At 41.1% G+C, this 71,347-nt stretch overlaps 1 protein-coding gene across 1 annotated transcript; it reads right to left on the bottom strand.

Moving 5' to 3' along the window:
• Positions 1–47,373: 47,373 nt before the first annotated feature.
• ehhadh (enoyl-CoA, hydratase/3-hydroxyacyl CoA dehydrogenase) lies at positions 47,374–71,111 on the bottom strand. The gene is made up of 7 exons (XM_002936533.5): positions 70,977–71,111; positions 69,245–69,348; positions 68,971–69,143; positions 68,056–68,167; positions 67,138–67,242; positions 56,817–57,158; positions 47,374–50,644 (listed from the first exon to the last, which is right to left on the bottom strand). The coding sequence occupies exons 1-7, from the start codon at positions 71,048–71,050 to the stop codon at positions 49,371–49,373; spliced, it is 2,184 nt and encodes a 727-aa protein (XP_002936579.1). The 5' UTR covers positions 71,051–71,111; the 3' UTR covers positions 47,374–49,370.
• Positions 71,112–71,347: the final 236 nt, after the last annotated feature.

Raw genomic sequence — 71,347 nt, 5'->3', positions numbered from 1 at the left:
CTTGGTGCGATCCCCATGTTGCACCAAGTAAAAAAACACTGTAAGAACATCTATATCCCCTGTCTATGAGAGACTTTCCTCAGCTGATTGCAAAGATACTGCACATACAGTACACAGATACATTTTTAAAAAATCATCCAAATTAATCTGTTACCTTGCATGCTTTGCAATTATAACTATATATATATATATACTATATTATAATTATATAACCATCTTTGCTCAGGCCAAAATCCACTATTTTTAGATAGCCATGTACATCCACCATATGATTTGCTAGTAGAGTTATATACATTATAGTAAGGTAAGACAGATATATTCAATATCAGACACAGATACATCACACTGTTCTTCATTTTATACTGGATAATGTGATTTGCGCAGTACTATAATAGCTATAACACTTACCTATGAACAATATTGTTCCAGTGCAATTCTTTGAGGCCGAGCACTAAACAAGCAGTATAAAACCTGTATAAAAGGGTAAATAATTCAATGAGTGATTTGATAGATTCAGGACATACATGAAAATGCTACTCTATGTTAATGTGATTGTGCCAGGATTCTCTGCCAGTTAGAAACCCCGATATTTCACGTGGATCAATCTTGTATCCTAATCCCATCCCACTTACATAGCTTTTGATTCTTCAATGCTCCTTGATGTTCCAGCTGATAGCACAGGTCACCTCCAGGGAGATATTCCATTTAAAAAAAGAGGTGATTTTCACTTTGGAATGTGGCATATAAGGAAACCAGGAATGGGTGCTCTGTGCTGGTAACCTTCTTAGGAATTTGCTTCTTCTGGAAAACACTGGGGGAAGAGAGTATAAAACTGTCACCACAAGAAGCCTACAGAGGGGAATTTGTACACAAAGAAACCATTTTAAAGTTTGTTTAAAGCAACAATATACATTAACATTACTGAGAATACTATGGCACCTTTGGAAAAGTGCCTTCACCCAATTCCTTTCCCAGATTAAAGTTTTCCAGAGATCTGGGCATTGTGCTAAAATGAGAAATTTTTGTAACCAAGGCAACCCCAAAATATATATAATCAAGAAATAACAGCCCATAATATCATAAACTCTCCATAAATAACTGGAGTATTGATATTTAATAGATATTACTCAATATCTTTAAGATTTGTGGATGCTAAACCTGGTTGTCGATATATTATGTCATCCCATTCCTCATTATTTTACCAAGAATATCAATAGTGAATGTGTCAGGAACTCTTTGTATAAATATTACAGGTGCATGTTAGTTTATTTATGATCACACTTACCCAGTAATATTACCGGGTGGTTGGGCATTTCTACAGTGGCAATGAACTCCACCAGAGACTCACACACATCAGTAATTTTACATATTTAATTTCAGTTTTGGACTGGTTCTGTAAGGGTAAAGAAGTTCAGAAAATTACAGAACAAATTTTAAACAAATACATGTTTATTTTTTTTGCTAAAATGTGATGTTTGCCGCTATACACAAGCTATGCTAGAATATAGGTGCAAGTTGTATGCCCATTTGTAAATAGTGCACACTTTGCATCTGGGTATTACTGGCATTAAGGCAGCAGGCATGGGCATTCTCTTACATGTATGTATGTATGTATGTATGTACTGTATGTATATATGTATATACAGGCCTCAATACACATTTCAGAATAAGCAGCATTAGTATAAGATGTATTTTTCAGCTAATGGCATCTATGTATCTATTTTATTCTACTTCCTGTGTAATTTATTTTTTTAGCCACTAGTTATGTGATAATAAATATTATAATAATAATAATAGACTGTAATAATGATGGACTGTCTGCATCTTCCTGTATAAGGATTAGATTTTAAGCTCAATGGGACAGGGACCTCTATCATCTTGTCTCTTTAATTCTTAACCTATTGCAACTGTACTTTGTATTTATTGTTGTACTTTGTATTTATCTATTATTTTAATAACCCCCTGTTGTATTGATCTATTATACTGTACAGTGCTGCATACATAAGTAGTGCTTTATAAATAAAAATATACATACATAAGTATGGGACCTTTTTTTATACAAAGTGAGGAAAGTGGTCTTAAAGCAGAGCTGTACTTAGGAAGCATTAAACAGGAGTAGCGACCATGGATCCCATGCTTGCAAAGGACAGTGAAAGGGCCCTATGCTGACTGCAAAATTGCCTACTTATTTACTTCATAGCCTGCTGAGGGCCCCTCAGCCTCTTTGTACTGCCTTTCATTCAAGCACCAAAACATAACAAAAATCAAAGTGTTTGATACCTGCTAAAGCTGGCGAGCAGCGGCAATGCCAGTAATGAGATTATGTGACACATGTGGCCATGGCTGTTTGCACCCAGAAATAGATTTCATAGAAAATTGTTATGGATGCGCGTGTTTTTAACACCTTCTGATTTAGACCCAAAAGCATTGACAGATACAGAAACAGTACAAAGTCTTTTAATAAAATATATTTATTAACAGGGTATAGTATGTATTGTATAGTATGGCCCTAACTCTGTCGCAAGAAAGAGCAAGAGGTCTTCAGGCAGGGAGGGCATTCTGTAGCCAGATAATAGATTCCTGCTGTCTGAGGGAGAGCAGCATTTCAGCCACACTTGGTCTGTACTAGAGAAACACAGCTAAACAGGAGAGGATTACTGGATCACTACTAGGAGCCATACTGCAAGTTAGCATGTTAACTATAACAAAAAACTGCAATCACCAGTCCCTTTATCACCACTACCTGCTTCTTATTCCTTTCAGTGGCAAACACATTCGTATGTGGCAGTCAGGCAAATGCCAGAGGGGCTACTGTAAGATGCCATAGACAGTCACTATATAGTGGGCTGGCGGGGGCTGTTGAAATTGCCAGGGCCTATTCTGTATTCCAGTCCGGCTTGTTCTTAAAGGCCTTTAGAGATGTTCCAAAGGAGAGAGAGAAGTCAGGTGCAATATATATCAGAATGTGGCATATTACAGACTGCTTTACAGAAGGTAAAGGAACAGGAAAAAAGAACATAGGTTCCAAAATTATTGAAAGCCCTATGTATTATTGTGTTCAGCATTTGCCTCATAGCGACAGGATAAAAATGGGATGACATCCATCTTATAGGTGACCAGGAGCCAGTGGGGTGTGAATAATAATCAGCAGAATGAGGGTCTGACAAGACTTGACAAGTTCTAAAAGTCATTGTTTGTTACAGTGTTTTCTTGTGACAGGAGCACAGTCTTCACTGGCCTTTGTACATTGCAATATGACCTGCAGTAGTGTTCCACTTTCTGACCTATAGACATCAAACACCCTGGACTTATCCTTGGCTCACTTTATTAATACGAATGGACAAGTTCTCGCACTTTCCTTCTCGCTGGGCAGATAAGACTAATGTGGGACCACTTGGAGCAGCTTGTGGGAGAGGCAGCAGCTGCACTATATGCTAATATTCAGAGATTTGTGCTTCCCATGTGGAGGCTTTTGCCTCAATGCCATTTTAGCGATGCTGTTATGAATAGCTTCCATAATGAGTAATTTCAAAACCCAGTTTTTCTGCTGCAGGTTATTATTATCTTTTATACATACAGCGCCTACATGTAACTCCGAGCTGTACATAAAATATTGTAATTATGTGTCTTGTGCTTTATTTTTTTCCCCACACATTTACATTTTAAACAACTAAACTATTGAATCAAGCAAACAATATACTTTGTAACGCCTCCTGTAGCTAACACCTTTAAAATCACATAATAAAAACTATAAATGTAAGCAAAACAGGCTGTTAAAACAGGGGATTTGTTCATGAAGTGTATGGGAAGGGTGTAATGTGCAATAGACACAAAGATCCATGTTTTTTGCACTTTACACCTTTCCCTGCTGGTTACGCCCTGCTAAGGCAAGCAGTAAGTGGGTAAGCTCCATTGCAAGTAGGGGGACACCCGTGTGCCACCCCTTTTATACCTCTCATGAATGCAGCTCACCCAAAAGACAGTGCTGTATTCATGGGGAGAATGTACCTTGCAACTCTTTGCTTGTTCTGCTTGGAAGGTTATTTAAAGGTGAAATAGCCCCCCTCCGGCTATTAAAGCCCCTTTAACTAGCCTGCCTTGAGCCCCTTCACCTCACCCTCTCATAGTATCTAACTTTAAAAACTGCCCCTATCGCTAACCTCAACCTAAATGAGCAGAGTAGTGCAGCTGCATACCTGGGCGACATCTTCCCTGCAAACAAACATTCTTCAGGTCTCTTCGCCGATACAAACCCTGCTTGCGCACGTGCAATTAAGGCTATCAGGAAATCAGCTTAAACTGCGCATGTGCAAGCAGGGTCAGTATCGGTGGAGAGACCCTAAGACTGCTCGCTTGCAGGGAAGATGTCGCCCAGGTACGCAGCTGCGCTACTTTGCTCTTTTTAAAGTGAGATACTATACGATAAGGGAGAGGTGAGGAGGGTCGAGGCAGGCTAGTTAAGGGGGCTTTTATAGCCCGGGGGGTGTAGTTCTCCTTTAATGTTTCAACGCATTTCTGGGGGTTTTGGGGGTTTTATGTGTTATTGCAGTTTTGCCAAGAGACCTTTTAGCTTATTAGTTGCAATTTTATCTAAGTGCAGGTGTTGCCTGTTAAGTTTTCTGGGCTCTCTGCCAAAAGCCTACTTATTTAATTAAGTATGAGCGACATTAGCGTTCAGTGCAGGAGATCCAAAAGAAATATGAGGGACTTTTCAATTAGAATCTGGCACTGCAGGCTGGGCTGTTAAAATTGTGACTGTCTGGATGCAGTATTTATATAATTCTTAGGGGATTTACCAATGACTGGTCTGCTAAACAGAATGAAATAATATTTCAAATAAAATAATCTTTAGTAAATTTCAGTCCAAAACTGTTTGAGTTTGCAGTTTTGTGACAAAATCTGTTCCATGTCCCTGCTCTCAGGCCAACGTAATGCTTCCAGGCGCAGGCACATCAAGAAGTTTTTAAGCGCATAGGGGTGGATTTTATGCATGTGTTCCACAGGAGGGTATCACCCACGTGTGGCAGTAGCCGCACTGCCCATTGCTTATCTATTATCTACTATGTAATTTGTGCCATTTAGCCCTATCTTAATTTGAATGACTACTCACATGGCTACACAGCAACATATTAATACATTATAGAAGAGTTTTTGAAGTAAACACACAACTTTTACCCATGCAGGCCAACAGTACATTATATAGTACATTATATATTACTTTCTTTACTTGCTTCAGTTAACTGCTTAAGTCTGCTTAAGTTTCTTTTAACAATTGCTTTACAGCAGAATATTCAGCAAACACACTATGATGTGTGAATTCTGTAACAATAGGCTGATAAATAAATCTGAGGATTAAAGGAGAAGGAAAGTCATTTTGGCATTTTACTGCCAACAGATTCGCCACATTAGTGCCACCTAGAACACTATATTTATTCAGCAGAAAGCTTTATAGCTGTTATATACCTGAGTAAAGAGCCCTAAAAGTTCCCTCCGATAGCAGCTGCCATTTTAGCTTTGTCTCGGTAGCTTCCTGCTGTAGTTATAGCCGTTGGAAGCTCAGATCACACATTCCTAAGGCAAGAGGGAATGAGTTCTTAGCAAGTCTCTCTCATTGGGGTCAGGCACCAGGCTGCCAGTCTGCATGAAACAACACAAAATGTGATATATCAGCTTGACAGGCCCATCAGCGGAGAATAGACAGCTTTTCACTAGAGACTAATGTCTGGCTATAATGTTCTACTCAAGGTGCAAAGAGAGATGCTAAGCTGTACAAAGGTGAAGGTATCTTGCAAGCCATGGATATATATACAGAGAGCCAGTCTCTTCAGCCGTGATCCTTAATCACACACAGTATACTGACTGACTTGCATAACATAAAAATTATAAAATAACATAGAGCAATTAGATACTTTGTTCTTTCACAAGGGTTCTTATTAAGGCGAACATCTGATCCAAATAAAGGGAAATGAATTATGATTATGGATATATAAATTCTTTAACAACAGCAAACATAAGCAAAAATGCAAAGGGCTACAATTCACACAAACATCTGTACTTTTAAATATTATTAAAAATTAACTTGCACTCATACACCTCCTTCACCAACAAGCTGCAATAAGTAAAGTACAGGGTGCACACATGCAAGGAAGCCATGTCTGAAGGGGGTTTCCAAAGTGTTCCAAAAATTCTTAAGGGGGTTTTGCTAACGCACACAACTGGCTTGCTTTCAGTAAATCATTGGTGTTTTGGTTTGTGAATCACCATGCCCCAGAACTAACAGCATTCATACATGGGATGCACACAATTTAGTGGGTTCCCACCATTAAAAATATGTGCCTTGCGAGTGAAACACCTGGGACCCATTTTTGGTGCTGTACCCAAAGCACTGGTTTGGTAAATGAGCCCCATAGATGTTATTATTGCTGCTTAAAAATAAGATGTATGTACTATAGGTGCTTTATAATCCTTATAATAATCCAGGTAAGTATTTCCCCCTAGGAGGATTAAAGGAGAAAGACTGAAGCTTTGTCCAGTAAGGTACACACAGTACTATTGCTTTGTTTAACAATTACACCTTGATTGTGCTTCCTATAGATACTGTTTAATGTGGGTCTGCGCAAAGCTATACTGCAGTTCCCTGTTAGGTCCACTGATCAACTGAACATGAGGGATTAGCTGGAATTCTACATTGCAAAGTGCCTAGTGCTGTCAACTTTTCAGAGCATCCTGAGAAAGCAGCCAGTGGAACTGAATTTAAGCACTGGTTTTTGGGAAATTTTTCATTAAAGGAGTACAAAATATTCAAACACATAATTTATATTTTCATAGGTCTGTAATACAGTGCTAAAGATTTGTACTTGACACTCCCATATCCCATATAAATGAAACCAGTTAAAATGAGTGCTAATCTCTATAAGACAATGATTCACTTTATAATGTACTAAGAAGAGCAAAATTGTACACAGAAACACATATGTTTGCCCTGTGCAAAGTAGTATTTCACTTTTTAGACTGCCTCTGTATGTAATCCATATATTTCACATACACAAACTATTGTACAGGTTTGGCAATATGTTGGTGCTTATTAAAACTTATTATTATTATTTTCTAAAGTTAGCACGGAGCAATGCAAAGTGTGATGAAACTTCTTTTTTTGAAGCTATGTTCATTGTTCACATGAGTTTTGTACACCTATATGGTTATAAGGGTCACACACCGGAAGTGACGCAATCCCCAATTGAATCCCCAAATGAAATTGTTAGCTGCAATGTGCATCCAATTTGCAAGCATACGCTTCCAATTGTATTAGTTATAACTCCCCATGTCGACACAATTTATATTGGAATTCTGTGAAAATATGTTGCATGGCAATATGCATCTGAAAATTGCAGTTTGTACACTGCACTGCGTTTGTAAATGGTTCATAATGTTTCATGATATAAGCCTCTGCTTATAAATGTATAGAAATGTTACGCATCCCCTAACTTACACCTACATATATATTAGCTTCTGGCATTATTTTTCCTTTTAAAAAATGAGCAACTGTAGCAATGAAGGTGAATTTGTGCATAACACTGATAAGGCACTTGATGCTGGAATTAATAGATGTATTTCCATTAATGTTCCAAGCGCAGCTGTTTCTTTTCTGTCCCTTTCATTTGGTACGCTACATCCACAAACAACAAACCTGTCAGCGATTGGAATATTTCCCCATCTGTGCTTGATTTAAAAATATACACTGTGAAATATTCAGAAGCATCTTACACGCTTTTCTTTCAAATTCTATTTGACATATGCATAATGGATCAATACAGTAATAAAAAGGTCTTTATTCTTATTGAGCTTTATGTGCTGCTCTATTCTCAGGCAGAGGGAACCCCTCTAATTTAGGCACCCAAAGCACTGGGAGTTAATAGGGCTTACCCAAGATCTCAAAGCAGCTGGCACAGAAACCTAGGCTTCCCGTTATGCTGCAAACCAGCATGGAATTACAGAAGCTCAAGAGCTTGCATGGATGATAAAGAGATTGAGTAAATAATCACAAGAGGGAGTCATTTTCAAATGAGAGAATTTGATGAACAAAGGGTAATACACTGAAACTGGAAATGGTGGCATAACAAACAGCTGAGAGAAAAAATCCCCTAGCTCTGCACATTTGTAGAATAGACAATTGTGCTTAATAGAGAGCTTTCCAAGTAGAAATTAGTAAAATAAATTATTTCAGAAGGAATGTGAAAACAAAAACATAGAAACATACAGTGGTGGAGATCTAAGAAAAATTAGAGGGACACATATGATACCTCCTATAATATCTATATTCATCCTGGCTCCTGATCAGTCTAATACTGTGTAGTTGTCCAATGCATGGCCACCTATTGTAGTACACAATAAATGTGTAGATAAAATGTTGACAGAAAAAAAGATATTATATTTATATATATTTAAGAAAATCTAATACATCTTGGATTTGTCCTGTACTGTACTCCTCACCGTGTAAATTGCGAGAATTGCTGCTTTTCAAGAAAATGTATTCTGCCTTCAATACAAATCAATGAATGCAATTCTAAATGCCCCAGTGTGCCCCTGCTTCTGATAGATATTCCAGCTGATCTTGCATATAACTCAGAGATGTGCACAAGGCTGTAATTACATGGAAGAATTTGACAGCATCTTGACTATTTTTGATAAGATATTTTCCGCCAGAGACTACTAACCTATAGCAACAGGACCTGCTGGGGCCTGTCAACTTGGGGACAAGTGGCTTTACTGCTAACCACAAGAAGAATATTTTTGTAAATGTCCCTGCTCAACAGTATGGGGCTTGGATAAAACCAATAATAAAATATGTTTCTAGACTGATAATTTGAGCATACTTTTCGCAATATATAAATTGACATCCTCCTTGCACCCTGTTCTGGCTCTTGGTTGCTTGGAGCGCACACTAGGCATGTCAATAGGGTTGATAGTTGTGCTAAACTTGCTTAAAAGCCAAGTTTATTCTCAGTGGCAGAAGATTAAAAAGCAATCGGTGGGAAAGAGCAGTTGCGAGAATGCCTGACTAGCTGTCATGAGAATCTGTAATGCAATTTATTACTTATTTCATTTTTTGGCAGTCCCCTCTGTTGGCAGCCCATTGGCATGGTAGCATTTGCAATGAATGGTTGGAGAAGAAGTGTGATTTTTATTTTTTATTCTCTTCTATTAGAGTTTAATTTGGACATGTACAAACATCACTATGGACATTTCTCCATAACGGCATGGATTTAGCTGGATATTGTATAATGAATTACACGTGTCCTGCTAGATCTCTTAGCAATTATCTATAAGGGGTATTAATATAGCATTTATTATATGTATTTTGATGTCACTTGTTCTGGGATTTTGCTTGCATCACGAATATGTACCCAGGTACATTTGCATGGAGTTTGACTTTTCTTGGGGTTGTATTTATAATGTAATTGTATTTGCACTCACTGCTTTTAATTTATTTATTTTAATACTGTGATAAGACAGATGTAGTTGAGCCTATGTATAGGGTGTCTTTTCCTTAAATGGTTGTATCTCCTTGTGCATTTTGTCTTATTACTATATAGGGCTCCTCACACATGATCTGGGTCCATATTTTGGCTTGTGTGGTTTGTTCTTCCTAGATCTGAGTAAATGTATTATTTTGCAGTACATGTCATTTACAACACATTGCAAATGAGTGGGGGTTCCAGGCCAAAAGAGCTAAAGCACACTGGTATCAGCATTCTAGACAAAATAATCTGGCACCCTGCTAAACTTGTAGCAAGACAGATGTGCCACCTACCTACACAGCTCCCACAGGAACCTCTAATTAATAGTCTCACTGTGCCTTGAGGCCAAAATTGGCTGGTTTAACCCATATGTTAGAGTGCGACTGCTCCAGCATGACAGTATAGTAATTTCTCTTTAAATGTTGCTGGCCCTGATTAGGTTAGGGCAGTGCTGTCCAACTTCTGTTGTACCGAGGGCCGGAATTTTTCCGACCTACATGGTGGAGGGCCGATAATGGAAGCCAGTTTTGACCACTCCCCTTTTTGAAACCACAACCACTTGAAACCACACCCATGTTATCACATGACCATACCCATATAAATAGTTGTAGTACAGCAAAAACCTGCCATACTCTGCCTGCCCTACCCTGCCTGTGTGCCATACTCTACCTGCCCTACCCTGCCTTTGTGTGTGCCATACTCTGCCTTCCCTACCCTGCCTGTGTGTGCCATACTCTGCCTGCCCTACCCTGCCTGCGTGCCATACTTTCACTGTGTGTGCCATTCTTGGCTGGTTTGTGCCATACTTGGACTGTGTGTGCCATACTCTGCCTGCCCTACCCTGCCTGTGTGTGCCATACTCTGCCTTCCCTACCCTGCCTGTGTGTGCCATACTCTGCCTTCCCTACTCTGCCTGCGTGTGCCATACTTTTACTGTGTGTGCCATTCTTGGCTGGTTTGTGCCAAACTTGGCCTGTGTGTGCCATGCTCTGCCTGCCCTACCCTGCCTGTGTGCCATACTCTGCCTTCCCTACCCTGCCTGTGTGTGCCATACTCTGCCTTCCCTACCCTGCCTGCGTGTGCCATACTTTCACTGTGTGTGCCATTCTTGGCTGGTTTGTGCCAAACTTGGCCTGTGTGTGCCATACTCTGCTTGCCCTATGCTGCCTGTGTGTATGGCACACACAGGCAGCCTACAGTGACACAATGCTGGCACTGCTCCTACAGTCTGCACAATAACCATATATTAAAAAACTTTTTAATTGCAGTACCACCTCAGTATATGTTCTTTTTGTAGTATGCAGGGATTATTTGTGGGTTTCTACTGCTCCTGAGGTGTGAACAGGGGAACAATATGGGTGATTACAGCCTGAGCCTGAGGTGTGAACACTGCAGGGGGTGAACAATGCAGAGATTAAAAGGTGTGAACAACACAGGGGATTACATATTTAAACAATACAGCCTGATTACAGCCTGAATCTGAGGTGAGAACCATGCAGGGGGGGCAGTTAATCACAGTACTGATACCATTTAAAGCTTACACAAGAGTAAGCCATCAAAGCAGCCAGACAGGTGGGGGGCCACACAGAGGGGGGGGGGCCGCCAGTTGGACAGCACTGGGTTAGGGAATATGGGGACTTGAAAGTATGGGTAATTAGGGGCCTTTCTCTCTCTCTCAGAATAAAATTGTTGAAGGGAAATCTGAATGAAAGTATCTAATTTCAAGATAAATGGCAATGTGCAATTTTAACTTGTATTTCATCTGAAATGAAAAAAATTGCTGAGGACAGAAAAGTAAAGCAGGTTTTTCATTCACAGTTCTAAATTCTAATACGCTGCAAATTGATACAGAAGCTCACAGCGGAAGGGGAGCAAGGTGTAAATGTTGCCCACAGCTTTATTATCCCAAATTTCCTTCATAATTCAGTGGATTTCTGCAAGGCAGTTTGCAGGCAAAGAAGGTGTTAAGTAAATGTGACACACATCTCTGCTTGATGAACAAGTTAACCCTTTCCCTTACTGGAGGCGTCTAAGGAAGGTTGTAGAACTGCAGATCTCTTGCCAGGAGAGTGAAATATCAAGTCTTGCACCAAACATGAACTAAACCCAAAGTCATTTAACTGTGCGGCCAGCAACTTGAATGATACATTTTGTTGATAGGTTTTATTAATAAATAATTGCTTGGCCTAAATAACATTGGTGTGGGACCTGTGAAAAAAAACATGAGGGATTATGTCACATCTTGTCCAGTGGAGCCACCAAGGGGTAGGGAAACGCCAGCTGCTCCTGCTCAGTAACTTAAAGGAGTAGTTCACCTTTAAGTTAACCTATAGCATGTTATAGAATGGCTAGTTCTAAGCCACTTTATATAGTTTTTAAGTTATTTGCCTTCTTCTTCTGCCTTTTTCCAGCTTTTAAATGGGAGTCACTGACCCCAGCAGCCAAAAACTAGTTCTCTGTGAGGCTACAATTTTATTGTTGTTGTTAAATGGAAGTAGCCAGTGGAACCAGTGGAACTCACTGTAGCTGTGGGCAGTGCAGATTAGCAAAGATGGATTCCAAAGACAAAGACAATGTAGGGACCCATAGGGTTAAGCTCCCTATGGTGTTATCCCTTATCTAATCTTATCTGTACTGTTATAGGGCAGAGCCCTCTATACTCAGGTTACAGTTGAAACACTATCCCTAATAGGTTTAGTGTAGGTTGACCACTCCCCTTGGCAGACTATATAGTGTCTTGCACAAGGAAGTGTCTTCCTCTCTGGCTGCTGTTGTCTCAGGCTTCACGTCATTGAGCCTGAGGCATAAGGCCCCAGTAAAGAGAAACATCTTTATCTTAAGTCGGGGACAGGGCCCCGTGAACGAGGTAAAGCCAGCACAGTCAGTTTATGTAATAGCACCCTCTAGAAGTGGTGAGTACAGTTAGTCTATTTAGAAAGGGCAGTTAATAGCCCCAACCAGGAGTTGTAAAAGGGTTTAGCCTACCCCGGCTCTGTTGTCATTCTTTAGGGACCGGTTTTATTAGACGCCAGGTACCAGGTTAGGAGCTCTCCCCTGGACCACAGTCGGCCGGAACACTCCCTACTGAAAGGTCTTCATCTCTGGTAGCAGCTAATCCTCTGTGCATCCTCCAAGTGGGATATTCTGTTCCTAAATGTCACATCTGCTATAATCCACTGTGACCAATTCCTATACTGCTGTGTCTGTGAGTATAATCCCTGCTGCACTCTTAAGTTGTGCCTTGTCCAATAAACTTGTACTATAGTTCATCAGCAAGAACCTTTCTGGCGTCCATTATTCTATCTGCACCACACAAGCTCTATATAGTTGTAGTTCTACTACACCCTCAGCTCCAGTAATACCTCCCATATAGCGGAGGCCCACTCCTGTGCATTAAGGTCGCATGTAACACATGCTCTATACCAATTACTAGCCTGGGTTTTGCCATATCTAAGCCAAACAAGTGTTACAACAATATGCAGGGTTATTGCAATATACTCACATTCAGATGTTATATGATAGTAGTACTCTGAGGACAGCAAAGAGAGGATGCACACCAGTTTATCCCACCTCCTTTAGAGTCTGGGCAGGCTAAATGCACCTGGTCAGCTTGGCACCCCTTTGGAAGCAGTCATACTTCAGGTTGATAACCTCTAGCTTTTAGAGTCCTACAACCGACTGTGGATCAGGGTTTAGATTCTGCCTGTCTCCTATGTATTAACCGTGGCCCTATGCTAAGGTAATAGTGCCTATATGGAAGGGTACACTACTTCCAGCTACTTTCCTTGGTGGAGCCGAAACTGCTCTTGCTTCCTTCCCTCTCTATCTCACTTTCCTAGAAAGTGTTCTACAAGAGTAGCTATCTAACTGGTCCTCGTTCACAGTGTCCCTGTCCCCAACTTCACTAGAGTATAAGATGAGTACTCTAGGGTAAAGTATGGCTTTACTGGGACCTTGTTGATCCCAGGCTCAGTGCACCTTCACCTGAGACACAGAGGCAGCCAAAGAGGAAGACACACCCTCCTGCTAAACGCTATATTGGAGTGCAAGAGGTGTGGTCAACCCAAATAACCAATAAGGCATAAGGCAAACTCTAAACTGATGCATGGGTCTTTGCCCAGTAACAGCATAAACTAAGGAAGTTGTAGGGTTTAAAGCCATAGGGGCATATTAACCATATGGGCCCCTACATTACTCTTTATTACTTATCTTTTTATTCCACTCCTCTGCTATTTATATACTGTATCAGTCACTCTCTCAAACCACTTCCTGAAAATTGTACCCTAGCAACCATAGGCAGATTTTCAATAAGGCTAGGGGAGCCTAAGCCTCCCCAAACCTGCTTGGCACCTTAAAAAACCACACTCCATTTCTGCACTGTCCTGCAAATCTTCTCCTGTTCCTGCAAGCTCTGGTTCTGCTGTAATCAGCTGTGCTCTGATTGGATCATTCTTCTTGTAGATTCTCCAAACAGAGGGCTTGGGATATCTGACAAACAAACATAGGCAGTGCAGAAATGAAGACTAAAAAGAAGAACCTGCAGACTGTAACTTTACTCAAGAACCTCACCAACTCTGAACTTTTGCTACAGATTTCATCCCACTTTTATTATGTTATAGAATGGCCTATTCCTAGCAACTTTGCAATTGGTCTTCCTAATTAATTTTGTTATAGTTCTTGAATAACTTACCTTTCTATTTCCAACTTTCAAATGGGGGGTCACTGACCCCAGCAGCCAAAAAGTATTGCTCTGCACAGCTACAGTTTTATTATTATTGTAATTTTTTTATTATTTATTTTTCCAAGTAGGCCCCTTAACTATTCATATTCCCATCTCTTGTTTAAACCACTACCTAGTTGTTAGGGAAATAAGACCCTTGTAACCAGATAGCTGCTGAAATACCATACGGAGAGCTGCCGAACAAAAAGCTAAATAACTGAAAAACCATTAAATTGCATATTGTCTCAGAATATCAATGTCTACATCATATTAAAAGTTAATTTAAAGGTGACCTACCCCTTTAGGCTAACTGATCACAAACACAAATGGATGGAGAACCCCTCACAAAAGTGCATGTAGGAATACTTTTACATCCTAAGCATTTTAGGGTAACAAAAAGAGCACTCCCTCTCGCACTTTTGTGCAGTATCCCTAGAAGTCAGTGTCACATTAGCTGTAGGTCAGTCTGTGTATGGCCCATCTTTAACCTCCCCCCCAAAAAAGTCACCCTCCGCCTATGCTAGCAACCGTGTAACTGCTGAAATTCCAAACTGGAGAGCTGCCTAACAAAAAGTAAAATAATTAAAAAACCACCAATAATAAAAAATAAAGATCAACTGCAAATTGTCTTAAAATAGCACTCTCTACATCATACTAAAACTTAACTCAACGGCAAACAACCCTTTTAACACGCTGCAGCTCTGCATGGACTAGTGAATATTTTCTAGAATCTACTAAATGTGAGTGCATTACACTTGTTTTAAAAATTATTTGAAGTGGTTTTACACTATGGATGGTCTTGCTTTTTTTAAACAGAAGCATACCAGAGATCGAAACCTTGTAGAACAGTGCTGTCCAACTGGCGGCCTGCGCCCCCCCCCCGTGTGGCGCCCCCACCTGTCTGGCTGCTGTGACTGCTTACCTTTGTGTAAGATCTAAATGGTATCAGTACTGAGATTAACTGGCCCCCTGCATTGTTTACATCTCAGATTCAGGCTGTAATTCCCCTGTATTGTTTAATCATGTAATCCCCTGTATTGTTCACTTCTTTTAATTCCTGCATTGTTCACACCTTAGGCTCAGGCTGTAATCACCCACATTGTTCACACCTCAAACTGTAAGCCCACACACAGGCAGCATAGGGCAGGCAGAGTATGGCACACACAGGCAGCGTAGGGCAGACAGTATGACACACACAGGCAGTATAGGGCAGGCAGAGTATGGCACACACAGGTAGCGTAGGGCAGAGAGTATGACACACACAAGCAGTATAGGGTAGGCAGAGTATGGCACACACAGGCAGCATATGGCACACACAGGCAGCGTAGGGCAGACAGTATGACACACAGGCAGTATAGGGCAGACAGAGTATGGTTTGGGGGATTACTGTTCCTGTATATAAATTCCACTACGGAAGTCTCATCAGTTACCCAAATATCCATACATATAGTATACTGTATTAACACACAAAACGATAGCACAACTGCACATTAACAGTGGAGGTTTATGATCTGTACCCTCTTTGTAATGTGCTGTTGGGTTGATGTAAATGGGCAAAACACTGAAACACATGTGCAACAACACTGTAACCCATGTATAACGTGGTTAGAGAAGCTGATGCCATTATCTATGCAATTGCCCAGCAGGCGCTACATACTAGGACTCTTTATGAGGGCCTCTTCTCTAGTTTTAACAAGTTACATTTAAACCTATGATTTTCATTGGTCTCAGATGTAGAATTTCTAGCAAGTCCTTCTTCAAGAAGTGCCAAGTTTATAGCAGGCCCATCTTCAACCTCAGGCAAGGGGACCTCTTGATCGTTGATCTCACCTACTGCATTATTCTCTTCTACAGCAGGCAAGGGGACTTCATCATTGGTCATTTCAGCAGTCAAGGGAACATCATCATTCCTACTGTCTGGCTCACAAATTACAATACTTCAAACATGCTGTCTGCACATAGGGCAGGAACCATCTACCTGTATCCAGGTTTCTATGCACAAGAAGCAAAACTTGTATGCAAAAGGATCAATGTAGGAAACATCATCAAATGTTTCCAAGCATATAGGGCACTAGGAATCTGGTGGGAGAGCTTCTTCTATTGAATGCTCATCATTGGTTCAACACTCAGGTGAACAGCTGTTATTATCTATAGAAGTTGTTTGTACTTCCATTATTAGTTGATCAAAATGGTGATAAATAGGCCACCTGCTTCCCCATGCCTCCCCCCCCCGTGTGCACGAACCCACATTGCCTTGATGGGGGGTGCAGCACTAAAGCATGCAGATGGTGTGCAAAGGGGGGAGCTACCAGGAAATCAGCAGTGGGGGTGAGAGATCCCGGACTATGGGTTGGCAACAGGGGTACCTGCCTAGCGCCTCTTCACTGTTGTGCCCTAGACAGGTGCCTCTTCTGCCTACCCCTAGTTCCGGCTCTGTGCAACAGAAACCAAAATATGCAAACCTGTGACAAAGCATGCAAGACACTGTGAGAAATAAAACTGGAGGAGAACTGGATACACTGCATTCAGTTGCAATTACATTAAGAAAATGTACTTTAAAACCACAGAAAATTTGTAATGAAGGTATATGAATAGGTTGCTTAAAATTCATTTTCATTACAGAGTTTAGGAACCCCCAGTGATTATAATCCCATACCCGGCTGGTGCTCCTTTTTGCTGAAAACTGCACTGGCCCAGGGTAATATGTAAGAAGCCACAGATCACATTATTCTTCTGTCTCCCAGGGATCATTTACTGGAACATTATGTTGTGTGCAATAGAGAGAAAACTGGAACTTTGATGCAGAATCCATCTTTTTACTTTGCTCCCTGCTTGAGGCCAGAGACAGAATTCCACAATAGAAAGAAGAAGTGGTGCTCCTAGTGTAGTACCCTGGGCCATTGCTAGGCTTGCCAGTATTTGACCAGCCTAGCCAGTAAATTAATAGCTAGGGCCGGCACCAGTATTACAAATGTACTTGCCAGTAAATTTATAATAGCCTATAAATCCCTCCCTGACCCTTGCTACTGCTGATCACCCTTTATAACTATGGACCCACCTCTGCTCTGCCTATAACTCCGCCCCATCTGCCTATTTCCCCACCCATTTTCCAGCCCCATCCACCTTTCCCCCATCCAGCTTGGCAATTTCCCTGCCCCTTACGCTATATCCTCACCCCCAAATGACATCACATACCCAACCCAAAGGCCAGTATTAGTCACAGAAAAAGGTGGCAGTTTTCAGCAGAATAGCTCATGTGAGTGACTTTAAAATACTGCAAGTACAGGGTTGGCTTCCTTGCATATTGTGCACAGCAGCTTTTTGCTTAACTAAAAGGTAAATAAGGATCCAAAATACATTATCAGCTCTATAGAGAGAACAGATGATCTGCAGAATACATTTCAGCTACATTTTTAAGCTGAACTCAAAGAGGGATTTAGCAATTAATATCAGAATGAAAACCCAGGTTAATCTCTCTAAATGTCACCCTAAACATTTTCTAGTCCCTATACATATTTTCTCTTAACCTTAAACCTATTTCTCCAGCAACTCTTTAGCTAGATGGATTATGTATTTGTGTATGCTCTCCTTCATGTCTTTTGGGAAGAAAAATAGCAATTTGTAAGCCAGAACTGCTTGACCCAAACAAAAGAGGATTTCAAATATACTCCTAGTAGGGTACTTATTATCCATAGCACAAGAATTCAATTAGTTTTTTTTTTTTTGCAGAGGATCTGGAAAATGGGAAAAGATGTGAAGGGGATTTGGGAATAGCACATTTCAGGCACTGCAAGGTCACATAGCAATGAGGATAATGATTCTGCTTTCTGAGCAACTGCACCTCCTAATGTTTAGCTGGAGCCAGGGATGAACCCTGTGCAGCTGTCAGGGAAACCAGTCCAACTTCCAGGGTAATTACCTATAGAAGGGACTCTGTAAGGCTAATGCCACACGTAGCATATTCTTGGCAAGCCGAAAAGTGGTTGCCGAGAATACAACCCCGACTGTAAAATCCTGGTACTTGTGCCTCCACCTGGAAGCATTAAATATGCTTGAGTGCAGGCACGTGTAGCCGATATCCACCAAATGTAAAGTCTCATGATTATTGGTGAATATTGACTTTGTGTGCCTGCACCCGAGACTATTTAAGCTTCCCGGTGCAGACACAAGTTGAAGTCTAATGCCACATGTAGCGTAAAATACACTTGCCGAGAATATGCTTCATTTGCCTTTGGGCTCTGACACACAGGCATTTTTAATGTGTTTGCAAACACGCTGAGCGTATATATATATGTAGCCCACTTTATAAACAGATGTGGCACTACCTGCTGATATCACTATACTTGGCGCTTTCAGGAGTCCTGAGCCCCGCTTACTATGGGGGAACAGCTATTACTTTGTACTTTGGCGTGCCTCCACCCAGGATAGGGATAGAATGAACTATAACTCCCCTCCTGAGACCTTGATACTGTACTGCAGTGTGGGGACTCCCAGCACTCCTGGCACCTTGCCCCCTCCCTGGGGTAGTTGCTTACCAGGCAGGTGGATCCTCCAGATATGCAGAGACAGGACACTGGATGGATGTTTAACCAGTGGAACTTATTTATTGTCACAGATGTATCAGACAGGCAGGTTACACACAGGAGCAATGAGGCAGTCAGGGTATACTCCCTCTTCCTTAAGAGACCCTCTCTCCACAGGATATTAGCAGTACTACATGCCAGATGATTCCCTTTAGGGGTTCCCTCCGGTACTTCTCGCCAGAAGCCCCTCTCTAGGGCACTTCCCGGTACTCCCGCCAAGCGGACACCCCCTCAGCAGACCTCACCCCGGTACTTCCACTTAGATACCCCTGGATTAGGCAAATCTCCTATACTTAGCACTTATACCCTGACTCCAGCTATGAGTGCTGGTGGATCTTAATCCATTACACCTCCTGTCGGGGCCATGCTGCCCAACTAGATAACCTGTCTCCCACTCCTAGAGCGGTCTATAACAACTCTCTAACTATCTAATGCTAACCTGTGGTATACCTCTTATCCAAGAGGGGTCCCAGGCTGAAAGACCTGCAGGCACATGGCTGCACAGCCTTATATACTGTGTGCACCCTGTGGCCTAACTATTGAACTGCAGGGAAGCTAAATCCCAGTTAACCCTTATAGTGCCAACCACCCAAGGTGTCCCACTACTAAAGTGTTACCCTCCCTGGGGCCTATCCTGGGGGCAACCAACCTAGGGGACCCAATTTCTAGAGAACCCTACATTCTCCCCTTTGACAAAAAAATGTCACCTCCTGGCTGACATACCTTTAACCAAACATATACATTTTACCCACACATATCTTATACCAAATTACTTCTTCCACAGTCCCTCGCGATGTCTGCGCAGAAACCTGTATACCTAGGGAAGGAAACAGTAAATACAATTTTACCTTTCCCACCACCCCAAAGTCTTGGTATAAGTCCCAAAGTCCTTTTTCCTGAAAGAAATTGCACACATACTCAGAAATGCACAGGACAATTATCTCTCAATAAACAAAAGAAATTTTTATTCAACTGCTCCTTTACTACTCCCCCCTCCTCCTTGAGGGAGTCCTTACCCCCTGGTGCTCGGCACCTCCTGGGGTCTTCCACCAACGGGTGGGGATTTTCAACATAAGTGGCAGCTCCAGCCGGCAGCTGCCGAGCCCTCCTTAGGCCATAACCTTGGTGGGGCTGTACCCCTCAACAGAAGAACTGCTCCCCTTTTTGGGAGAAGTGGTAGGCAGTCCACGCCTCCACATACCGAACAAACCAGGCAATCTGTTTTCCTCCGAGAGCCCCCTTCACACGAGGTAGGTGAAGTGCTGCTTGACATCCTCATAAGGAATATAATACCGAGGATGCGGTTTTTCTACCATGCGGCCACTCTCCAGAGTGTCCTCAATGCTAAAATAGCGGGGTTTGGGATTATACTTCCCACAGCTCTGCACTGCATGTTTTAGTACGGTGCGGCCCCACCACCATTCTTGTTCAGTGGCCCGCACAAACTTCCAAGCCTGCCTGCGCTTGGCTCTGTCAGAACTGCTTAAGATATTTAGGGGCATCTTTTTCTTTCTCTGGATCTCCTCCACAACCCACTCTTCCAGCATATGGCCCATCCTCTCGTATACCCACAAGGGAGCATAGGGCATATAGTAGCCCCACATCATGTGCACCCTAAAATTTATCACCCGCTGGATTCGGGATACGGAGCGGAATACTGCTGGGTCTGCCTGTCCAGGCAGCACCCAAAACTGCTTCTCTTCCTGTGGGCTGATCTTAGGTGGTGCTACAAAGCTGGAAGGGGAAGCGAACATAGGGCCCCTGTCTGCTGTGGCCTCCTCCCCGGAGTCATCACCCCCTGGGGTGTATTCGCTAGATGAGGGAACCCCCCCCTTGTGATAGGAAGGTGGCCGCCGGTCAATTGGGGCATCCCTCAGGGACTGTAAGTAGGATGGCGGGGCAAGGACTTCCTCCTGGCCCGTCTCAGAGGGGGCTGGTGATGGGGGCCCCATGAATTCTTCCCACTCTTTATCCCTGGTGCCCTGGTAACGCCCCCGCCTGGGTCCCCGCCGGTTCTTTCGGCCCCTAGAGACAGTAGCCTGGGTAGCATCACCCCCAGCCAGCACATCGGGCCTAACCCAAGAGTCACTCAGGGTCCCCGGGTTACTCACCGCCTCGTCGGCCGCAGCTTCCACCACCGGCGCAGTATCTTGTTGTGCGTCGGCGGGAGCGCAGGCCCCTTCCAGGTCGGTCTCTTGCTCAAAAGGGTCCCCCTCTAGATCAGGGTTGGCGGCCGCCTCCGGCGATTCTGGGGTCCCTTCCTCCTCCTCTCTGAGGGATAGCTCATCGCAGGCGTCAGTCAAGGCGTCCACTTCTATTTCCTGGGCTCCCCGGGGCCCAGCCCCAAACGGCCCACTCCAATAGGGCCTCTCGCATGTTGAGCAATTCGCTCCTGGGTGTTTCATGGAGCCGAATGATTCCATCTCGCATCCGCCGCAGAGAGGCACCATCCACCGCAGGGACTCATCCACTTCCATTTCTGCGAAGCTGCCGGACCAGATGTACCGCCGCCCGGTGTCGCGCAGTTTCACCGCTGTGCGTCTCTGTGCCCCAGCCATAGTTGGGGATCCTTGCCCAGGGAGTAGCGGTTTACTTAAGTTAGGCATCGCTGGTGTCGCAGTTGCTGGTCAGAGCTCCTCACACTAGCTTAGCCAAACTCACTCTGGCAAAAATCCAAAATGGCCGCGGTGACGTCACCGCCCAAGTCGCGCCCACTCACTTTGGCGCACTTTTTCAGCCACACGGTTGGCTAAACGCTCTAAGGGGCGGTCCCCACAATCAGGAAAGTTCTGCCTCCTCCCCCTCACGGGGCCTCCCACGGATTTTCCCGGGTCTGTTTGGCGCCACAGGCCTGCAATCTGATTGGCCCAGAGCAACTCCTCTGCTCTTTTGGCGCCAATTATCCCTCACTGGATACAGATTCAGGGTGCCCAAAATTTAATCCAGACGGAGGTCAGGCTTCCAGATTCACACTAGGCCCAAATGCTGTTATGGCCCTTCTGCACTGTACTTGCTGTTCTTTTGCTGCTGTTTCGGGATCTCAGCAGTGCCTCCAAATGTAGCCCACTTTATAAACAGATGTGGCACTACCTGCTGATATCACTATACTTGGCGCTTTCAGGAGTCCTGAGCCCCGCTTACTATGGGGGAACAGCTATTACTTTGTACTTTGGCGTGCCTCCACCCAGGATAGGGATAGAATGAACTATAACTCCCCTCCTGAGACCTTGATACTGTACTGCAGTGTGGGGACTCCCAGCACTCCTGGCACCTTGCCCCCTCCCTGGGGTAGTTGCTTACCAGGCAGGTGGATCCTCCAGATATGCAGAGACAGGACACTGGATGGATGTTTAACCAGTGGAACTTATTTATTGTCACAGATGTATCAGACAGGCAGGTTACACACAGGAGCAATGAGGCAGTCAGGGTATACTCCCTCTTCCTTAAGAGACCCTCTCTCCACAGGATATTAGCAGTACTACACGCCAGATGATTCCCTTTAGGGGTTCCCTCCGGTACTTCTCGCCAGAAGCCCCTCTCTAGGGCACTTCCCGGTACTCCCGCCAAGCGGACACCCCCTCAGCAGACCTCACCCCGGTACTTCCACTTAGATACCCCTGGATTAGGCAAATCTCCTATACTTAGCACTTATACCCTGACTCCAGCTATGAGTGCTGGTGGATCTTAATCCATTACACCTCCTGTCGGGGCCATGCTGCCCAACTAGATAACCTGTCTCCCACTCCTAGAGCGGTCTATAACAACTCTCTAACTATCTAATGCTAACCTGTGGTATACCTCTTATCCAAGAGGGGTCCCAGGCTGAAAGACCTGCAGGCACATGGCTGCACAGCCTTATATACTGTGTGCACCCTGTGGCCTAACTATTGAACTGCAGGGAAGCTAAATCCCAGTTAACCCTTATAGTGCCAACCACCCAAGGTGTCCCACTACTAAAGTGTTACCCTCCCTGGGGCCTATCCTGGGGGCAACCAACCTAGGGGACCCAATTTCTAGAGAACCCTACATATATATGAGCATATATATATATAAATTTATAGGTAATCTAACATGTGTAGACATATATTTTACATTTTGTGTTGCTCATTCTTCTTGCTCATTTTAGGCCAAGGCCAAGGGTTAAACTGTACAGGGAGCCACTTTAATGTCTATTCTACTTTCCTGCTTTAAATTCTTTGGAGTTTTCTTTTATGCATGTTTGTTTAAGGCAGCCATGAGGGCAATAAAGAACTACTTTCAACAGAAGAGAATACAAGACAACCTTGTACAGTTCTGTTGCAGCTTTGATTAAGCCCTCATGTGCAGGTTGTGTGTGCCAGCGGGCCAGTCACAGCTTCAAATGTTTTTACCTTTGCAAAGAATTGCATTGTAGGCAAAACACTGAACTTTCTTCAGGGACAGTATGATGATAGTTTAGAAAACCTTTTTACATTTGAAAATGATATTGTACCTTGAAGAAATTATTTTTCTAAAAGTTGCTAAATTCTTAAACTACTGTTAACCTGCTGCTCCACATTAATCGAGCAGTTTAGCTACCGAGTCAAAAACATGACCTGCTATTCCAACAGCAAGCCAATGTGCCAAGAGGTATAACAGTAGGAAAGCAGGCCTTGCCATTGCTGGAGTGTCCAGGGGTAAGGGCAAGTGAACAGTAAACTTACCTAAGAAAACCATACCTTTTTTTTTAAAGAAGACAAATTCTGAATTGGATAACATGTCTCTCTACTCTAAGATCCAAATCTAAGCTGATTTTCTAAAATGTATGTAATTCATCACAAAGCTTGTACCCCCCCCCCCCCCTTGTAGATGCCCTAAGATACCGCTTCTTTTACCTACCTCTAGTTCTGGACCCTTTCCCCCACTGCAGCATCCTTGGCAACCCCACCGCCCTATGTGCGCACATCGTGCGCTCGTTTGCACACAACACGTGCACACGGGGGGGGGGCTCAGTTGGGGCGGTCCAAGCCAACCAGGTTGCTTAAGGTGCCCAGTCGGCTTGGCCTGGCACTGGCGTAAGGTGCAATTATAAAAAAGCCTACAAATTATTATAAGTTCTTCTGGACAGTTTAATACCCAATTTAAATAGGATTACAAAATTCTGCTCACAAAATGTATACAAGAATAATGCAGAATGCAAAAATATCATTATAAAACAGGTCCATTTGTTGCAGAAATCAGTAATAAAATTAAGGTTTAATTACACCAGGGGGCTTTGCATTCAGCTTTTAGTGCAAAAGAACACTAATTAAAAATATGGTGTATATGTATACACTGAGTCAAATTGTGTGTTTTGTGTGCATTTTCTATGTGTGCAGCAGTACCCAACCTATCCAATAAGTGTGCATTAGTGTAAAAGTAAGTGTTAGTATAAAAAGTGTGTGTGTTGCCTCATACGAGTCCTTGATGACATTATACCATGGAGCCATACCAGACTCATATACTACTGTACTGTTTTATGCCAAAAAAGCTATGGCAATGCACAGGATGGGGGCTGCACTGCCAACTATGTCAACCTGGCAACGGATTGGCAATAATGCAATTCTATTAAAAATTACATATGAAACCATGGTTTTACTTTCAACTCAGCACAAGTAACAAACTCCCTCTTTACTCGTGTTAATTATGCTTCTAAGAAAGATTACTAGGCCTGTCACATACCAACCTATATTAACCTGGAATTGCAGCCTATGTTTTAAGAGCCCTTACTATACACAACTAAAATTTTACCTTTAAAAAATGTGCGTGTTGGTGTGTCACGTGCAGGTGGGCTGCAGATACCAACAGAGGGCTGCCAAGATGCAAGCTGCAATGTGTCAACTGGGAAAGGCTTCTCATAGGGTTAAAACAAGCAAGCAGCAACGGCACTCAAGAGCTACATATGGGACTTGCCCTTAAAATATCCTTTATTGCGGAAATGCAACGTTTCGAGGCTAAGACAGCCCCTTTGTCAAGCATTTGACAAACCCTATGTCTCATAGGGTTAGACACAGAAGGAAAATGGAACATCTTTAAAACATTGCTTTGTAGGTATACGCAACAGTATATTCCCCTTGTAAGCAAGGAGAGGCATCGCAAAGCAAAACCTTTATGGCTGAATAAAGGTGTTAGTGTCGAGGTTGGTAAGAAAAAACGTGCTTTTAAAGCATTCAAGTTAGCTGGGACAGCAGAAACTTTCATCAGGTACAAGGAAGCAAATAAAGCATGCAAAAAAGCTATCAGGCAAGCTAAAATAGAAATGGAAAGGGATATTGCAGCTAGGAGTAAAAAGAATCCAAAATTATTTTTTAATTATGTGAATAGTAAAAAAATGAAGCAAGAAGGGGTGGGAACCTTATTATCACGGGGGGGTAAGTTGGTTGATGAGAACGGGGAAAAAGCAGAAATTTTGAACTCTTATTTTTCATCTGTCTATACATCTGAGGAGCCAGATAATGAAGGCTTCCCTTGTAATATGCCCAGTTCTAGTAATTTAGCTACTGACGCATGGGTCACTCGGGAGGAAATTCAAAAGAGACTTGAACATGTAAAGGTAAACAAAGGTCCAGGGCCGGATGGGATTCATCCCAGGGTATTAAATGAGCTGAGCGCTGTGATTGCCAAACCTCTTCACTTAATTTTTCAGGATTCGTTGAGGTCTGGCATGGTGCCGAGAGACTGGCGGATGTGGTGCCGTTATTTAAAAAGGGATCCCGTTCTCAGTCCTTGGTCCTTTGCTTTTTAACTGTTTATTAATGACCTGGAGGAGGGCATAGACAGTACTGTTTGCTGACAACACTAAATTGTGCAAAACTATAAGTTCCATGCAGGATGCTGCCGCTTTGCAGAGAGATTTGACAAAACTGGAAAACTGGGCAGCAAACTGGAAAATGAGGTTCAGTGTTGATAAGTGCAAAGTTATGCACTTTGGTAGGAATAATATAAATGAAAACTATCTACTGAATGGTAGTGTGTTGGGGGTATTTTTAATGGAGAAGGATTTGGGGTTTTTGTAGATAACAAGTTGTCTAATTCCAGGCAGTGTCATTCTGTGGCTACTAAAGCAAATAAAGTGCTGTCTTGTATAAAAAAGGGCATTGACTCAAGGGATGAGAACATAATTTTGCCCCTTTATAGGTCCCTGGTAAGGCCTCACCTTGAGTATGCAGTGCAGTTTTGGGCTCCAGTCCTTAAGAAGGATATAAATGAGCTGCAGAGAGTGCAGAGACGTGCAACTAAACTGGTAAAAGGGATGAGGTTGTCGAGGTTGGGGTTGTTTTCTCTGGAAAAGAGGCGCTTGCGAGGGGACATGATTACTCTGTACAAGTACATTAGAGGGGATTATAGGCAGTTGGGGGATGTTCTTTTTTCCCATAAAAACAATCAGCGCACCAGAGGTCACCCCTTTAGATTAGAGGAACAGAGCTTCCATTTGAAGTAGCGTAGGGGATTTCTCACGGTGAGGGCAGTGAGGTTGTGGAATGTCCTTCCTAGTGATGTTGTAATGGCAGATTCTGTTAATGCCTTTAACCCTTTCCTTGCGATGCACGTAGGTACTACGTTGTTTTAAAAAAGGCAGTTTCCGTAGTACCTACGTTTTTTCTCCCTAAGTGATTCTCTCTGCATCGGCGGCAAAAGCTGCCAGTGCAGAGAGACAGATGTGCCCCCAACCCCTTCGGCAACGAGCCGAGGGGGTTGGGGGGGATGGTCCTGCAATGCAATTGTTGCAGGACCATCCTACAAGCAACAGATGCGATCGCATCGCATCTGCTGCTTGTACTGCTTCCTGCTTCCCCCCCCAGCGCCGCCTCCCACCTACTTCCTCGGCAGGAAGGAGGGGCAGGGAACCGATCTGACCTTCAGGACAGGTAAGTGCGATTTTATTTTTATTTATACACACTTTTACACACACTTACATACATTTATACACACATACAACACAATTTAGCACAATTTATACACTCATATACACTCATATACACACTGTCACACAACTTTTACATGTGCACATGTATACACAAACTCACAAAAACTTTTTAAAAAAATTTCTCCCCCCCCCAAAAACTGTTTATTTTGACAGCGTGACTATTGGATCAGATATTCTGACCACTGACCACGAGAAATCCATATGCGCTATTTTCATTTTGGGGTCCGTACTTACCGCAGACTTTGGTATATATATGCATATTGGGCATCAAACTGTTCAGTAGGCCTCTGGTGTTCCTATTTGGGGTGATTTGCCTTTGTACGCAAGAAATTGTGTGAGATAAATGCGGCAAATTGCAACATTTTTATGCGATTTTCTGAAATGTCATAAAAACCACTAACTTTAGGAAAGCTTTGCAGATTGGTACTTTGGTGTAGAAAGGACTCTTTACCCTTGTTGGATTTGTCAGAATGTGTACTTTCCAAAAATATAAGGTTTTTAGGGGTCACCCTACATTTCTGCAGCTTCTACCCCTCTTAAAACTGCCATGAGGTAAAGATAAGCCATGAAATTAGTGTGCACAAGGTATATTTGGGGGGTCTCTAAGTGCCATGTGCTTTGATAAACCTATGAACAGTGGGTATCAAACTGTTCAGTAGACCCCTGGGGTTCATATTTAGGGTGTTTTGTCTTGGTACCTAATGACCTGTAGAAAATAAGATGCTGCATAGTGGAAGTTTTGAGGTGATTTTTGGAAATGCCATAAAAATTGTCAAACTTAGTAAAGCTTTATGGCTTGGTACTGTGGAGTAGAAAGACATGGGTACCCATTTTAGATTCGGGGCAATGTGTACTTTCCAAAAATATATGACTTTCTGGGGTGAGTGTACTTTTTACTAGCATTATCCCACATATAATGATGTAAATGTGTTGATTTTGCAGAAGCTGAAATGACAGAAATGATAGATCATATGGGGGTATGTTCCCATTGGGGCCCCTACATGCCACATACTTAGGTAAACCTATACATATTGGGCATCAAAGTGTTCAGTGGACCCCTGGCGTTCATATTTAGGGTGTTTTATCTGGTTACTTTATGACCTGTAGGAGATAAGATACTATAGACTGGAAGCTTTGAAGCGATTTTTAAAAAAATTCACAAATTTTGATAAAAACCAATAACTTTAGGAAAGAATTGCAACTTGATAGTTTGGAGTAGACAGACAGTTGTGCTGGATTCCCCAGAATCTGTTCTTTCCAAAAATGTAAAATTTTCTGGGATAAACTTTCTGTTAGCGGAATTTTTGGCCTTGAAATCTAAAGTATGCAGCTTTCTGGAGCAGTGCTTTGGAAATTTGGTAGTGTACTGCTGGAGGTTTTTGACCTATACAAGTGAGAAATCTCCATAAAACTATATATATCTACATAAAACTATATATATTGGTATTGGCACGTTCAGGAGACATGGGACTTTCCAAATCAGGTGTATTTTCATGCATAAAATAATTTTTGTTTATATTATGGAAAATATTATTTTTTTTCATTTTTTAGACATTTAGAAGCCTATATCTTGTTACAAAATTGGAATTACACAAAAATTCTACCATATTTTAAAAGCTTAGGTTGTCCTGAAAAAAACGATATATTGTTTTCCCGGGTAAACTAAAAGTCCCCACGAGGAAAGGCCCCTAAAGTGGAACAGTGCAAAATGTTCAAAAACTGTCTGGCAGTAGAAGTTCCACTTTGTTCAAAACGGCTGGCAGTGAAAGGGTTAAGAGGGGCCTGGATGAGTTCTTGAACAAGCATAGTACCCAAGGCTATTGTGAAACTAATATCTACAGTCCATATTAATGTTTGTATATATAGTTTATGTATGTGAGTGTATAGATTGGTAAGTATAGGTTGTGTGTGCCGGGTTTACTTGGATGGGTTGAACTCTGGACTCTGGTCTTTTTTCAACCCTATGTATGTAACTATGTAAGATAGTGAAGGTCTCAGAAACTAGAGGCAATAGCAGATGTACCTATGAAATCATGTGCAGTCACATGGAACATGTTAGGTTTTTATCTTTAATAAAGCTTTTATGAAATTTTATCCGCTGTCCTGGAGTCCGACGAGGGCATGCAGTTTTGTGCTGGCTTTTGAAATAGCAGACGCATGGTTTCCAAAGCCCACTCATGTGGCAGAGAGTGGAACAAGTGTCCGGGGGAGAAATAAGCTGATTACATACTGTAAAATATATTGAAAACATATTGATCCACCTCTGCACCTATAAATCCTAGACATTATTTACAGATTATAAGATCTAGATACTTAAAGGTGTTTTATTATTATTTTGATCACCTTAAATTGAATTCATTATTACCCTCCCCACCAACCATAAAGAAGGTTGTGTTCATTCAGCTTAAGACAGGCACTTTATAGAAAAATAAAAATATGGGCTTAGCCAGTAACGCCTGCCTAGGGCATAGAGAAAAGTGGAAGGAAATGAATTATAAATGTATCTCCTATTATTTCCTTTAGACAAATACAAAGGCAGAATGTAGGTATAGTGGTCCATTAAACTAAAAATTCAGCTTTTGACACCATATTGTTTTCTTTTTTGGGGGTACCAATTTGGACACAACCTTCTTTATAGGACTGTGCTACCAGAGATGGGAGGCTGGTATTTCACACTATTTTTTTATTGTAAAGGTTAAATGTTTATGCACGGTTGTCATGTTCAGCCTCACATTATAATGTATTTACCTTATTATTCATAATGACAAGAGCATCCATCCATTCAAGCCAGAAATGGAATGAATAATTAAATGTTAAGTTGAGGGAATGAAAAGACCTGTAATTGAACCCATTTTTAATATTACGTATGTTTGCAGCTTTATTTTCATCAGGGATGTTAGTAAAAAAATATATATATATTTACAATGCTTTGAGAAAAACCTAGGAAAATAAAGGCCAGGACTGGAGATCATCTCACACTAAGGGGCACATTTACTAATCCTCGAATCCGAATGGGAAAAAAACGTATTGGAAACTAAGATTTTGCGATTTTTTCGTCGCCGTCGCAATTGTTTCGTATTTTGCGCGACTTTTTCATCGCCGTCACAACTTTATTGTATTTTGCGCAATTTTTTCGTCGCCGTCGCGATTTTTTCAGATTGAGCAATTGTAAACGGCGGAAAAACCAATCCGAATTTTTCACGACGGCGACGAAAAAGTCGCGGAAAATATACGATAAAGTCATAACGTCGACGAAAAAGTCGTGCAAAATATGAAACAATCGCGACGGCGATTAAAAAATCGCAAAAATACCGATCATTACGAAAAAACGCATTTGGACGCTTTCGGACGTTCGTGGATTAGTAAATGTGCCCCTAAGTGTGCTATTTGCCAGGTCACTGAAGTTACAACTGCAAATTCATGTATAAATAAAAGCTAAATCTCTCCGTAAAGTTTAAATACATTGTTGCACCCAGGAACATTTTAGTATTTATTTAATATATAAAAATAAATAAGGTTTTCAATTCTGGAATTTTTCTATAAAGCCTTATCTATCTGCATATTTATTAATATGACTGGGGGAAGCCAAGATCTGTAGAGCAGCCCTTTTCATAAATAGATTGCGGCACACTTGTTTAACTAAAGGTGTAATAACTATCCTTCATGCATGGGGGAACCATTGTTTAAAACAGCAAGTATATCTATACAAAATATGTCAAACACAACAAAATATACAAACTAGGGGTGCACTCACTCTAGGATTTTTTACAGAATACTCTGCAATAATGCTGCAATTTATCCTCCCCCCTCATATATTTTACTTTTCCCTTGTGTCCGCATTCGGGGGGAGATCAGAAGGAGCACCCATAATTTCCGGCAGGGAGAGGGTCGGCAGGGCCCAGTTTTTTTCCCAGTGTCCTGCCGGCCTAGTCCAACCCTAGTTGGTCACTAGTCAATCAACCCTTTGCAGAGCGATTTGACAAAATTAGATAACTGGGCAGCAAACTGGAAAATGAGGTTCAATGTTGATAAGTGCAAAGTTATGCACTTTGGTAGAAATAATATAAACGCAAACTATCTACTGAATGGTAGTGTGTTGGGGGTATCCTTAATGGAGAAGGATCTAGGGGTTTTTGTTGATAACAAGTTGTCTAATTCCAGGCAGTGTCATTCTGTGGCTATTAAAGCAAATAAAGTGCTGTCTTGTATAAAAAAGGGCATTGACTCAAGGGATGAGAACATAATTTTGCCCCTTTATAGGTCCCTGGTAAGGCCTCACCTTGAGTATGCAGTGCAGTTTTGGGCTCCAGTCCTTAAGAAGGATATTAATGAGCTGGAGAGAGTGCAGAGACGTGCAACTAAACTGGTTAAGGGGATGGAAGATTTAAACTATGAGGTTAGACTGTCGAGGTTGGGGTTGTTTTCTCTGGAAAAGAGGCGCTTGCGAGGGGACATGATTACTCTGTACAAGTACATTAGAGGGGATTATAGGCAGTTGGGGGATGTTCTTTTTTCCCATAAAAACAATCAACGCACCAGAGGTCACCCCTTTAGATTAGAGGAAAGGAGTTTCCATTTGAAGCAGCGTAGGTGGTTTTTCACGGTGAGGGCAGTGAGGTTATGGAATGCCCTTCCTAGTGATGTGGTAATGGCAGATTCTGTTAATGCCTTTAAGAGGGGCCTGGATGAGTTCTTGATCAATCAGAATATCCAAGGCTATTGTGATACTAATATCTACAGTTAGTACTAGTGGTTGTATTTATAGTTTATGTATGTGAGTGTATAGATTGGTAGGTGTGGGTTAGATGTGCTGGATTTACTTGGATGGGTTGAACTTGATGGACACAGGTCTTTTTTCAACCCTATGTAACTATGTAACTATGTAACTATGTAACTATGTCACTAGTCAATCAACCCTGGTTGGTCACTAGTCAATCATCATATTTACACACACGCAGAACAGTTCATTAGAATACATACCGCATAGTCCATAGTACCAGGGATACCTTTTGCATATACTAAGTGGCAGGGCGATGGGCAGCAGCCTCCTTCCCAAGCCCTGATTCTCACCAGATTTCTGTAGAATTTTGCTGTGGTTCATCTGGCTTCTTGGCAAAGTTTAATTTAGGGAAGTACATTATTCACCAGCTTAATCCAAGAGTCTCTCATGGGAGTAGATAGACCCATCCAGTGCATGATCACGGTTTTTTTCTGTGTAGCATAGCAATGCCTAAAACCTTACCCTTGCATGGTTTGTGGTAATAATGTTGTCTAGAAGACGCGGTGGGGGATATTACCTTTGAAAGTTTAATTGCAGAAGGTAATGTGTTATAATGTGTTAGTTGGCTGAGGGTGACCTGGGGCATTAATCAGTTGGGGTTTTTTCCCATAGCTTTACTTTTCAGAGTGGTGACATACAGATGAGGACTTTTTTTAGTGGATTACCCAATGGTTTTGCGCTGTGACGAAGGGAGGAGAAAGTGACATCAATAGGCTTCAATATAACTTGTTTTTGAAATAGATGAAGCAAGAGTAGCCTCCATGTTTAGGATAGACATTGTGGGTGAAGGTGTACCAAACTGTGCTTTGAACACATGATGGAGTTGGAGATACCTAAGGTGACCATGAAATGCTGCCTGCTGAATGATGATTGTACGTGATCTTAAAAGGTTGTATGTAGATTACAAATTAGCTACAGACTAACCCTTTTTTATATTCATATCATGTATTTCAGCTTAAAAGGGGTGACCCTGCATGTACTATTCTAATTATTTTGTAATATCCTGTGATACTGTACAAGAGTGAGATGTACATAGCTGAAAATACTTATTGCCATCCTTAAAGGTTACTTGAGGACAGTCTCACCACAAAATACTGCCTGCCATAATATGCTGCCTTAACCTGGCACCCCACAGCTCGTAATGACAACGCCATTGAAGAAGTAAAACTCTATGCGATGTTAAAAAGCTTTGCAAATAAACAGAAAAGAGTTTAAACTGCTGTGCTTGCAATGGAAGGGATAGCATCTTTATGGGGACACACTGCTGCCAAGCAATATTTAGCAAACAATTCATACACAATTCACACACCATACTTAGGGCTGAGGAAACAAATTACCCAACATCCCCTATTACCCCAGTAAATTTGTGGCAGTGCTCCCTATGCCGCAAACCCAACTTCATACGAACGGTTTTTAGGTGTTTATTAGGTCTCCTAGCTTTAAACCTGACTAAAATCCAGAGTTCCTTTCAGTAGTAGAACAGGTATAGGCTCTGTTATCTGGAATGCTTGAGATCTGTAGTTTTCTGGATGAGGGATCTTTCTGTAATAGACTTGCTTTGCCACCAATATCGATTCCTGCATCTTAGTTATCATCAAAGTACTGTTTTATAATAACAGAAAGTTAATTATTTTTAAAAATTAAAATTGTTTGCTTAAAATGGATGCTATGGTAGATGTCCTTTCTGTAATTTAGAGCTTTCTGGATATGCTACCATGCATATAGAGTATATGCTTGTGGTAGGGAAAAAAATGAGTTCTTAATAAAAAAAATTTTTTATAGAAATTATATGTATCCATTCTGTGCTTTGGCACTGATTTTAAAAACATTTATACCCAACTATACAAAATGCTAAAGAACATGCAAGGAAAGAAAATGAAATAGTCTGGTATAAATCAGATATTATATGGTGGTTATTACTAGTCAATAGGTCAGCCAGATTGTGAGAAACTGCTCTTAATGAGCAACATGTTGTAACACTTGAATACAGTTGGCTTCATATTTCCACCCGGTCTGGCATTTTGGCACTTTGCTGTGGGTTTAGACCTCCTAGATAAAATTGTTCTACAAGCTGTTAGGGACTTACAATCCATAAATTTCTATAAAAGTATCCTGGAGGCAACTCTGGCAATCTCTGTGTTCAACTAAGTGTGTTGCTTGACTGCTCCTCATCACATCATAGATAGAAGAGGATGGAGAGAAGAGATGTCATCCTGCATTGCAATGATAAGCAGTGTAGGAAACAGGTTTTCAGGTTTAGTGGCTTTAATCATCACCTACTTGGCCAATAGTTGCACAGACAGGCATTGTTTTGACAGTTGCAGTGTTATAGGTTCTAGAAACATTTAGGACAGCAAATATGTACTTTACCAAAGCTTAATATCTTCTTTGTGGCCCAATGGAGATGAGCCCACAATTGGGTAACCGATGGCTTAGAGTTAAGGTTCCTTCTGATATTTTTGTAGTCTGTGTGCTCAACCAATTCTTTCATTTGTAGAAACAGTGTGCACATTGAGGATGTTTGCGTGTGAGCTGAATTATGCATCATACGTGATGGAAAACACTGCACATTCAAACAGCAATGCCACCATGGTGCTTGTCATGCTGATATATGCTTAACACTAGGGTTGCCACCATTTCTGGATAAAAAACAGCCTTAGCCAATTGATAGCATTGACATCAAGTATAACTTTAACCTTTTTATCAGGTGGGAACCCTATTTAATATAGTAAAGCAAATATAGTAAATGCAACTCATATAGTAATGCACTATTTGGTATGCATTTAAAGGCTAATAATAAAGGTACATACAAGCTTTTGGCCGCTATAATGGAGTGTACAATGCAAGGAGCTGGAATTCCTGCATTGAGGAGGTGGTATTCCTGAATCACATCATTTAGTTAGTGTGTCAGGCATCTTTGGGCCTGGGCCCTACATGCGGGTTCAGGCAGGTAGTGGGTTAAACTTAGAGCAGGGTCCCTCTTCGCCATTGCCCTATTCCCCCATTTGACATCATCATGGTGAAAGGGTTGAAATCATCATGCCAATGCCACCTATTTGTGACATCTTGAAAGGTGGGCCAGTCAACTTGAGTTGAAATTTTTTTGATCAGCCCATCATTAATAATAGCAAAAAGAAATAAATATTTTTCAGCGTATGCACATTTTCCATATTGTGTTCCTGCTAGCAACCCAAGAAATGAATTTCATGCTCTGAGGGAAGCGAAGGTGGCCTTTTAGCCTACTTTTCCATTTGCTTTGTGTTCTGAATAAAAAAACATTCTTAGTGATGCCTGTCAACAACAATGTACAATTAGAATACAAGAGAATCATACATGCTGACAATTTCTCCTCTCTTATGTTTTTAATTATTCCTTTTTAAAACCTTGTTTATAAAATAACAAGGAATGTGAATCCACTGAAATATTTTACATAAAAATGCCTTTTAAGCTTCTTTTAAAGAATTTTGTTTGAAGGAACAGTGTTCAAAATGGGCACAATTTACAAGACTGTTTAAATTGTGTTTTGTGCATAAAACAAAAACAAACAAACAGATCAGTGTTTTTACCATTACTGTGTTCCACTTCCTCTTCCCATGCAATCATAGAGATTATGACCCTTGAATAAACAAACCCCTCCCTTCCCACAACTGGAAGTGGATTTATTATTATTATATTCTTTTGCCTTATAAGTGCATTCGATAATTAATTCCTGATTCATCAAAGTCACTTCACATGCGTTAAGCCGCATATCGCATGCACAAAAAAACACACCATCGTAACGTGTTATTTACCTCGCATTGCGGTAATTTTCGCATAGAAATAATACTAACGCATGATTCACAAACACATATGAAGCGTTAAACGCGCTAAATATCGCATTAGTCTGTGCGAAGATTAACACCTTCTTGGGGCAGGCGGTACTTAAAGAAAATTGTGGTTCATGAGCTTATATGGACTTTGCAGTGGGATTTTTTCAAGTATGTGTTGGCCCTAGAGTGATGTAGCCTCCAGTTTGCAGGGAAATGGTATTTTTCAGAACAGTAGTTTTCCGAAAGTAATGGTTACGTGCGTAAAATTGTGAGCTAATATAGCACTCTGCGAAATATATCGCGTGCAGCAGGAAATATTGCACATGGCGGAAAATAATGCAAGAAAAACGCTCAGCGCAAGTTAAATAACACAAAGAACATCGCTTCTTAATTATAATGCCTGTCCTATTAGTGAATCGAGTTCTAAGTCGCAAAAAATATGAAGCGATAAAAATTTTAACGCATGCTATAAATAGCGCTCGTTTTAACAACCTTTAGTGAATCGGCCCCATAGTGTATTAAGTGAATAGCCTTGTCTGGCAAAGCAAACTGCAGGCCATAAGCAACACCATCACCACTCTGAAAATATTTTCTGCAATTAGCTTGCATATTGGCACATCATAAACGATTGCTTGTCTTAATGTAGAGGGCGGCTGCAATGATGCTGTAAATCTGGGGGGGAAACTCTGCTTTGTGTGAAAAAAAACATGGCAAATTGAGTCTGAAAGGTGCACTTTGTATTATGCACAACATTTGTAAATAAACCTCAATAAGTTAGGTAACACTAGTATCCCATGGGGAAGCTTTCAGATCAGATGATTTATAAAAAAAACTAGATGGTTATCCATTGAAGAATATACAACAAAAAATGTAGAGGATCTGGGGAATGGTATCATTTATAGAGATTTATATCTGCAACATTGAGTAATTTCTGTGTTTTATACATAACCAAAAAATCCCTAAAAATGTACACCACCCCTGAGGCTGCCCAATTGTAGCTAACAGTGACTAGCAGTGCAAACTTTTATTCCAGGTATGAGATGGATTCTATAAAACAGAATGCACCTGATAAACATCTTACAGAGGTGTGAGGTCTGCGTTGAGCAACCCCCCAGCAATTAATTTATTATATATAATTTATTAATTTCCCCTCCACACAAATGGTCAGTCACCTGTAGCACAATGAGGCACAGGAGCCACTTCCCTGCCCTCAATATTCACCATAGGAATTGAAAAAAAAACCACAAACACATGTTTATGGGAAACCTATTTGTCTCACAGGATTTATTAATCTTAATAGCCAATAGGGGATTGGTCATTCCTAACAGCCAATGATCAAGAGGAAGGCCAAAAACCCAACAGTACTTGCACTGTAGGGAAAAATTTCCTGACTCCTAGAAACGGCAGTCAGTTTAAAACCCTGGATCATGGCTTTATATGTTCTAAATATGCCTCTATGCAAACACCCTTAAAAATACACACACAATCACCCACCCTCCCAACCCCCTCACCGACACACTCACCCACCCTCTCAGCCCAATCACCGACACACACGGACAAAACCACCCTTGCAGCCCATTAACCGACACACGCGCCCACCCTACCAGCCCACTCACCGACACACGCACCCACCCTACCAGCCCACTCACCGACACACGCACCCACTCTACCAGCCCTCCCACCCAACCCACACACCGACACACCCTCCCACCCCACTCGCCGGCACACGCACCCGCCCTCCCTCCCACCCCACTCGCCGGCACACGCACCCGCCCTCCCTCCCACCCCACTCACCCGCCCTCCCTCCCACCCCACTCACCCGCCCTCCCTCCCACCCCACTCACCCGCCCTCCCTCCCACCCCACTCTACCCGCCCTCCCTCCCACCCCACTCTACCCGCCCTCCCTCCCACCCCACTCTACCCGCCCTCCCTCCCACCCCACTCTACCCGCCCTCCCACCCCACTCACCCTTACGTCTTAAAATTACAATTTTCTATTTAGGATTACCTAATGGAACATACTACAGTACTAAAAAAGTATATTTGTATGAAAATGATTTATTTAGATAAAGCAGGGCTTTACTTTTGAGCTTGTTTATACAATATATTTTTATAAAGACCTACATTGTTTGGGGGTATAGTTTTCCTTTAAAACCTTTGCAATAAAAATGTGCTAAATTCAGATAAATTCTGGAATTTTATTTAAATTTTTCAATTCTTGCATATTATACCAAGTACATTTGTTTCCATGGAAACTTTGAGTCATTCTCACTACTGAATATTTTTTATGACCCTTTGATCAAATTATATACAATCAAGAGTCAGTTCCTTATGACTTCTGATTCTTACTTATTTTTCAGTTGTATGTTTGTTTCACCTAAAACTATTTAAAGGAGAAGAAATGGTAAAAACTAAGTAAGCTTTATCAGAAAGCTCTATGTAAATACAGCCATAAGCACTCACAGAAACGCTGCACTGAGTTCTCTGTCAAAAAATTATATTAAATCATTACTGTTCTCAATTCATTCCATTAATAAGTAAAAGTAGAAGTGTTAAGAATCACCCTATGTGGCTTAACTCTGAGGTAAAGAAGTTAATAGGGAGAAAAAGGAAAGCTTTTAAGAAATATAAGTCAGAGGGGACAGTAGCTGCGTTTAATGAATATAAACACTATAACAAGTGTTGTAAAACAGCAATCCGGAAGGCAAAGATAGAAAATGAGGAGCGCATCGCGGCCGAGGCCAAGACTAACCCCAAAAAGTTTTTTAAGTATATTAATAGTAAAAAGATGCAGGTTGAGGGTGTGGCCCCATTGAGTTATAATAACAATATGGTTACAGCGGATACAGAAAAGGCAGATGTGCTTAACCAGTTCTTTTCTTCTGTGTATACAGTAGAGGAGCCAGAGTGCCAAGTCCCACCCAATAGCTGCACTGTTGCCTCAGCTCCAACTACACAGTGGTTTGCACAGGATATGGTGCTTAAAGGGTTACACACGATAAATGTAAACAAGGCACCTGGGCCAGATGGAATACACCCTCGGGTACTGAGAGAGCTAGGGGCAGAATTGCAGTGGCCCTTGTTTCTGATATTCTTAGACTCGCTTTCATCAGGTATGGTACCTAGGGATTGGAAGAAGGCGAATGTCATTCCCATATTTAAAAAGGGAGTAAGATCTCAGCCTGGCAATTATAGGCCTGTAAGTTTGACATCCGTGGTGGGCAAGTTATTTGAAGGCTTGTTAAGGGATCACATTCAAAATTATGTAGTGGAGAATGGCATTATGAGCAGTAATCAGCATGGCTTTATGAAGGACAGGTCATGTCAGACCAATTTAATTGCTTTTTATGATGAGGTAAGTAAGAAGCTGGACAGTGGGGATGCAGTAGATATAATCTATTTGGATTTTGCCAAAGCATTTGATACTGTTTCCCACAAACGACTGCTTTCTAAGCTAAGGTCTATTGGTCTTAGTGAAGTCGTTTGCACATGGATAGAAAACTGGCTACAGGATTGGGTACAGAGGGTGATTGTTAATGGTACATTCTCTACTTGGAATAAGGTCCTCAGTGGGGTCCCTCAGGGTTCTGTACTGGGTCCACTTTTGTTTAATTTGTTCATAAATGACTTAGGGGAGGGTATTATGAGTAATGTATCAGTGTTTGCAGATGACACAAAACTCTGCAGACCAGTCAATTCTATCCAGGATGTGACATCCCTGCAACAGGATCTTGACCAACTGGCAATCTGGGCAGCTAAGTGGCAGATGAGATTTAATGTGCATAAATGTAAGGTCATGCACCTGGGATGTAAAAATATGCAAGCCCCGTATACCCTTAATGGGACTGCACTAGGCAAATCCATAATGGAGAAGGACCTTGGAGTCCTTGTAGATAATAAACTTGGCTGTAGCAAGCAATGCCAGGCAGCAGCTGCAAGGGCAAACAAGGTTTTGAGCTGTATTAAAAGGGGTATAGATTCACGGGAGGAGGGGGTTATTCTTCCCCTTTACAGAGCGCTGGTAAGGCCCCATCTAGAATATGCTGTTCAGTTTTGGTCTCCAGTGCTCAAACGGGACATTATTGAGTTAGAGAGGGTCCAGAGAAGGGCAACTAAGCTGGTAAAGGGTATGGAAAGTCTCAGTTATGAAGAAAGACTGGCCAAGTTGGGTCTGTTTACACTGGAGAAGAGGCGCTTAAGAGGTGACATGATAACTATGTATAAATATATAAAGGGATCATATAATAACCTTTCTAATGTTTTATTTACCAGTAGGTCCTTCCAACGGACACGAGGGCACCCACTCCGTTTAGAAGAAGGGAGGTTCCGTTTAAATATTCGGAAAGGATTTTTTACTGTGAGAGCTGTGAAATTGTGGAATTCCCTCCCCGAATCAGTTGTACTGGCTGATACATTATATAACTTTAAGAAGGGGCTGGATGGATTCTTAGCAAGTGAGGGAATACAGGGTTATGGGAGATAGCTCTTAGTACAAGTTGATTCAGGGACTGGTCCGATTGCCATCTTGGAGGCAGGAAGGAATTCTTTCCCCTCTGCGGCAAATTAGAGAGGCTTCAGATGGGGTTTTTTGCCTTCCTCTGGATCAACTAGTAGTTAGGCAGGTTATATATAGGCATTATGGTTGAACTTGATGGACGTATGTCTTTTTTCAACCCAACTTACTATGTTACTATGTAAAAAAAAACAGGATTTCTTGAATGCTTTTTTCCTATGTCAGAGTCTGTGCAGCTCTCTCCTGCTCCCCCCTCCCATAAGAATGCTAAGAACACACCCCCCCTTAGGAATGTGTGATCTGAGCCAATCACAGGAAGCTGACTCATAGTCTTACAAATTGCACGTGTACAGGGATCTTGGTGCAGGAGCGAGGCATTATGGGAATTTTCTTTACAGAGCACCTCGTTTTTTTTCCTCTAGGCTTCTGATCATCTGAACGGGAGAAATATGGGGAGACTTAAGGGCACTATTGAGAGAACTGAAGGTATGCCTGCATCTTTATTAGCCTTTCCTTCTCCTTTAAGGCTTTAGGTATTTTCTGCACTAAAGAAAACTTAAGTCATTTATAAAGCTGGAAATATCTGTACTTTTTTAAATGTTATTAAATACACCTGGCTATACATGAAACATTTGGTAGCTACAGTGAGGAACATAAGTATTTGAACACCCTGCGATTTATCTCCCACATTCACATTGTAGCTGCATTCCCACTGTGAGAGACAGCATTTAAAAAAATAATTCAGGAAATCACATTGTATGATTTTTAAAGAATGTATTTATATTGCACTGCTGCACATATGTATTTGAACACCTGGCAATCAGCAAGAATTTTGGTTCTCAAAGACCCGGTACTCTGCCTTTAAAAAGTCCACCTCTACTCCACTCATTAATCTAAATTAGTAGCACCTGTCCACCCCACAGTCAGTCAGACTCCAACTACTACCATGGGCAAGACCAAAGAGCTGTCAAAAGACACCAGAGACAAAATTGTGGACCTCCACAAGGCTGGAAAGGGCTAAGAGGCAATTGCCAATTGCAGCTTGGTGAAAATAGATCAACTGTTGGAGCAATTGTTAGAAAATGGAAGAGGTTAAAGACGACTGTCACTCTCCCTAGGACTGGGGCTCCATGCAAGATCTCACCTCGTAGGGTATCACTGATGATAAGAAAGGTGAGGAATCAGCCCAGAACTACAAGGTCACTGTCAGTAGAACACTACGCTGTCATGGTTGCAAATCATGCATTGCACGGAAGGTTTCCCTGCTCAAGTCATCACATGTCCAGGCCCGTCTGAAGTTTGCCAATGACCATCTGGATGATCCAGAGGAGGCATGGGAGAAAGTCATGTGGTCAGATGTGACCAAAGTAGAACTTTTTGGTCTAAACTTCACTCTCCGTGTTTGGAGGAAAAATAAGGATGAGTTGCACCCCTGCTTATGCCTCTGCGAGAACTGAGAGGAACGATGCTCCCTAGCGAGATGCACCCTCTGGCGCACCCAAAATTATGAAACAATTTAGGAGATCTATAAACATAGTGCAGAGACCTGTAGAAAGTCATCTTCAGGGCTGGATTTGTGGCATGGCCACAAATGCCTGGGCCTAGGGCAGCACAAATAGAGGGACGGCATGCCACCCAGCCATTGGTGAAGTTGCTTACACCCAGAACACTGCAATCTAGGAGCTCACCCCCTGTGCCCTGTGTGTTAATTAAACAATGCACATGTGCATGATCCTGGGCGTGGGGCCTCTGGGCGCATGGCATAGAAATACAGCCCTGGTCATCTTGCACAGAAGGCAGGGTGCAAACTACAAACACATTGTGGATTGGGACTGTTTCTTGTACTTTGCACCCTGCCTTTCATGTTTTACTTCCAGCAGATTTACAATTTATTTAGAACTATTCTGTTCTGAAGTGTATTAAGATTTCCCAACACAATGTACAATCTGGGTTGTGAGGCAAAGCAGTTGCAGCAGGGCTTTACACATATTACAAAGGTCTTGTGTGTTAAACTACCATGTAAGATGTACACTAAAACCTGTGCAAAAAGTGGAGTAAAATAAATGGCGCGTTTATGAAACTGTGTATACTTTTTATACATTATGGGGTATATTTATCATGCTGTGTAAAAAGTGGAGTGAAGCATTACCAGTGATGTTGCCCAGAGCAACCAATCAGCAATTAGTTTTCAACAGTTAGAAAACCAAAGCAAAGCATTTAATTGGCTGCTATGAGCAACATCACTGGTAATATTTTACTCCACTTTTACACAGCATGATAAATATACCCCATAGTGTATAGGATAGAGAACAGGTAGCAGGATTTATAAAGGTATTTTCTCTTAAATTGCATGAATGTGGTAATTTTCTTCAAATTATGTGTCAATGTGTGGTATATTTTTATGCCACAGCTTTATAAATGGGCCCCACTGTCTATTTCAGTTCAGTAATAGAAATAAAAAAATGAATCAAGCTCCCTTCTGCAACACATATCCTCCACTGTGTAGTTGTACAGCAAGAAACTCTAAAAAGCAATTAAAATGTTGATGCTTCATTACTGGTTGTATTTCATGCTTATTAGCATTAATGAAAAGAATACCCAGTTGCCTAAAACTCCTTCCACTCCCACTTTTTTTTGCAATTTTAAGGTATATCTCATATATATTTAGCAGAAATGATATTGGGGTTATTTGGGTATTCTTCTGGCATTCATGGTTTAACATGCATAAACAGCACTGTGGGCAGAAGCTTTGCACTGGCAACAGGATGAGGTCAGATCTCTGGGGTGGGATACACAAGAAATATTCAGGCAAAATCACACTATATTGGCACAAGGGTTGAAATTATCAGTTGGAACCCATTTTACTGCTTGATAATGTTTCCCCATAGTAACTAGAAAAGATCCAGTCAATTTCATGTACGTTGCCAGGACACATCTATAAAAAGTAAATGGTCATAAATCTTTGCCTCAGGTGGTGTATTATCCACTTTGTTACATTTTTGCTGCCTAAAACAAGAATATATAATGTGAGGGTTCCTGATGCACAATAGTCCCTCTGATCCCTTAGATCTTCAAAGTTACTGTGCCCACGGCCCCATTCCCAAAACCCCCAGGTAGATGATCTTTGCTACACACATATATTAAAACTGTACATCAGTCCCTAACCAACTGGGCCTGATGTCTCTATGCTGAACTCTGTCATTGCTGTTTTACATGGAGGATTTCGGACTAATGAGAATTTGTATCTAACACACAACTAAGAAAATATTTAGGGATTTACTCAACCCATCATGTTAGGACTGGGACAAATACCAAATGAAACCCAATTTGTCTGAATAATGAAGATAATCTGAACCCTAATGTGCATATATTTCACATTATTTTACACATAACTGATCCCCTAATCTCAAAAAAGTGGTGGTAAATGGAACATTTTCTAATTAGTTAGTGGAGTACCGCAGGGGTCAGTCCTTGGTCCGTTGCTTTTTAACGTGTTTATTAATGACCTAGAGGTGGGCATACAAAGTACTGTTTCTATTTTTGCAGATGATACTAAATTGTGCAAAACTATAAGTTCCATGCAGGATGCTGCCGCTTTCCAGAGCAATTTGACAAAATTGGAAAACTGGGCAGCAAACTGGAAAATGAGGTTCAATGTTGAAAAATGTCAAAAATGCACTTTGGTAGAAATAATATAAACGTGCGTTACACATTAAATGGTAGTGTGTTGGGGGATCCTTAATTGAGAAGGATCTGGGGATTTTTTGTAGATAACAAATTGTCTAATTCCAGGCAGTGTCATTCTGTGGCTACTAAAGCAAATAAAGTGCTGTCTTGTATAAAAAAGGGCATTGACTCAAGGGATGAGAACATAATTTTGCCCCTTTATAGGTCCCTGGTAAGGCCTCACCTTGAGTATGCAGTGCAGTTTTGGGCTCCAGTCCTTAAGAAAGATATTAATGAGCTGGAGAGAGTGCAGAGACGTGCAACTAAACTGGTAAAGGGGATGGAAGATTTAAACTATGAGGTGAGACTGTCGAGGTTGAGGTTGTTTTCTCTGGAAAAGAGGCGCTTGCGAGGGGACATGATTACTCTGTACAAGTACATTAGAGGGGATTATAGGCAGTTGGGGGGTGTTCTTTTTTCCCATAAAAACAATCAGCGCACCAGAGGTCACCCCTATAGATTAGAGGAACGGCGCTTCCATTTGAAGCAGCGTAGGTGGTTTTTCACGGTGAGGGCAGTGAGGTTGGGGAATGCCCTTCCTAGAGATGTGGTAATGGCAGATTCTGTTAATGCCTTTAAGAGGAGCTTGGATTGTTTCTTGAACAAGCATAGTACCCAAGGCTATTGTGATATTAAAATCTACAGTTAGTATTAACGTTGGTATATATGGTTTATGTATATGTGTGTGTCACTATATGATAGGTCACTATAGGTTTGTGTGTGTGTGCTGGGTTTACTTGGAAGGGTTGAACTTGATGGACTTTTCAACCCTATGTAACTATTTAAATCTGTTTAAATAAATCGTTATTTCTGACGCATTGGCTTTTACTCTGTTAAGGTGGCCATGCACGCGCTGATACAAGCTGCCACCGGTTTAAGTCGGCGGCTTATTGGCCCATGTATGGGGCACTTAGATGGGCTTGCCCGACCCATATCTGGCCAAAAATTGGGTAGATGTCGATCAGGTTTAAAAATTATGTTGGGGTGAGGAGCATATTGGCTCATTGATGTGGTCCTAGTCCTGACAACCTGCATCCCATCCCCAATGTGATTTCTTTCTGCCTGAGACGACCTCTTCAAATGAGCGAATCTTCATGTGTATGGTCACCTTTATAGGGCAGAACCTTTTACTTAATGCTAACTTAGGGAAGGCTTCCTATGCCTGTTTCCCAGTCCTTTTGTATTATTTGCTCAAACACCTAGGCTAATATAAGTTGGGCTAGACTATGGCTGAAGGTAACCAATGCCAGCAGCATAGCACACTGTCACCATAGCAGGAATTACAAGCCCCAATCTAATTTTACACGGGCAGAAGATTCCATGTTGAACCTTTAGTCATTCAGTTCCAGTCAAAGAGTTCAACTTAAAATGTCCCACTGCCGGCCTGATCCATCAGATCAAATTCCTAACATAATGGCAGCCAGTAGCACCAAACCTGCACAGCTGCAAACATTTGGTCTCTGGCCCAGGCCTTGTACTGCCATCTGGTAACTAACAATACTACTTGCCTACAGCATGTTGTGGTGGTGCTTGGTGCTGTGTAATACACTAGTAAAAAACACAGGCACAATTGGTTTGGTTATGGTGGTACTTTACTTTTAGTATCCACTTAGTCATGAGCATGTGTATGCCTAGTTACACTTTCTGGCTGACCACAGGATATATATAAAAAGGGATGGAAGGTAAGAGCATCAGAACAGGTCAAAAATAAAAGGTGGCTTCTTTTTTATTATATTTTAGTGTGGGACACTGTCTCTTTAAGAGTGTCCCACATGTCCCTTTTTTGATTGGTTGTGCGTCCTATAAATAACCATTTCCTGCAGTCTAGACTTAGCCCACAATTAAGTGCCTGCATGGTACGAAAAGTGTAGGTTACTATGGAGTTGCTTTGTGTTTCAATGTAGTTTTGAATAAAACGTTTTTTTTAACTTTTTTACTTTGTGACCCCTGTGACTGCCTATACCTGTTGCTGCTTCTGGTTTATGCACCTCATTCTGAGGCTGGTGCACCCGGATCACTACCTTAACTTAGTCTCTTCTACATTCTGGTCCTTTGAACCATCTATTGATGTTTCTATATGTTCCACTGCCTTACACACACATTCATTTGCTGAGGTGTCCCCAGATTTTAAAATCTACTAACCCAAGCAGAAAAATCCTACTGGACTTTTTCACTGTTTCAAATTGAAGATTAGAGAGGAAAGCAAATGCACAAGAACAAAATCAAGTAAATCTGTGATTTCATGTAAGGGAAAACTTTGCTGTGTTACTGAAATATGCATACAATGTAAGAAGAAGAATCATTTAAAATAACAAGAACGCAAATGTCACTGTCGCAATAAACAGCACTGTAACAAATCTCTAATGATCCCTACATTTAAGCACTTAGCAACCAGAGCTCTATCTGTCTGTCTTGTATTCATGTGCGGGTCGAGAAAAACTCGGCCCACACCCCACTCTAACCCACTCACTCCCAATCCTAACCCTACGCAACCAGCTTCTCCCCTCTATAGACCCGCGCCCGCCAGCAATGACATCAAAAAAGGGGTGGGCGTGTCAGGCGCGCATCTATAAATTAACAAGCCGGAAGAGGAAGCCGGCAGTGTTAGGTTGCGGGCAGGGAGGGCAAGTGGAAGAGCTCACATAACTAGTTTCTTGCAATACAGTGGATTTTAGTGGCTACAGCATTGCCAAAACTACACATCACTCAGTTATAGTACAATGGGCCATATATGGCATGGCTGCCTATCTATTGTTCTGTTTGTTTGGCCCGACAGCTTGAATATTCAGAACAGCAGTCGGAGTTGTGTCTCCTCTTTACTTCCTCACATGCTGAAGCACCTTCCATAGCGGAAAAGTTCTTTTTCATTATTACCACCAGGATACAGTATATTGGAGTTGGCACTACCGATTTATACTATCACTTTTAGATCTTTAAAGGGATTGTTCGCCTTAGGTAATCAAAAGTAACAATAACAGAGTATTAGTTTCTGGCTGCTGGGGCAAACCTTAAGCACCACCCACTGATTATATTTACTTACCTGATACCACTGGTCAGTACTCCTTTTGGAAAAAAACTGCACCAGCCTGGGGTTCTTCTCAGTAAGCCCCACGGAGCCATCCTCATCCTGTTTCTTCTTTCATCACACGCCCATAGATTTAAAACTTTGACAAACAAAGTGGTCTTTTCCCACTGTACTGTGCATGAGTCAGCCATCTATCCTACGATGGATCAAGTACAAGGTTCTGTTTCATTATTTCAGAGAAAAAGGAAATCACTTTTAAAAATTTCAATTATTTAATTATAATGGAGCCTATGGGAGATGGCCTTCCCATAATTTGAAGCTCCTAGGATAACAGTTTTGGGATAATGGATCCTATACCTGTACAATCACTGGGGGGTGCCTAACATTTGGCACTTCTAAGTGATTGTGATTTTCCATCTTTAATGACAAGGGCTTTTTCAGGATAATGGGTTGTTTCAGAGGCTGTGGACTTTGAGCAAATTCCCTCTATGCTCTGTTCCAAAACAAACCCCTGATTTTAAGAACCCCTTTTGTATTAGCCCAGAAATGATGATTGTCTTTGATGATTACTCTTACTGTAACTAACAATGATTGCCCATCTGGCCCAGGCATCATAAATACTAAATGAATGCAACTGGCACATTTGAATCTTTCCTTTGAAGCTTCTGAAGTTCTGGTTATGATTCCAACGTCCTTGATGCTACTGGGTTAATGGAAGGAAGAGCATTTCTGCATGAAGCAAGAAACACTGGCGCTCAAACAATTACAGAGACAGTTTATGAAAAAAATAAATCAAGTTTTTTTTAATGTTATTCACATAGAATCAGGTCAGCAATTTGAGAACGATCATTTTCCTTTCTGGCTAAAATGCAGTTTATGTAAGGGATGTGAAATCATTTTAACAGCAAGATGTACAGAACAAAAAGTAAAGGTTTTTTGCTTTTTTTTTTTCTTCTCTCTATTGCATTGAACATTTTGAGAAGTGTTGACGCTGGCAAGATCACAGGCATTGAGAGCAAGCAGAGGAAGACGGTACATTCAGTGCACTCATTTAATTATGTCCCTGTGCTACGGAGGGTTCACTGCTAAAGCACTCAGCTTACCGGGGAAGTCAGAGAATATTTTCTTTTGTAGTGGAAAATACATGGAATTTTTCCCTTAGTAATGTAAGTGACTGACATTACGGAGCCTTAATGATATCAACAGGAAAAAAGATAGTGACTAAGTTGCAACCTAGCGGTTTATGAAAATGTTTAACACAATATACTTTAGAGCCACACCCGGAGGGCTACACAATTAAATAGCTCTCATTCAGTTAAATCTCTATGGTTTTTATGTGCTCCTGCAATGTGTGCACCATTATCATTACTATTTATGCCTTTGTGTATTAAAGATGTATTTATGCCCTTTGTCAGTTACTCCATATCTAAAGCTGGACACACATGGAGTGAGATGGCTGACCAACTTGGTAGGGTTTTAAATTTTTTTTTTATTTGGTTAATGCCGCATTGGGCTGATCCTTGGTCTGTGGACTAACACTGGCTGACATTCAGCCCCTGCACTAGCATCATCCTTTCCCTGTGCCCTCACCCAGAATCAGTGTCAGCCCTGTTACAGAAAGGTTTTGGCCCTGAAACTTGCAACTATGCATTTTGGCACCAAAATCCACTCCACCTGCTTGCATCTGGGTCGACACCATGGCTCTGGGTACAGGAACAAGGAAAGGCTAAAGCCACCATAGAGACTGATTCTCTGCCTGCATTTATTCACAGGTCGAGAATGAACCCTATGGCATTAGCCATAACCTTTTTCTGGAAAGAAAATTCTGAAAAGTGTGAAAGGAAGGTAAAAGGAAATGGTAGATTTCAGCTACGAGTCAAAATTGCTTCCAATGACTGTATCATTCTATACGTATCCAGCATAATCCTAAATGTGCCTGGGAGCAGTAACCCATACCAACCAATAAGATGTTTGCTTTTAAGCAGGTGACCAGTAAATTCTACCTGCTGATTAGTTGCTATGGGTTACTGCTCCTGGGCAAACTTAGTGCCTTTTATTACATAACCCCAATAGAGATGTATATTACAGGATGAAAGGTTCCTTGTTATGGGATGCAGCTTCAGTGCAAGGTAGGCTGGATGCAACCCACAGCTGCAGTCAGAAGGCATCTTGCTTTAGCTGTATTCTGTACTATTAAAGTCAAAATTAAATGCAGAAAGCAGTGGCTTGGTGGGATTGTAAGTACATTATCAGTGACATCCAGCCTATTTGGTTTACCTGTCACAAAGAAGCTGCATGCAAGGCAGTTGGCTTTCATAACTGCTTCTGTTGTTTATTTGATGCCCATTTGGCAGCAGCAGTTTTATCCATCAATACTCTGTCCCTAAAGGTGATTAAGCTGTCCCACTGATATGGACATTTGTAGACACTAAATCACTCTCTATGGGACAAATAAATACCACCTTTGAATTGATGATAACAATAATTTGTAGGTGTTCCTATTCCGATTTTCTGTAATTACAAGTTAAAAGCAGCTCTAATGGAATTTTTTTAAATCTGTGGGAAGTTGATAAATTGCTGCATGATTATTTGGCAGTTAAATTGGTTTTCTGCTTGTTCATTTGCTGTAGGTCTCTCCATTAAAGCAAAATGACTGCCATACAGATTTGATTCCCTCTGTTGAGTGAACAGATGAAGCCACTACAATTTCTAGCATTTGTAATTCTTTTTTTGTATGTATGTTTGATGAAGAACTGATTTGGAGCTGATAAATCAAAGTTTGTTAGGTAGCTTCCCAAGCTGAGTTCTCCACTCTTTAATTGGAGGACCCCCTACTGCTGCCAGTTTCTTCAGTAAAAAGGAGGGTTTCATACTAGGAACATCAGGATTGGCTTTGTGATAGCCCTCCAGTACCATAAGCACTTCATGCAAACCGACAGCAGAAGCATAATACATAGGACCCCCTCTATGCTTAGGCCATCCATAGCCATTGTTGTATATTACATCAATATCTTCAGGGCCTGAAGCTATGCCATCCTCCAAGACCCTGAATCCTTCATTGATCAGAGCATATAGGCATCTCTGTAGAATCTGCTCTGGATGTACAGCTTGCTGTTTTATGTTATAAGTTTTTCTGTACTTAGCCAAGAAGTCCCTGACCCAAGGATCGGGATGTGCATGTCTGCCACCAGGTTTTTCATATTGGTACCAACCTTTACCACTTTTTTGCCCGAACCTCCCTAACTCACACAGCATGTCTGCAAGTGGGCAGTACCGGTTACCTTCTCGTTGCCTTGCAGGAGTCCCGGGAGGAACTCCGGAGCCTGCTAAGCCTTTCTCCATTCTGGATCTCCAACCTACATCCAGCCCAGCCAAATCCATCATACGGAATGGCCCCATGGCAAAGCCAAATTCTTCAAGGGCTTGGTCTACTTCTTCAGGATAGTAACCTTCTTCCAACAGATAATTTGCCTGTTCAAGATATGGGCCCAACATTCGGTTCCCAACAAAAAGAGGGCAATTGCCAACTAGTACAGCAACTTTCCCCAACATTTTGCCAAGGCTCATGGCTGTGGCAATGGTAGTAGGGGAAGTGTGGCGACCTCGGACTACTTCCAAGAGTCGCATTATATTGGCAGGGGAGAAGAAATGGGTGCCAATTACTAGTTGAGGGCGGTTCGTAACTGAAGCAATTTCATCAATGTTGAGACCTGAGGTGTTAGTACACAAGAAAGCATCAGGCTTCATGATTGATGACAGCTTACGGAATATGTCTTTTTTCAGGTTCATATTTTCATAAACAGCCTCAATAACCAAATCAACATTTTTAAGATCCTCAAAGTTCAACGTGAAGTGAACAGAACCCAGTCCATTTCCTTCAGCAAAACTATTTCCTTGCTTTTTCAGCTTCTCGGCTTCCCTTTCTAACAAACTGTTCACAGCCTTTTTCCCCGAATCGAGTTGCTTTGTATCTTGTTCCAAGGCAATAACAGGAATATTTGACTTTGAGAGTGAAGTGACTATTCCTCTTCCCATCGTCCCCAGTCCTGCAGAGGTAAATGATACATTAGGATCTTTACCCTCAGTAAGAGAAGATGACAGAATTCCTTTGAAGCATAAATAAAATGATGCTATATTGATTGTGATGGTTCTCAGAATAGGAGATGTCACCTAATAAGAAATATTTTCTCACCTCGGTGACTCATACGGCTAAAATGAATGCAATATAAGATTCTTGTATTTTTTTTCTGAATGAAAAATGAGTTTGCAAATTAATAAATGTGAGGGAAAAGGTCTCTTAAAAACACTGTATTTGGGCTCTCTAGAAAAATTTTACAGGCCACAACAGGTTAACCCCCCTAATATTCCCCTAATATTCCTGGAAACTCTGCAGGCTGGCTTTCTAGATTATATGAACTGATAATATAAACTTAAATTAACTTTAAATGCTGAACTAGTGAAGACACAGGGGGTCATTTCCTCACAGCTACCAACTGACACTAAGCTTTGTTTGGATTACTACACATTGCTATTGGTAACTGCACTGGTGCAATTTAGCCAAATGTAGCATGCAAAGTTCAGAAAAAAGGCCGCATTTTTTTGCATTTTGCACTCTGTATATCAATACTCCCAGGCATTTGTGCTTCACTTTAATGCAGAGACCAGCGACACAGCTTTTAGACCCAGTGTGACTGTGTTAGGCAGGTCAGGACCCAAGACATGTGGGAAGAAAGAGGCACATAGGCGCCCCCTAGCCTGCCCCCCTACCCACCCCTAACTTGCACATAATATGCACACATAAGGTAGGGAGTGACATAAGACAAAGCCCACACAGGGGCCCTGTCATTACCACTTGCCCTAAGGCAGACAGTAAGGACAGGGCTGAGCTGTGCTTCCTGACCGGTACCTGGAGTGCTGTGCTGTGGTGCTCAGTGCAGAGAGTAGCAATTCTGGGCCCAAATGCTCTGTAAGTGATGACTAAGGGTGAGCTCTTTTACAAATGGTGTTGTATAAAAGGGCGTTTTCCTACTATTAGGAAAATGTTTTCCTTATTTAAAGTATTTTTAAAAATGTTGTTAAGTTCAGTAATGCAGTGCATTGTGTCTGTGCAGTGGAATGGCAGTGCCAAGCAAAAATAATAGAAGTCATAATAATTCTATTGTCAGTGCCATTAGTCAGCACTACTATGTGACCACTGTGCAGTATAGCACTGGCAAAGATAACAGTTCTACTGGCACAACAAACAGAACATCCTAAGCAAGGAAAAGACAAAACAGAATGTGGTGATTAACTGCATTAATATACATAAGAGCTTTCATAGACCCACATTCATTTATTCAAATGAAAAATGAATATCATTATTACATCTGAGAGACGGCAAAGCTTCCATAAATGCATTAATTTGCAGGTGCAAACAAAGTTCTCTGTGGCTCTGATAGCTTTGTGCACTTTGTGTGCAGTGCCAAGATAAACAAGATTTAGCCTTTTGGGAGCAAACGTAAGAGCAATCCCATGTGCTAACAGCAAACAGCACATTTTCAATATTAATCAATAATTCAATATTACCCTCTTATTATATCACTCTTATTATATAATTTTATCCTAATGGTCTTCATATGCAGAGTCTGTTGGGCCTATAGAAAGAACTAATCCACTCATCTGCTGCTGGAGCTTTTTTGATCATGACTTAGGCCCTTAGGCAGAAACAACTTAAAAATTCTTCTCTTAACTTTCTAAGCATGCCAATCCTCCGCACATCAGTTTCTACATCACTTTTATTCCTCTGTGTTCCCACCAGTCATAAGGCACCCTAAATCTTTCTCTCCTTGCTGGCTTTTGACTCTTAAAGGGAAATTGCACAAAATACATTTTGATGGCAGAGGTAAATCTGCACTACCAGGGCTGACAAAAAGGGGAGTTTGGACTTACCGGAAAATCCTTTTCTCACTTCCCCCTCTCCATATAAGTCTATGTTGCTCCTGTGATCATCCTTTGATCCTACCTGTCAGTGCAGACGTAGTGGGGATGTCCTAAAGCTGTCCCCTTGCTTGGGAGGGTTAGTAATAACCCTGCTAGTGTGGCACAGCAGCCTGGAGAACCCTTATACAATGCTGCTGGTACAGAATGAAACATGGGAAGTCTATACGGAACTGTATAATGCCCAGGAAGTGCTAACTGCTCTAGTAGTATGCGCCTTAAAAGTAAAGGGTCTGGAGGCCATAAGAATAATTTACAGTATCCACCAACCATCTGGCTAAAAATAATATGCTTGGATGTTGGGGAACACTTATTGGAGTCATATAGTACATGGACCTTTCCAAATAGTACTGCTGCGCTCTAACAATTGAGAAAAATATAATTTGCATAATAATTTCGAACAGGGTGTGTTTATATATATATATACACACACACACATACATGTTATATGTTTGTTGTTTATGTAGGACAGATTTGGTGCTGTATGTACTATATTAATCTGGGAAGTGTAGCAACAACAGAGAACACAAGTACTGCTTAAGGCTGCAAGCTAAATACATGATTTCATAGTGAATTTCTAAGTTGCTTGTTCTCAGCATCTGTCCCCACATAAGTGCCGCATCTGCCATTTGCTATGGAAGCTGCCAGATACACAGATTTAAAGGGAAAATAGAACTTACTTATTTTGGTTCCTTTTGCTATAAAAATGACCTGTTTCTTTTTAACTTTCCCACTATGAAGATATTTACTTTTAATTCTCATTCCTCCCACTTTACTCCTACATTTATTTCCACCTGCAGGCTTTTTCTTTGTTCATCTGTAGGGATGAGCACAATTTTTTCACAATACGAAAAAGCCACAGTTTTTGCATTTTTTTTGTGTCTTTTTTATCATTTGTGCGTTTTCAATTCGGATGATTAATAAATGAGTAAACATTTGTGATTTTGTGGAAATGATTTTAGTCGTGTTTTCAAAAAACTTTAAAACCACAAAAATCCAAATGTTTCTAAATGCCCCCATGCGCATGCAGTCAGGTAGTAGAGACATCACAAACAAATTTTGCTGCACACAAAAAATGTTGTAGAAAAACACAAAATTTTGTATTTATTCTGCACTGAGCACACAAGTTAAAATATTTTTTTTGTGCACATAGCCAAGAAGGAATTAGAGAGAACATTGCTTGGGTCCACCAATAAAGAGACCGTTGGATGGTTGGATTCAGGGGAATTGGTTGCGACAGACTGGAATGATCTTTGTTCCAGTTACGGAGAAAATGGTTTTGACAAACCCTTATGTGGAAGCGACCAAATGGTAGCGCTTTCAGGGCTGACACCAGGCTCGGACTGGGCTGCTGGGGCACCAGGAAAAAACCTGGTGGCCCCAGTCCTGATCCATGCAGAGCACTCCTCCAATTAGCCAGTTTCCCCTCCCCATTTTCTGGGAAAGCTGCCTGGCTCATGATCTCACCTTCTGTCCTTCCTGTGTGCTGGCTCTGGCAGGCCCTACTGGTGCCCTACCAGTAAGGCCCACCAGCACCTTTTTAAGGTGCTTTTACTCCCTGTGATGTCAGCAAAAATTTGCTTAAAGCAATCCTGTCATGGGAAAACACTTTTTTTTTTAAACCGCATCCTTTAATAGAGCTTTTCCAGCAGAATCCCACATTGGAATCCTTTAAAAGCACAAACAGATTTTTTTCATGAGTTTTTAAATTTCACATGGGGCTAGCCATATTTTATATTTCCCAGGGTGCCGCAGTCATTTGACCTTGTGCTCTGATAAACTTCAGTCACACTTTACTGCTGCGCTGCAGAAGTTGGAATATCACATCCCCCCCACCCTTTGGAAGCCGTGTCCCCACACCAGTGATGAAGGGCACACCTAGCCATTATTGCACCAATGCTTGTTTTAGTTCCTAGCCCATGGGGGCCAATGCAGAATATAGTCTTTCTAGCTCAGCATGCAGCGCTTGTGGTGAAGTGGGTTAGATGTTTAATCAACTCTTGTTACCAGAATCTTGCTGTATGTGCCAAGCCAGCAGATGCTGCAGCTTGTCTAAGAATTGCTGTGGCATAAATAAAGCCTTTGCGAAAAGAAGCTTTCAATATTTTACCCATCGGCTCTTTGTACGGCAGCATCCCCTGTAGGCAGCATACTATGCCTGGAGAAATGACCAACTGTGGAACTGACTTTGGGAGCCTTGTTTTAAAAACTGAGGAAAGCTCAAGATTTCTTGGACTGCACCTCAAATACAATATCAGCTTTTAAAGCAGTTGCCTTGTTCTTTATCTCCAAGGTATTTAGCTGTTTCTGGTCCTGCAATGGTGTGGTAGTGTTGGTCTCTACCTGAATATGCATCAGAAAATGTCTGGAAATTCTCCTGATTCAGTTTTGCTGTCTGATGATCTGGCTCATCTGTCAGAACGGGTGGTTTCAGAAAGGACACGAGTTTTCTGTTTCCTGTGGTGGACTGAGTAATAGTGAACTATATTGTTGATCTAATCCAGTCAAAAAAAACTCCATAGAACATGCAGAAATGGATGGGATCCTGTTTCGTATCATGAACTGTGGGAACTTTGTTTTAGTTCTGGTTGGGGTCCTTCTGGGGCTGAGTATCTCCACTTAGGTGGTTGTGGTGACAGTAGTGGTGCTGGTGGATGACACCGAGGTCCTGCATAAACCTTGTTCCCTTTTGTGTAGGGGTAAGTTTACAGACTTTTAGGATTTTGGTGTGGCACTCTCAGTAGGAATATCCTTTCTGATGTCCTCTAGGGCATTACCTGATGCCATTTTAGTCCCCTTAACAGATAATTTTTGTGTATGCTGGGAGATACACAAGGTAAGTAATTTAGCTTGTGTAGGTGTGGAAAGGTCAAGGATATTGCTGTGCAGGTGTTACAGTAGCAGTAAACAGAGAGAAGTAGAGAAGATCTGAGAAGATGGTAGCGCTTACATCTGTAGTGACAAGATTCTTACAGCAGTCTCTCTGGGCTCCATTACCACTTACCCGATGATGGTCTGGACTAGATGTTGTATTGCCTATCTCTGCAAGATGGTAGCTACCGCAAACATATACAACCCCTGTGATATGCAATCTAAGCTTTGTTAACCTAAAATAAGTATAAAAACTGTCCCATTCTCCTGTCAGGGCAGAAGAAGTAACACTGAGTATCACAGGAGGAGCATGGATATGCAAAGGGTGGAGGGAGATATTTATTTTTTTCTTCTGTCCTGCCTCCAGACCCACTACATCGGCATTGACAGGTAAAGCCGTTTGGAGAAATCTTGTATGAACTATTTTTTTTTATAGGGCAGGGCACCTTCAATCCACACATCTCCAAACTCACATCAACACAATTAAACTGAAATGTTGTTGCATGCTGCACTGCATCTTACTGAACCATTCATTAAATCTCAGTTTGATTGGATATTTTGATGAATGATGCCAGCTTGCCTTATAAGTGCCTTACATTATGTATATTAGAATAAGACATGGCCAGTTCAATAAGCCAAGAAGGGAGTACTGTGCACAAGCATAGTCGGTGCAAGCAATGTTGTGCAGAGCTGAAGGGATGCACAACCATTAGGACAGCAGGAAAAATGGCACCACTGCAGCTCTAAAGAAGACTCCCAGGATCAACAGGGTTTATAAAAGGGGGGCAATAATGAGTGCCTAGGGAATCACCCCCACACATTTTTCTTGGCTTTCATTCTGTATTAGCTGGTAACAGCTAAAGGAAATTTATTACTGCTACTATACAAATACTTAAAGGAGAAAGAAAGGTAAAAACTAAGTAAGCTTTATCAGAAAGGTCTATGTAAATACAGCCATAAGCACTCACAGAAACGCTGCCCTGTCTTCTCTGAAAAAAAGATTTCTTGTGTCTGTAATTCCTGTGCCACAGACACGCAGCTCTCTGCTCTCTCCTGCTCCCCCTTCCTTCCCTTAGGAATGTGGATCTGAGCCAATCAGCAGGAAGCTGACTCATAGTCTAACTAACTAAGCATGTTCACTTGGTCTGGGTGTCTGTGCAGGAGTGAGGCATTATGGGAACTTTCTTTACACAACTCAGCGTTTTTTCTTCCTGTTTGGCTTCTGATCTTCTGAACAGGTGAAATATGGAGAGACTTAAGGGTACTATTGAGACAACTGAAGGTATGCCTGCAGCTTGAGATTAACTCTTTATTAGCCTTTCCTTCTCCTTTAAATAAATATATATATATATACATATATTCACAACTTACCTATTACAGCTGCTGTACGAATTTGACAGGGTCTTACATTGTCCCATCTCTCACCAGAGGGTAGTGTCCACTTGCCAACATTCCTCTCTGAGAAGAAAGCATACTGTTGGGCCTGAGGTTGCCCTGTGGCCCAGAGAGATGCAAACAGCTGCCTTTCTTTCTCTATGCCTCGCTGATAAGGAAGTTGCGCAGAGGCTCTTACAGCTTCAATACAAGCCAACGGTGCTTGTGCCCCACGGAACTGTCTCTTTGCTTTTTCTAATGCAGTGTCCAAGAAAGCATCTACATTGATATTGTACTGAACAGCGTTGGTGCTCAGTCTTCGACTGTCCATTGGTTTTCCTAAGGAAAAAAATACAGTGAGGTGCTCTTCTTTTAAGGTATATGGAGAATTCTTAAACAAAGGCAAATGAACAGCTCCAGGCCTATGTACTCCTGGGAACAGACTGTCACATAAATGCAGAGTAAACACAATGTTGGGATTAGAATAGGAATACTGAAAACACTTGAGCAAACATAGGCCACCAATGAATTTCTAGAAAGTCCTAAATATTTTTTCAGCCAGCGAATTAAGACCACTGGACCCACACTATAGGACTACAGTCACTCAAACTCCTAATCATATGAGTAGATAGCATTCTCTTTCCCATGAAGGCTATGCCAACAAGGGCAACCAGGATTGCCAGTAAGGCCCTATGAGATGAAGCTAGCTCCGCTCAGGACATAGCTTTCTTTTAGGACTGATTTATATCCCTGTCTTGTACAATGACATTTTCACCATGAATCACTTCAAAAAGACTCCACGCCTTTGTTTAAATTTAGAACAGGTTGGAGCACTATGCTTTATGGCCTTATGGCCTGAGCAAAAGCCAAAGCTTGTTACATCCATTCCAATCTATCTTTATACCATATATCAACTTTGTATATTGCTATGACCTTTTTACTAGACAGAAACTGAAGAAGGTAACATCAATGCATTCATTGAGTTTTTAAACATACTTATGTTGCTGAATAATTTAGAAAATAGAATTATGAACCAAATAAACTTCAGTTTGTTTTTAGGCCTTTAGTGCTCTGGTAAGTAGAGGACACTCATGTATTGGCCATGCAAGATTTTGGCTGACAAATATATATACATTTGTTATAAACTTTACATGTACATTTTGCTTTTAATAATCCTTAATGTATTCATAAGCTTTTCAGACTAATGCCATGGTAACAGTTCTGTTCTACATTAATTAACTACACTGACTTAAATAAATTTAGAGACATTCTAGAAATAAAACAAGTTGGAAATAAAAACACAGATCAATCAGTAGAAAAAAACAAAAGCCAAAACACAAGATACAGTAGTCATTCCTCCTCTAGTTTTCTGCCTTTGGTTCTAAATTGAGGGCTTCCGAGGGAGTTACTGTCACCTCCTGATGATGCGGTAGCTCCAGGGTTCCCTCAGTGCCCTGTGTCAATAGACGCAACACACTTGCTGCTAAAGAATCAGGCACAGACGTCATGCACACGTTTATCACCGGATATGCCAGGCAAACTGGGAAAATAGCTGGGCAATTCAGTTGCCAATTCAATGTCCACATTGTGCACATGATGACCCATGATATTTGGGGAAAATGGTGCATTGTGGGGAAAAAACTTTCTATTTGCATCTGAAATTGCACTTTGCTATCTATATGCCAAAACCAAATGATTCTCCCAGTTATTTTCTTTCCTTTTGCCTCAGAAGGATTCTCTTGGTTTAATCTTTCTTCTTTGCCTTTAATTTTCTTTCCTTTTTTTCTCCTAATTCGTTTGCAAATTGGTGTAGTATGCAAGTGGAAATTGAAAAATCATTAAAACCAAAGTTAAAAAAAAAAACAGCAAACATAAAAAAAAAAATCAATTGCAGATTGTCTCAGAACATCACACTAGAAGGTAATTCAAAGATGAACTACTCACACATATAAATCAGTCCTATTAAGTTGGTACAATTTGTAACATCAATTTTTTAGTCCCTCCTCCCCTGCCAGGATTTCAAATGCTGCAAAAAGAGAAGAACCTTTTTGCAGCTGGATTTCAGCATATAAAAATTGTATTTATTCATACTTTTTGAAGGAACATATTTCAGTGAATTTTGTTTTCCCTTTAAGAGATATTTTAGCAGAAACTGCAATGAACACTAGAGCTTTACATGTTTTATTTGCTTATTTTGTCTACCTAAAAATAAACACAAAGTACAAATTTGGCAGAAATAATCAGTTAAGAATGAATCTGCTATCACGCTACTTATTCTGCCTGTCCCCCTGCTAATGTCCTCTCTGGCTAGCTCCACACCTCCCTTACCCAGCTCATGTCTCTCTGCGATGTAGAATTGGGTAGCAGTCAATTCAGAACACATGAAAAGCTATTTAACCCCAGAAGCAGAGAGGTGACAGGTGGAACCATCCCTTTTATCTGCTGTAATTTAGGGAAGGCCAATGAAAGAAAGGAATTTTACCCTGCTCTGCTTAGCACTAAGCACAAGCTCATTTGAAGACTGATGGTTGCTAAGCAGCTCTGCTCAGTCCTTCTGTCCTTAGGAGAGAAATAAGCAGCACGTAAGCATCACAAGATGTTCTCAGTCAGCTCCCCAAACACTCTTGCCAGCTCACAAAAGTTTTAGCTGGGCAGGCAGAAAAATGCTTGATATCTAGGAAATCAGAATGAGTTGGGGCTTTAATATTTGGCTGTTATAAAGAAAAAAAAAAAAAAGAGGAAACAAATAAAACAATAAAGGAGAAAAAAAATATTCCCACACAGACTCACCCCTTCCATTGCATTTTCCCCAAACAGGGGAAGACTGAAGGAAATGGGTGCTCGCCAGTCCAGCGCAGTGCTCCAACCCTGTGTAGCCAATAGTAACAAAAAGGTGGGGAAAAAAGGCTGCGCTCCATCTCCAATGAAAACCTATAGAAGTGTGGCCTTTTCTCCCTTTTTTGTTACTATAAACAAATGGAACACTATAGTGCTGCTGTACTGATTCATACAGTTAGCTTCATTGAAATAACTGCTCCATGTGGAATTAGTCCAGCTTTAATCAGTGCCAAACAGCTATTATGCATGATCCCTCATATACATTTGCTTTTAAATGACAAATGTGGTCAGGCAGGACTGTCATACACAGGCCAATAAGCTGGCAATGTGGCCTGTGTTTATTTATTTACCAAAAAAAAAATCTGAAGGCTTGTATGTATTTAATTACATACTTCACAGCCTGGGCTTGCACTCCACTTCTTTAAAAATCACACTAGGCAGGCATAGCTCATGGCAAGGCAAGTGCCCACCATCTTATCTTTTTGTCCAAAGGACAAGGGTCTTATGTGCCAAGTCTGAACAGGCCCAGCCATAAGCTACCACAGGCCGGTTAGTAGAAAACTGCATCAACACAGGGTACTTCATACCACAGGCCCATCATCATCTTTTTTATTAAAGTTCAGCTTTTTCCCATCCAGCATGAAGAAGAAAGCAGCATGAAGAAATCTGCTCTGTGGTGCTTGCTGCGAAAGAGCACCGGACTGGGTATAGGGTAAGTAAGGGAGTGCCTAATATTTGGCACCCCCAGCAATTTCACCTTTTCCTTCTCCTTTAAAGAAGTGGAGCACAAGTCGGGGATATGAGGTAAGCAATACAGTTATTATAAAGCGCCTAACACATTGACACTCCCCAGTGACTTTAATTTTCCCTATCTTTTAAAACTATTTGCAATTTAAAAGCGATTCAGAGATGTGTTAGAGCTCAGGGAATACTGTGCTGCACTGTACAGGAGGATAATGAATAAACAAAGGGCTTTACGTATATTAAGTGGGCTACAAAATTACTTGCCATCTTGTGGGTCAGAAAAGCTCCTCTGTGCAGAACTTTGATGTTTTTCACAAAGTCTGAGCTTCACTTGAGAATGCAGTTACAATTTATATTGCTATAAATGTCCTTCTTATGTGAAGTACATAAACATGAAGTGCAAGTTTTACAAGGAGAGTCCGCTAACTCCTTTTGTAGGACCATAAGTGACTATCTACACCCAAAGGCATACTTTCCAGCTCACCCACTGTCATGGCTAGCCCTGGGGAATAACCATAAAAAATGGGAGGGGGTTTCTGAGAGTTTCTCTAGGTGCTGGCCCAGGGGTTACATAATCCGCTTTTATTGTGGGACCTCATGCAAGACACCCTGCTTAAATTCCCTGTAGCTACTCCTGTGACCCTGGACAAGTCCCCTAATCTTGTGGTTTCCTGAATGTGCACCTATCATGGGTACTTGGAATTATGTATAAAGTGCTTTTACAAAATCAGTTTTTATTTTCTATTAAAGAACACATATTAATAACAAAAGGACCTGCTTCCACAAATTATAAAGGAAGTGATTTGCTGAGCTGTGTGTCAGATTTATACAAGTGTTAGTATAAATGTGATATACAAGGCACAGAAAAGTGCACTCTGTGGAAGCCGTGTTTTGTTAGCACAATGCCAGCTTGCTTTAACACTTGCCAAGCTTAGCACTCCAAACAAAATGCTGCTGCCATGTGAGGCAACATCTGTCTTGTTTCTTGATTTAAAAATACAACATAACTATACATAACCTACAAGAATTTACTTTTATACAGTGACCTTTCAGAACGCCCTACCTGTTGCTGGTTGAGAGCAGGAGGCACCGGCTACTGACGCAGACAGCTGCTCCTGTCTTTTGTCTGTTCATTTTTTATTTCCCCTTATAACTGATCTTAGAAAAATGGAAATGGTTAACATTTATTACAGACAAGTTTGGTGCACATGGTACCTATTTGTTTAAGAAGTCGGGTCAGTTTAGATGACAAGGAAACAGCTGTCAGTAAATAAAGCAATGCAGTTAAAACTAAGAAGATATATGTAGCCATGAAGTGAGGCAGTGGCAAGAATCCTTACTGCATTTAAATTGTCTTGTGATAATATTTGGTTTAAAAAATACTGAACTGCATTCCCACTGAACTTTGTGACATAAAAAATTCATGTTTATAGTATTTTAGTCACAAATTTCCATTTATGCCTTTTATCATCCTGAAGCAACGACACAAAAAAACCTTTATCATAATGCTTCAACAAAGATGGGCATAAACTGCAAGGCAGCAGATAGGTTACAAAAATAAAATAACAGAACATCCAGTATAGCTTCTCATATATCACAGCTAATAGATCATCTTGCTTGAAATTCTACCTCAAGACTATAGCAGTCTCCTTACTGAGCATATATACCACTAATGGCTCATTGAAAACAAATTAGCAATAGAATGGCTCAACATCTCCCTCTAGAGGCATTTTGGTTTATTTTTATTAGGAAATGTAAATAAATGGCCAGAATGTTGTAGTAAAATTGCCTATATTTGCCCAGAGTTGCTGCCATACTACCTAACTGGTATTGTACATGTATAGTAACTCAGGGTTAAGTTTTAGATAGACCATCTAGTGATACACAGTTAACAAAAAGTGTGGAAGTATGGTTGCCCAAACAAATGTGGGTATTCAATGCTTATTTAAGGCCTCTAAAACATGTCTATGTGCAGTTAGCATGTACTAACCTATTATTGTGTGTTTAATGTGTGTTAGGCTCAGTGTGGCTGCCGTTTCTACTTGATTTCTCTACCACCTAATTACTACAGCTTATTGAATGACACTGATTTAATATTATTGTGTGTCGGTATAGCCAAAGTTTCAACATACCCTGCAGGGGTTAATAATTAATTTAAATGATTGCAACATTTTTTGTTTGTTTCCACATGGACACTTTCCAACATTTTATTTTGTACCCAGGTACAATACAGTTGTTTATTATTACATGACATGAATATGCCACATCTCTGCTTCCCATCATGTATTTTCTCCACATTTTTGTATATTATTTATGATTATAGGTCTATGGGTTCAAGGTTGTGGGTTTTTTGTGTTTCAATAAAGTATGTGTTCTCATTTGATGGGAAGCTCGATTGTTTTGGGGCTTTATATAGACCCTGCATCTCTTAGTAAAGTTTTTTTTTTTTTTCAATTGTATGTAATTGAAAAACACTTACATTTACAACCCCTCTCTCTCAGATAACCCCTCATAATAGGTTGAGAAGGGTTAAAAGAAGGCTATAATTCTCAACAAACACAGTGTTGGCCATTTATAAACACTGGGAAAATTTGCACCTGGGCAGTAACCCATGGTAACCAATCAGATCTTTGCTTTTATTGCCCTACCTGCAGCTTGTTAAAAAAAAGATAATCCCTGATTGGTTGCTATGGGTTACTGCCAATGTTCCCCCTAAGGTGTACACAAGGTGCAAGCACACATAACAAGTTGTGGGGTGCACAAAGAAAACAAAATGTTGTATCTATTCTGACCTGAGGACATTTTAAAAATATGCACATAAGTTTAAAATGTGTGCACAAAAGATTTTTTTGCACACATAGCAGAGAAGGAGTTAGAGGAAAATTTGCCCAGTGTTTATAAATGAGCCCTAAAGAAAACAGTGGTTTTTGAACCAAATAAACAATTTATTATCCGATAGCAGCAAATACTTTTCAGTATGATCAATAATTTAAGTACAACACACACAGTTCTCCTAGGGTTTACATTCACACCACATGGACTGTCTCCCAGTGTTTTGGGCTCAACAGTGCTCCAAGACACTAAACACTCCCAAGTCCCCAACACTTTGTGACTGCCACCTGGACTACCCCACACAAAATCTCCTCTGTGGAGCACAAGGCTGATTTTTCTATATATCCTGTCTATCTCACCTTAAAGGAGAAATAAAGGTAAAAACTAAGTAAGCTTTATCAGAAAGGTCTATGTAAATACAGCCATAAGCACTCACAGAAACACTGCACTGAGTTCTCTATCAACAGAAACACAGGAATTCTTGCCTCCTTTTTGTAAACATGTTCTTCGGGTATCTGACTTCTCAGAAAAATCCTTCATTCCCAGGGCCAGAGTCTGCACAGTTCTCTCCTATCTCCTGCTCCCCCCTCCCATAAGAATTCATAAAACTCACTTCCCACACCCTTAGGAATATGTAATTTGAGCTACCAGCCTACAGCAGGAAGCTATGAAGACCAAGCTAAAATGGCAGCTACAATCTTAAACAAACAGAGAAAGCTTCTAGGGCCCTTTACTCAGGTATGATAAAACTTTCTGCAGAATATATAGGGCCCGATTCACTAAAGTCCGAAATAAGGAGTGCTATTTATAGCATGCGTTAAAAATCTTATCACTTCTTATTTTTCGCTCGATTCACTAAAAGGACACTTGTCATAATTAAGAAGTGATGTTCTTGGCGTTATTTATCTTACAATGACATATTTTAATGAAAAAAACTATGCGATAAGCGTTATAGGGGCCGATTCACTAAAGGTCAATAACGCTTATCGCATAGTTTTTTTCATTAAAAAGCATGCGATAATTAAGTACCGATTCATCAAAGTCATTTCGCATGTGTTAATCCGCATATCGCATGCACAAAAAAAAACGCATTGCGTTAATTAGCGAATAGAAATAGTACTAACGCATGATTCACAAACACATATGAAGCGTTAAACGTGCAAAATATCGTGTTAATCTGTGTGAATATTAACCCTACTTGTGGCAGGCGTTACTTAAAGAAAATTGCGGTTCGTGAGCTATTGGGCAACACAACATGGAGTTTGCAGTCGTATTTTTTCAAGTATATGTTGGCCCTAGAGTGATGCATCCTCCAGTTTTCAGGGAAATGGTGGTTTTCAGAAAGTAATGGTTACGTGCGTAATATATTGCGCTCTGCAAGTGTCCTTTTAGTGAATTGAGTGAAAAATAAGAAGTGATAAGATTTTTAACGCATGCTATAAATAGCACTCCTTATTTCGGACTTTAGTGAATCGGGCCCATAGTGTTCTATGTGGCGAATCTATTGGCAATAAAATGTCAAAGTACCCTTCCTTCTCCTTTAAGGGCTATGACACACAGTGCTACTTATCATGACTACAAAACACTGGAAAATACCCTGCCATAGACAATACTGAGCATGGTGTCTGCTAAAACACATGTAGAGACAATTATTAGTATTGTCTATTTTGTAGCCATGACAAGTAGCCCCATGTGTCATTGCTAATACAGGATCTACTATCCACTGGCAATATGTTATTTACAGAATCCCGTTCTCCTTAGGGCTTCTCATTGGGAACTAATGCACAAGGATCCCGAGAACATACATCCCCAAAACAAGTGGAGTTCTAAAGAGAAGGAACTATGCCCTTCTTTCCCTTAAATTACCTATGGACAGAAACAACTCACTCTTCCCCCAGATCCTATAAGAAATATTCCTCCTCCAGGGAATTAGGTTAAAGCTGCTGGGGCCTCCTGTTCTAGCAAAATATAGGCTATATTATTACAGTATGGGATCCCTTATCCAGAAACCCTTTATCCAGAAAGTTCCGAATTATGGAAAGGCTATCTCCCATAGACTCCATTATAGGCAAATAATTCTTATTTTAAAAATGATTTCCTTTTTTTCTGTAATAATGAAACAGAACATTGTACTTGATCCCAACTAAGATATAATGAATCCTTCTTGGATGCAAAACAATCCTTAGGCCCTTGGGTTTATTTAATATTTAAAAGATTTTAGCAGACTTAAGTTATGGAGATCTAAATTACAGAAAGATCCCTTTTCTGAAAACCCCCAGGTCCTAAGCATTCAAGATAACAGGTCCCATACCTGTAGTATAAATGCAATGGCTGTCTTCTGACATTTTTTAAAGCAAACAAATAAAACTCCACCACCAGGGGCAATCCAGGACCTAGTGCTGCCCTGAGGTGGCCTACCCAATGCAGTTTTTAACTAGTCTCAAGGCAGCAGTGCCCCTGCCCATCAGCAAAAATTTGTGCAATATGGTGTGTGGATATGTTGGACAACACTAAGGGGCACATTTACTAATCCACGAAGGTCTGAAAAGCGTCCGAATGCGTTTTTTTTCGTAATGATCGGTACTTTGCGACTTTTTCGTGAATTGTCGCGACTTTTTCGAGCTCTCAATGCGAAAGTTGCGATAATTCGCGAAAGTCGTAATGGCTATGAAAAAGTCGCGACAATTCTCCAAAGGCATAATGGCAATGGAAAAGTCGCTACAATTCTCCAAAGGCATAATGGCAATGAAAAAGTCGCTACAATTCTCCAAAGGCATAAAGGCAATGAAAAAGTCGCTACAATTCTCCAAAGGCATAATGGCAATGAAAAAGTCGCGACAATTCTCCAAAGGCATAATGGCAATGAAAAAGTCGCGACAATTCTCCAAAGGCATAATGGCAATGAAAAAGTCGCGACAATTCTCCAAAGGCATAATGGCAATGAAAAAGTCGCGACAATTCTCCAAAGGCATAATGGCAATGGAAAAGTCGCGACAATTCACAAAATTTGTTATGGCTATGAAAAAGTTGCGACAATTCGCGCAAGTCGTACCGGTTACGAAAAAGTCACGACAATTTACGGGAAAGTCGTAACGGCAACGAAAAAAACGCAAAAAATACGAAAAAGTCGCAAAATGTTCGTTTTCCAATCCGAATTTTTCTCATTCGGATTCGGATTCGTGGATTAGTGGATTAGTAAATCAGCCCCTAAGGCTACTGTCTGAAGTATTCTCATGGGTTGCAGTTAACATCAATAAGATCCTGCAGTAACCAATTATTCAACTAAACAACTAGAGTTGTTGTTTAGCACAAACTTTGATCTTGAATTAAATGGGGAGACCATGGGGTCTTATTCAGTACCATACATTATATCAGCACTATCCTTTTATTGTAAAGGAATCAAAAGTGCTTAAGTATTTCAGTGCTCCTGTGACTTACAGCACAACCCTGGCCTGCTTAAAACATAAAGGAACTAAAATAATGTATGCACGTCATGCCAAATACGGGTAGGGGGTGGGACAGCAGTATTATTCTATAGCCTCTGCTGTTAGTAGGCTCTACCAGCCAGAATATGGTGGTATGCCAAAAACTGCACACAATAAGCAGGTATCGTTTACTGGTCTCCTGATTTGAAACAAACATCTAAAATAATTGTATTTACAGTATTTAATCTTTAAAATATTCAGCTTTTTGCAGGAGATTTAAGCCATAAAAAATAACAAAGCAAAGTTCTCTGGGGTTGTGCAAAGCTCTGCTCTTTGGTTAAAGGACAAACATCACGTTAAATATTGTCCCATGCTGACCTTTATACACTTTGTTGAAAGAATATGGGCAGGGGAAGAATCTTTTATTAGCTTATATAAGTGTGCAATGTACAGAGTTCATTTAGAGATAGACACCTTACCTATAACTTTCCTGGCCATCTGAACAGCTGCAGCAATGGCACTGCTTGGCACAACTTCATCAACGATGCCAAGCTGGAATGCTTCTGTGGCAGGGACGTGCCTTCCTAAACAACAAAACATAAACATGCCATCCAAGAGGAGATTTGGAACTCACTGCTTGATAAGACAGTCCTATGTGATGATGTATTACTATGGAGCTCTTTGCCCTACCAGGTTTAGCATCCCGCTAACTTTTCATTCCCTCTCTTCCTCTTTTTTTAACTTTCCTCTCTGGGCACTTAGTGTCTAGCAACATTTTAAGTGGGCATGTCTTTTGCATAAGACTACATAAAAACCTTTCAAAGATAACTGAAAAAAATCGTAATAATCACAGAACCTTTAAAGGCAAGTTACCTAATACGGCACTCCATCAGGCAGTGTGATAACTTCCCCCAATTGTTCTTATGAGTCTTAGATGACATGGTACCAACAATTTCAAGTCAAGTAGGTTTTATTGTAATTTTAACCCTCCTCTGCTTTTTAACCCTCCTCTGCTGGTAGCTGGAGCTACCTGCTGTTTGAAGTGTGCAAGATATCACTGGGATGTGGGTAGAGTACCACACATTCCTGTATATGGAGGTAAATGGACGTGAGCAGAGGGAATTGGGAGGTAGGTAGGACAATGTACCGTATATGGTTCAGCAACTCTCAGCATAATAAAATAATGCAGGTTTGGAGGAAGAAATTTTAGTAATGATATGAAATAGCTAAAGATCTATAAGCACAATGAAGTTACAATGGTAATCTTGACTGGTGACATCTCAATGGCATTACTGAAACAGGACTGATATTTTAGAAGCAGAACACCAGATGGGTCTTTGGACTTTATATGGTGACAACAACTATTCTGTGTGTAAAGGGAGAAAGAAAGTGCGTACCACGGACAATAATATCCAGAGCAGCAGGAATGCCTATTAAGCGAGGCAGGCGTTGGGTTCCTCCAGCTGCTGGGAGAATTCCAATTAATACCTCCGGGAGACCCATAACAGTCTGTAAAGAGAGATCAAGATGTATTTTAACTATATATGAAGATGTTAACACTCATATACCTTCCATTTCTGATATATATTACATAACACTTCTGCTGCTGCCTCAAATCCATCTAGACCAGGAAAAAGCCACATCCAAGAGGGTTGTGGTTTGCTACTTTCACCTTTTACAGTGAAAGCCTACGGCCTAAAAATGTTTGTTTCACCTGCCCTCTGGGACTGCATTATTTGAAGAGACAAACTTTATGGTTTCCTCCCCAAGGCATAGCACTTGTAAGCCAACAAGAGAAAATTATCTGTAATTCTGTTATGAACTTTGTGCAATTAAACTTTATTTTTAAAGCAGCAGCATACAACCAGGGGTTTCTATTGGAACAGTTTGGCACAGTGCTGAGTAGCCGCATGTAGGAGCAAAATTATCAAATAGTTTGCCCATTACTATTCAGTTATTCATAATCCTTGTACATATCAGATACCAAAAGGCCACTTTAAGGGGAAATTCACACAGATGAGGACCTAATATTATTTCCAGTGTTCTTATGACAGGGAAAGTGCCAGGTATCACTTCCAAACAACAACTCCACCAAAACTAATACTGGAGCTCATTACCACAGTTTGACTATTGCTGTTATATGCTTTTATTCACTGTTGTTTGTAACCTGCCACAGCTTAGTGGCAGAGCAGGTAAACTGAAATGGTAAGAACCAGACAAAGCCAAATAGTTTTGTTGCTATGCTGACTGCGCCCAGATGGACGCCTGTCCCGCTGATCTTAACATCTTAGTAGATGCTAAAGTGACTGCACCTTTATATGTGCCACACGATAGTGGCACGATAATGCTAATTCCAGACCTCCTCCGAGAGCCACTCCTTCAATGGCAGCCACCACAGGCTTCGTGGTGCTTTCTATTTCAGCATTTATATCTTCTAAAGATACGGTTCTCCGAGCTGCAGAACTAAACTCACGGATGTCTGCTCCTGGGGCAGTAAAGAGTGTATTAGAATATGGAATCACCTATTTTAAAAAGAAAATGATAGCACAGATCCATCCAGTGACAGAAAAATAAACACAACCATACCTGCACTGAATTTTCCATTTGCTCCACACAGGACAATGGCCTCTACCGATGGGTCCTTTTTGACCTCTGCCAATTCCTTGATAAGTGCCTGACAGACAGGAGTGCTATGGCAGACAAATAAGCACAATATATGGTAGCAAATAAAAGCAAATGGTCCCTCTTTTGTTGATTTATTAGCCCAAACATATTCTCAAGGAAACACACAAATTGTACAAAAACCAACGCACCTTTAGCTAGCAGACTTCAGTTCTTTTGTGTGTTGTGTGATAGAGCCACCATATTAAAAAGAATTATTTATCAGTGAACCAGTTCACCCAGTAGCCATATTTTAATGAAATGGCAATATTTAGTCCAGCTTTACAAAAGGATATTATTGAGCCCTAGCATCTCTCAAGATTATGACTACAATATTACAGATGGAGCAGGCATTTCTTATAAGTTACTACTGAACACAGTGCATCTTTAAAACCAGCTTCATCTATACATTGCCTCTTTACAGGGAAATACACATTAAAGGTGGCCATACACGTTAAGATCCGCTCGCTTGGCGAAGTCACCAAGCAAGCGGATCTTCTCTGATATCCCCACCTATACTGGGTGAATTTAGGCTAATTCGGTCGTTTGGCCCTGGGCATAAGAACGATGGTAATGGGCGCAGTTGGTTTGGGGACCACATCAACTAGCCGATGCGGTCCCTGATCAGACTAAATTTTTTAACCTGCCCGATCGATATCTGACCGATTTCAGGCCAGATGTCGGTCGGGCAGGCCCGTCGTTGGTGCCCCTACATGGGCTGATAAGCTGCCGAATCGGTCTAAGGGACCGATATTGGCAGCTAGAATCGGCCCGTGCATGGCCACCTTAAGCCTAGATTTCACCATTTCATATTTCTTGTTCATTTCCTGCCAAAGAGATATTTACTGCAAGTTACCTTAGAGCATATTCAGGTAAAGTTGCCACTTTGTCTATTAATATATATTGCCCAGTTTATATGCTGATAAATAATTCAGCTACCAGCAATTTCTAAATTACTCTATATTTCTCAGAACTGCACTTTCTTTACCATGCACATCCCAGAAAAATACTGTCCATGAAAATGGACAGCCAAATGCTGGTAATGCAGTGCAAGCAGTGGAGGGCTGCAGTATGGAGATACCGGTCACCTTATAGAATTACTCTTCTAGAGCACTGGAAGGTACTGGGGAAACAGAGGGAGGGATGCAAAATAGGAGCCAATTATAAGGCTATTAGAAGCTTTCAGAAGGGCGCAAGCATAAAGCGCTGTGCAAAGTGCCATTTTCAGATGCAAATCACAATGTTTTTTATCCAGATTAAGAGTGTAATTGCAGGCACTCTCCAAGTGGCATATACAATCCCTTGTGCAGAATGCACCCATACACATGCAAAGTGGTGTCTATTTTGGTTAGTTTCATCATAAATTCTGAGTTATCTAAGCATGCTCAATTTTGCATTCCAAACCAGAGCATTGCACTTGCCTTAAACTTGCAAATTAGGATTTTGAGTGTTTAATCTGTATTCATAGCTACTGTGGGACTACAACTCCCAGAATTCTACAATGATCAGTGGCATTTAAGGTGTTACAGTTCAGCTACACTTAGATACAAAGGTCGAGAAAAGGCTGGTTTGTACTTCATGGTGTATTGATTCCAGTCCACCACAAACACCTATAGCTGAGGTCCCTTCCCACAACGAATCCAGCTCAACGTCTTACCTCAGCGCATTAACAGGAGGATTGTTGATTTTGATGACAGCCACTGTATGTGACAGAGTCCGTGTGGCAGCCATCGCCGCTGCTGTATAAGTACAAAGTTCAAGTGCACCTACACTTTGAAACAAGAGCCGAGAAGCCCCGCCCCTTCCCTTGATATGTAACGAGTGTTTGTTCCGACACTTGACCAATCAGTAGCTCAGTGGGTGTATCACAAATTGTGTTTGGGTAGAGAGGGAAAGCCATAGCTATGCAGTATAGCAAGAGTAGCATGCTAGTCACTAAAAGCTGCTGATGCATATTTGTGTTTGTTTTTTTCTCTTCTGTAAGGTTTAATATGAACTGCTTCAAGATTATACTAGCATGTATAAACA

Source organism: Xenopus tropicalis, chromosome 9, assembly GCF_000004195.4.
Source record: "Xenopus tropicalis strain Nigerian chromosome 9, UCB_Xtro_10.0, whole genome shotgun sequence".
Classification (NCBI taxonomy): Eukaryota; Metazoa; Chordata; class Amphibia; order Anura; family Pipidae; genus Xenopus; species Xenopus tropicalis.
Note: the sequence above shows the minus strand (reverse complement) of the source record. Positions and strands in the feature narration are given on the sequence as shown.

What these genes read in the sequence shown, in the direction of transcription:
- ehhadh (XM_002936533.5), bottom strand. Translation starts at nt 71,050, where the DNA reads ATGGCTGCCACACGGACTCTGTCACATACAGTGGCTGTCATCAAAATC. An exon ending in AAATGGAAAATTCAGTGCAG is followed by an intron (nt 69,144 to 69,244) that starts GTATGGTTGTGT and finishes TTACTGCCCCAG; the next exon opens with GAGCAGACATCCGTGAGTTT. An exon ending in TCGTACAGCAGCTGTAATAG is followed by an intron (nt 50,645 to 56,816) that starts GTAAGTTGTGAA and finishes TTACCTCTGCAG; the next exon opens with GACTGGGGACGATGGGAAGA.